This window comes from Cricetulus griseus, chromosome X (genome assembly GCF_003668045.3).
Source record: "Cricetulus griseus strain 17A/GY chromosome X, alternate assembly CriGri-PICRH-1.0, whole genome shotgun sequence".
In the NCBI taxonomy this organism is placed as follows: domain Eukaryota; kingdom Metazoa; phylum Chordata; class Mammalia; order Rodentia; family Cricetidae; genus Cricetulus; species Cricetulus griseus.
Genome location: NC_048604.1, coordinates 59486765 through 59558853, shown reverse-complemented (window position 1 = coordinate 59558853; position 72089 = coordinate 59486765). Strand labels below are relative to the sequence as shown.

Genomic DNA, 72089 nt, shown 5'->3' with positions numbered 1-72089 from the left:
TGCTGGTCCTGGGCCCTTCCCCATGTGTCCAGGGCCAGAGTGTAACCCTTCACGTGGGATGGGCTCTCAAAGTCCCTTCTTACACCAGGGAAAAATACTAATCCACCACCAGAGGCTCCCTGGAGTGCAGAGGCCTCCTTATTGACATCCATGTTCAGGGGTCTGGATCAGTCTTGTACTGGCCTCCCAGACAGCATCTGGGGTCGATGTGCTCTCCCTTGTTCAGGCCAACTGTTTCTGTGGGTTTCTCCAACCTGGTGCAGACCCCTTCGCTCTTCATTCCTCCCTCTCTTCAACTAAATTCCAGATTTCAGCTCAGTGTATATTTGTGGATGTCTGTCTCTCTTCCATCAGGCACTGGATGAGGGCTCTAGGATGGCATAAAGAGTAGTCATCAATCTCATTTTAGGGGAAGGGCTTTTAGGTTATCCTCTCCACCATTGCCTGGATTGTCAGATCATGTCATCCTTGTAGGTCTCTGGAGATCTCCCTAGTTCCAGATCTCAAAGAAGTAATATTAAAAGCAGAAAGGGAAAAAGAACAAGTAACACATACAAGTAGACCTATTAGAATTATACCTGAATTTTCAGGAATTCACCAGGATGATCCCAACTAAGACTCCTAGCAATAGTGGAGAGGGTGCCTAAACTGGCCTTCCCCTGTAATCAGATTGGTAATTACCCTAATTGTCATCATAGAAACTTTATCTAGTAACTAATGGAAGCAGATGCAGAGTTCCGCAGATAAGCACTGGGCTGAGCTCCTGGAGTCCAGTCGAAGAGATAGGAGTGATTATGTGAGCAAAGGGGGGGGGGGTAAGATTATGATGAGGAAACCCACAGAGACAGCTGGCCGGAGCTAGTGGGAGCTCATGGACTCTGGACTGACAGCTGGGGAGCCTGCATATGACCAAACTAGGCCCTCTGAATGTGGGTGGCAGTTGTGTGGCTTAATCTGTTTGTGGGACACTGGCAGTGGGACCAGGATTTATCCCTGGTTCATGAGCTGTCTTTTTGGAGCCCGTTCCCTATGGTGGGGAGGGACTTGGTCTTGCCTCAAATTTATACGCCAAGCTTAGTTGCCTTACCCTTTCTGAGAAGTGGATTACTATGGGGGTGAGGTGGAGGGAGCAGGAGGGGGGAGGGGGAGCTGTGGTTGGTATATATAAAATGAAGAAAAAATTTAAAAACAAAAAAAAAAAAAAAACCCAAACCTGCAGCTGAGACATCTAGCCTCCAGCACAAGGCAATTCTCACCTTTATATGGAAAAACAAACAAACAAAAAACAGTCCTGAACAATAAAATAACTGCTGTAGTTTTCACTACTCCTGATTTCAAGTTGTACTACATAGCTGTAGTTAATAAACACACACACACACACACACACACACACACACACACACACACACACACACACACACACACGGTATTGACATAAAAACAGACATGTTTAACAGTGGAATTATATTGAAAACCCATATATAAATACACACAACTATGGACAACTGTTTTTTCTAAATAATCCAGAAACACACAATAGAAAAAGACAGCATCTTCAACAAATGATTCCTGTGAAACTGGATATCTGCATGTAGAAGAATGCAAATAGATCCATACTTAACACGGTTCACAAATCTCAAGTCCAAGTGGATCCAAGACCTTTACATAAAACTAGACACAATGAACCTGATAAAAGAGAAAGTGAGGAATAGCCTTGAACACATTAGCATAAGAGATGACTTTCTGAACAGAATACCAATAGCACAGACACTAAAATCAACAATTAAATAATGGACCTCATGAAACTGAAAAGCTTCTTTAAGGCAGAGGATACTTTAGTTGCACAATGCAGCAGACTGCAGAATGGTAAAAGATTTTTTTTTATTAATGCTACATTCAATAGAGGATTAATATACAAAGTATATAAAGAACTCAGGAAACTGCATACCAAAAAATAATCTAATTTAAAATTGGGGTAGTGATCTAAACAGAGAATTCTCAATAAAGGGAACCCAAAGGGCTGAGAAACTCTTTTCATTTATTTATTTCATTATAGAAACAGAAAATTTTAATATTTTATTATTGCCATTCCTCAGCATGCAAATATCAAATTTATGTGTCTGTGGATTACTCATTATTAGAATGTTTGATTTCAAAAATTGCTGTTTGAGTTGTTGACTTAAAGTTCATTTAAAAATTGTTAATGGAAAAAGGCTTGGTGGAACACAACTTTTAACTCCAGCTGAAGCAGGAAGTTCTCTGTGAGTTTGAGGCTAACCCCATCTACATAGGGAGTTCCAAGCAGGGCTTGTCTCAAAAAATTAATTATTAAATGAAGTTTGGCTTGGGATTAGTACAGAGTTTCCAACAATTTCTAAAATGGTACTAAACACATTTGTGCAGTGTTATTGGCCTTGATTTTTTTATTTAAATTAAAAACAATCTTATCTTACATACCAATCCCATTTCCCTCTCCCTCCTATCCTCCCATGCCCGGCACCGATACTCCAACCTTCTACAAGGATGCTGGCTTAATTATGTTCATTTTGACTTTACTCATAATAGCCAGAAACTGGAAACAACCTATGTGGCTCTGTGTGTGGGTCCTCTTTCCCTCTTGGTCTGTAGACTACCAGGCCGAGAGGGAAAGAGGAATTAGTGGTGGCGGAAATTTTTGCATGTGGCCCATGAGCAGGAATAGAGACATTTCTCTGGGAGACAGACTTTTGTGAATCAGCTCAACTTTATTCCAGAGTATAAGGAATATACAGGATTGGGGAGCCTGGGGATAAACCCTAATTTTCATTAATTGGCACACTCCTATCATAACTAGCACAAGTCCTAGTTACCATATGTTAAGCAAGGGAACCTTCTAGCAGGGAAATGTGCCAAGGTTCAAGCTAAAGATAAGTCAGGCATCTGGTTTAGAGACAGGCATCTGGTTTAGAGACAGGCATCTGGTTTAGAGACAGCTTTCAGATAAAGTCAGTCCTCCAGGCCCTGCGACATTCTCCAGATAAGGGATGGTGGAGATAGGAAGTTCCGCCCGAGGGAGGAGCCCCGTGTTGTCAAACTGTTGAGATAAACTTCCAGGCCATGGTGAGACTGCAACCTCTACTAGCCAGCAATGTCTTTCAACAAATCTAGATGCCCCTCAACTGAAGAATGAATAAAGGAAATGTGGTGCCAGAATCAACTGACAGGGACTCAGGGGAGTTCGAAAGGATCAGGGAGCCTGTAGAGTTTTCACCTAGGTCCTCTGCATATATGTTGTGGCTGAGTAGCTTGGTGTTCTTGTGGAATTCCTAACAGTGGGAGGTGGGCTGGGAGGAGCTGTCTCTGACTCTTGCCTGAGTAGCTTGGTGTTGTTGTGGAGTTCCTAACAGTGGGAACTGGGCAGGGAGGGGATGTCTCTGACTCTTGCCTGCTTGTGTGACACTTCCTTCTTTGATTGGAGTGAGACTACTTAGTGTATACTGTACTGTATAGTATATTACACCACTTAAAAAGAGTTATTTCATTTAAAATGTACTAATAAAAAATAGGGTTGTAAAAACAGATGATTGGAGTGCTAAGGTATGATGGGTTCAAGTGAAGTACTTATGAAACAAACTTCTCCTTGAAATAAAAATTAGAACACTAATGATCACTGTTAAATTAGTTCTGAGATGATTATTTGTAGTTATTTTCTTTGGACTTGAGTTTGATCTCCCTACTATAAAAATAAAAGTTCTTTTCAGTTTTATTACCAGTCCCTCAGATGTCACTATATTCTTTATTTTCTCTTTATCATTATTATTTATACATTTGCCATGCTCTCCTATTCCCCTAGATATATTTTTCATATTTCATCACCATCTGTACATTAATCTCTACTGTCTATGGCTGCCAAGTTCCATTAGGTTTTAGTCCATTAAGACATATCCCTGCATAATAATGGAGAAATAAGAGCTGTTCTAGGAAAACATACTTTCTTTTGCTGTGTATCTTATATTTTGAACAACCCTGTGTAAATACTGATCCACTCTTCTTAACAATTCTATCCATTTTGCAGCAAAATCAAACAGACCAAATGTTTACTAACCCAGAAGTGATTCTTCTCTAAAAATGTCTGCAGAATCATGGAGTTCTCTCTTTTACTTTTTCTGGGTTGCCTTTATTTTGTTACTAGCCACTTCCTCTTCTGAGATAACATCCACATAAATTTGAAGTTTCCAACTCTATTGGTCAGCATTCCTGTCTACATTCCCATCAGTGTTTTGCAGATAATGTCTATGATGTCTCCTTTCTAAGGAAAAAGACAAGTATAAATCAAATTCCAAAGTACCATGATGCTGTAATGTAGCACAGTAAATAAAAGACCCAGCGACTGATGTTGGGGTTCAAACTTCAAGATGAAAATCAGAAAAGCATAGTAGTTGGCTACTAGCTCTTACTGCTACCTCGGGCTAAAAGGAATGACTGATCCTGCTGCCTCTCCTCAGTGAGGCTGGAGAATCCTGAGACTAAATGTCTTCCTTTCCTCAATGTGGCTGGAGAATGAATGCCTGATACTGAGACCTTGCTCCTGTCTTATATACCTTTCTAATGCTGGGATTAAAGACATGTGATCCCAGGTGCTGAGATCATCTTTGGTAGAGCTGTTTCTCTTTAGGTCTGGATCAATCTTGTGGTAGCTTTGGACTCACAGAGATCCATCTATCTCTTAATCCTGAGTCCTAGGATTAAAGGTGTGTACCACCACCTCCTAGCTTCTGGCTGCTGGAATTAGTGTGTGTCTGGTTTCTATAGCTTGTGGCTGACTTTGCTTTCCAAATCCTCAGGCAAGCTTTAATAAATCATAAATAATATACCACCACACTACAGTAATACATTAAAATAAACTGTACAAAGCTTAGAGTAACAAGGATAATGTGCTACAAGTATTCAAGGATTACAGAAATAGATGTGAGCTCACTTCAGTGAAAGTGTTCATTACTTTTAGTGAAGAAAACACCAACATGATTGATGATGCTTTTCTTTTCCTTGTTATACCAACTCACTTAATTACATTTGTAAGACTATATACATGATAAGTTAATTACTCTTTATTCTCACTACGTGTCTATTGTGTAAACAGAATAAGAAGGCACATTGTTTAAATATTACAAAAAATAAACAATGATGATAAATAACTTCTCAAGAGCCTACAAGCAGTTGAGAACAGGATCAGAACTTGAGATCAAGTGTGTGAGCTTAAAAATGACCCCTTTCATTCTCACTCCTAAATCAATGTAATGATAAAACATCAAACCATCAAAAAAATGGGTCAGCAAACTAAACAGAGTTCTCTAGAGATGAAAAACAAGTAACTGAGAAACATTTAAAAATATTTTCAATGTCCTTGGGCTTTAGGGAAATGCAAATAAAAATTTGAGATTTCATCTCACTCTATTTAAAATGGTTTTTACAAAAATTATGACAAAATGCAGATATTAATGTGAGGGAAAGGGAACACTTATTAATAGATGGTGAAAGTATAAATTGTTGCATTAATTATGGAAATTGTGTGGAGATTCCTCAAAATGATAAAAATAGATTTACCATATGGTTCAGCTATACCATTTTGGGCATAGACAAAAGGACTCCATATTGTATTCTAGAACTATCTGCTCATTTCTATTCATTACTCTTGTACTCATACTATCCAGGAAATGGAAATAGCCTAGAGGGCCATTAACTGACTGAATACCTATTAAACACTTTGTATAGTCGTTAAAGAACAATGAGATGTACATGTAAATGGATGGATCTAGAAACACTCATTCTGAGTGAGGTAACCTAGACCCAGAAAGACAAACATATTTTTATCATCTGTGAACGTTAGCTTTGAATTATCAGAATAATGTGTTTCATTTGGAATACCCATAGAGTTAGAAAATTACTAAGTAGCGATGGAGAGGGGCTTTTGGTGGAGCGGGGAGAGAATACACTGGTATAAAGGATAAAAAGAACATGGAAATAGAGAGGGTTAAACTGGGTTGGGGAGCAGAGCATAGGGTAGAAGAGGAGTATAAAGAAGGGTAAGCAACTCTAAGGACCTTTCAAGAAAGACATATAGAAACCTCCTACTGCAAACCATTTGCGTGTGTGTGTGTGTGTGTGTGTGTGTGTGTGTGTGTGTGTGTGTGTGTGTGTAGAGTTAAATTACAGCTACCTTATAAGGGTCAGTAATACTTCTAATAGACACCAGAGGCTAACAAACAAAAAGCCCATTGCCAGGAATTATTTATTTCTTTTGGAGTTGTTCATGATGGCCCATAGACTCCCAAACATTACTGTGTATTGCCACTGCTTTTTGGTAACTTCCATAACTTCATGATAAAACCCTATCACTGAAGATACCATATACTCGATTCATAGAACTTGGCAAAATCATGATGGCACATGCCTGACAGCTTTATCCTTAGCTTTCACAGTGTTGGAAGGTGCTATTAAAGCTACCAGAGGAAAAAAGCAATTATCAGACACACTCAGATATTAAGGATCTGAGCTATAATATAATAATGACTTACTGGTCCATTGGTGCAATAGAAGAGCAAACATCAAGGGAGTAAACTACCATGTTCTTATTGGATTTAAGTTCCACTCTACAAGGTCACCAGTTTTGGGCCAAGAACCTGTGGCTAGACAGAACTTTCACTGTTATTGTGCTAAATGGACGTAGTATTAAAGCAACTCCTTATGACTTATTGTTGTGTACATAGATCATTGAATCCCTTAATGCCCCTCTGAAGAGCTTCTATTTGTAGTAGATGGTGATTAACACGGTGACCCACAACTGGCCAAGGTTCAGAGAATAAGAGATTACAGAACGTCCAGCCTTAAATGAAAGATATATACCAACCCTCCCATCTAAATCCTTGTGGATCAATTTGGGAAGGAGAGAAGAAAGAGTATCAGAGGTAGATGACTGCAAGGAAACATTATCTTTTGGACACAGCTGTACTTATGAATTCCCACTGGTTGGAACAGTATGCCCAAAACCTGAGCAAAACCAAGTCTGATAAAGTCTCAGTGTAGAGAGGGAACTGGGATCACAGTCACACTCCTATCCCTGGAGACATTGCCAATTGTTAGCTGTTGGGAAAGGGAAAGACAGTTTTTTCTAAAAGTGTAACCACACCACCCCCCAGTAATTTTGCCATGATCCAATAGGTGACCATACATCTAATAATGTTTGGGAAACACCTATTTATCTTGAAGGAATTAAAAATGTAAGGAGACAAAGTCGTGTGATTAGGGAAATGTTGGATAGATTTGGGAAGAGTTTGGGAAGGGGGATGAATGTGATCAAAACAGGTTGCACAAAACTCTCAAAGAACTAATAAAAAGGTAGTCATAATTCATTTTCAAAGTAAAATATTTGATTTTAATCTACATTAAAGTGATACTATTTCTCTGAGGAATTCTGAACCCCATTTTTAAAATTAATTTCAATTTAACTTTTGCATCAACAAATTCTAAGTTCACACTTAGATATATTTACACAGGTGGAAACCCAATCAAGAAATGTTATTAGCACTTCCTTGTTCTTTACAGTTCCTAATGACTACCCCCAAAGGTTATCAGCATTAGATGTATATAATTTTAAACTTATATTTGTCCTACTTTAAATATTCTCTCTTCTAATCCTCAATCTAGATGTTAATTGAGTGATTTTGACATTTTTATTTCATTTAAGGATCAAGGCAAAATGCATCATATGTTTATTCTAATGGCAAACTTTTGTTCTGAATTTTATTATGTTTACTCCATGAAGTAAAAAATAACAGTAGCAGCCACACTCAGTGAGTACTTAGTATGACCTTATAAGTGCAGTGTCATTTGTTTAAATTTCTCAGCTACCTATAAATAGTTACTATAGGTTCCAATTTTGATTTACTTAATAATAATTTTATTCTTTGAAAGTTGCATACATTTATAAAGTGTACATTGATCATATCAGTCTGTTGCCACCCTTCTCCAATTCTCTTTAGTTCATCCATCTATTCACCTTACTAGTTCCATGTTCTCATTTTATTTTATTTGTTATCAATAACTCCCTGGGTCCAATTAGTGCTGTAACTATACATATTGAAGTGTGGCCATCCACTGTGACATGAGCAATCCATCAATGACCACATCCCCCAGAGAGTGTTATATTCCCTTTCCGAGTAGCCATAAAATGCCAATAGTTCTTCAGTTTGGGGTGAAATCTCATGATTCCTTCCCCCATGCATGCTCAAGTTTCAACTGTCCTGATCTTGTACAAGTCTTGTGTAGGTAACCACAGCTTCTATTCATTGAAGCACGCAATGGCCATATCATGTACAGAAGTATGCATTTCATAGCTCTTACTTTCTTTTCATTGCCTTTCCATGATAGGCGCTGAATCTTGGATAGGAGGAGGTTGATACAGATGAGCCACCCACAACATAGCAGCATTCAGAGTTCCTAATACCTGGCACTTTGACCAGTTATGAGTCACTAAATTAACCACTACCCACTGCAAAAAGAAGTTTTTCTGACAAAAGTTAAGAGCAGTGTAAGTCAATGATTATAAACATAAACATTTAGAATGAAGTTCCTCAGCATGATCATTTAGTAAAAGAAGGACACGTAAGTTCCCAGCCTAGGGTCAATCAGCTCTTGTGATTTTGACCAGGTTTATAGTACAAAGCATGCAATACTACCTGTGAAGCAGGCTCATATTCAGTTGGTTACACCAGTAATCAGTCTTGCCACTATGCACCAGCGAGCACATCTTGCCCGACAGATTATTATTGTAGCACATGGTATATACATGCTTATATATACAATGTAATATGTATTATGCTTATACCATCAATGTATTTCTCACCTAGAAGCCTGCATTGCACCTTCTGGAACTATTTAAGGTAGCTGGCAGGAATAGAGAGTTTAATTTCTTTATTTCCTGTATCAGAAAGGAGTGGTATCTACATCACATAGTTAGTGAGCAACCAGGAAGCTCTAATTTGAAAAAGAGGAAACTGGAGCAAAGAAAGGTTAGAAAACATACCCAAACAGGTCATGAATAGCAGAACTGAGATAGCTTTTTTGAAATAGCACAATTAGATGTGTTGAGATAAAGCTGTTATATCTCAATTCAGAGAAAATGCATTTTATATTATTAAGTATATTTGTCTATTCAGATTGGACGGTCCTGTATAGTTTGTATTGAGTTCCTTATTATAAAATTATTTAAAAATTCTTGGATTTGTATTTAACTTACTTGGATTTAATTGCGTTTATTTTCATATTTTAAATCGATAAGTTAGCTACAATTATCTCTGGTGTGTTCACATATATGAGATCTTGGTGAAATGCCTCAATGGATAAAGGTCATTGCTGTTCAGCCTGATGATAGAGTTTGATCCATGAAAGGAGGAAATTGACTTCTGCAAGTTGTCTTCCAACCTCCACAAACATAACATAACATCATTCTGGAGTACTTGTATACATGTATACACACACACAAATAAGTAAATACATATTTAAAAATTTCCTAGAGTATAGGATACTTACTCATATTCCTAGAAGTTTTTAAAAAGCAATTTTTGCTAGTCCATATTTTTGTGCATTTTTAATTATGATATTAACTAGATTACTTTCGTTCCAAGTAACTGAATACCCAACTAAAACTAGTTTAGGTTTTGTGCAACATGCCTTTAATCCCAGCACTTGGGAAGTAGAGTTAGTCAGGTCTCTGGGAGCTCCAAACAAGCCTCATTTATACAGTGAATTCCAGGCTATGTGGGGTTACACACTGAGGCCCTGTCTCAAGAAGGGCTGGGATTTGTCTTAAAGTCCATCAGAAAATACATGTGATGACGCATGCCTCTAATCCCATCACTTAGTAAGCTACATTCACTATTCAGTGTGAGGCCAACCAGGGACATATAATGAGTCTCTGTCACAAAAGAAAATTGTGGTGGATATTGCAGAGGAAGGTCACATAATAGGGAGAGAATTAAATTCTGTGATTTGTAACATTTCTATTTTTGCTATATGTATATGAGAATTTTGCTTTCACCATAATGGAGCCAAACAAAATTTCCTATACTCAAAATGAGTATATTTCCATAATAGTATACTGATATTGTAAAGCTGCCATGGTATTATAAAATAAACAGCTTACTATTAAAATATTAAATAAAACTGTTCAGAATAGCCTGACCTCTTCTGAGGTGAGTGTACCCTCTGCTCCTGCCCTACTTCTGCCAAAGGATCCCATCACCCCAGGAACTCTCTGGGCCTGCAACTGCATCCAGTGGACCTGCCCAGACAAGGAGGACCTCCCTGATTTTGGAAATACCTCACTCTTCCTTCCCTCTCCACCGGCCCCACCTTTCCTGAGTGAGGAGACTACCAGGAGAGGCAAGACCATCCAGAGCTGCAGACATTGAAGTCTTGGCCCAGATGCACCACACCGGGTGACAAGAGGAGATAGAGAGACCCCACCTACACCCACTGGAAGAAGAGATGGGAAGAAGACAGAATAAGAACACACTCAACAACAGAAAGACCAATATGACATCACCAGAATCTAGGGACTCCACACCAGCAAGATCTGAAAAGCACAACACAGAGGAAGAAGAGACAGACCTAAAAGTCTATTTTATGAAGATATTCAAGACCCTTAAATAGGAAACAAGAAAATCTCTTAAAGAAATAGAAGAAAAAAAAACTAAAAAATCCAAGAAATAAGTAATTCTCTTAAAGAATCTAAAGAAAAAACAACCAAATAAGTGAAGGAAGCACTGGAAACAGTTCAAGGCATGAAAGCTGAAATAGAAGCAATAAAGAAAACACAGAATGAGGGGATGCTAAAAATAGAAAGGCTGGATAAACGATCAGGATTTAAGGATGTGAGTATAACCAATAGAATACAAGAGATGGAAGAGAGAATTTCAGTTGTTGAAGACTCGCTAGAGGATATACAGTCATCGACCAAAGAAAATCTCAAGTCCAACAAATCACTAACACAAAATAGCCAGGAAATATGGGACACCGTGAAAAGGCTGAATCTAAGAATAATAGGTATAGAAGAAGGTGAAGAAATACAGCTCAAAGGTACAGCAAACATATTCAACAAAATCATAGAAGAAAACTTCCCCAACCTACAGAAGGATATGCCTATGAAAGTACAAGAAGCTTACAGAACACCAAATAGACTGGACGACAAAAACACGTCCCCTCGACACATAATAATCAAGGCAGCAAACCTTCAGAATAAAGAGAAAATACTAAGAGCAGTAAAGGAAAAAGGCCAAATAACATATAAAGGTAGACCTATCAGAATCACACCTGACTTCTCCATGGAAACTTTGAAAGCCAGAAGGTCCTGGATAGATGTCCTACAAACTCTAAGGGACATGGATGCCAACCTAGACTACTGTACCTAGAAAAGCTTTCATTCACCATAGATGGAGAAAACAAGATATTACATGACAAAACAAGATTTAAACAATACATATCCACAAATCCAGCACTATAGAAAGTTCTGGAGGGAAAACTCCAACCCAATGAAGCTAACTACACTCACAAACACATGTGCAATAGATAATCCAAGTTTACCAAATATGAAAAGAAACAGGAGGGCGAAATCCCCCCACAATGACACCACCAATAATAAGTCCAAAACAAACAAGAACCAACAATCAATGGACATTAATATCCCTCAATGCCAATGGTCTTAACCTGCCCATAAAATGATACAGGCTAACAGAATGGATACAAAGACAGAATCCATCCTTCTGCTGTATACAAGAAACATACCTCAACTTCAGAGACAGGCGTTACCTCAGAGTAAAGGGTTGGGAAAAGATTTTCCAATCAAATGAACCCAAGAAGCAAGCTGGTGTAGCAATTCTAATATCTAACAAATGAGACTTCAAACTAAAATCAATCAAAAGAGATGAAGTAGGGCATTTCATACTCATCACAGGAAAAGTCCATCAAGATGAAGTCTCAATACTGACCATCTATGCCTCAAATACGAAGGCACCCACATTTGTAAAAGAAATATTGCTAAATGTCAAACCACACATAAAACCCCCACACACTTATAAGAAGACTTCAACACCCAACTTTCACCATTAGACAGGACCACCAGACAGAAACTTAACCAAAAAAACAAAGGATCTAACAGAAGTTATGACCTAATTGGGATTAACAGACATCTATAGAACATTCCATCCAAACACAAAAGAATATACCTTCTTTTCACCGCCACATGAAACCTCCTCTAAAATTCACCACATACTCGGCAATATAGCAAACATCCACAGATACAAAAACATTGAAACTACCCCAGCAATTCCTCTCTTGGGAATACACCCAAATAATGCACATTCATACAACAAGGACATATGTTCAACCATGATCATAGCTGCATTGTTTGTAATAGGCAGAACCTGGAAGCAACCTAGATGCCACTCAACTGAAGAATGGATAGAGAAAATGTGGTACATTTACACAATGGAGTACTACTCAGTAGGAAAAAAGCAATGGAATCTTGAAAGTCGAAGGCAAATGGATGGAACTAGAAGAAACCATCCTGAGTGAGGTAACCCAGTCACAAAAAGACAAACATGGTATGTACTCACTCATATATGAATTTTAGACATAGAGCAAAGGATTTCCGGCCTACAATCCTCTTCACAGTAGGAACTAGGAAACAAGGAGGACAAGAAGAGAAAAATGCATGGACCCCGGAGAATGGGAAAGGGCAGGATCTCCTGTGCTAATTGGGAGCATGAGGGTAGGGGAGAGGGAGCTGGCAGAATGAGAGGAGTAGAAGAGGAGGGGAGAGGAGGAAATGGAGGAGCAGAAAGGCTGAGTCGGAGGAAGAATAGAGGAGAGCAGGATGACAGATACCATATCAGAGGGAGCCATCATATGTCTGAGGAGAGATCTGGCACTGGGAGATTTCCAGATATCTACAAGGATGACACAAACTGACAATCTAGGCAATGGTGGAGAGGCTACCCTAAACGCCCTTCCCCTATAATGAGACTGATGACTACTTTTTATGCCATCCTAGAGCCCTCATCCAGTGGCTGATGTAAGCAGAGGCAGACACCTACAGCTATACACTGAACTGAACTTTGGAACCCAGCTGTAGAGAGGGAGGAATGAAGATCAAATGGGTCAGGACCAGGCTGGAGAATCCCACAGAAACAGCTGTCCTGAGCAAGGGGGAGCCCATGGACCCCAGACTACTGTCTGGGAGGCCAGTACAGGACTGATCCAGATCCCTGCATGTGGATGTCAACGAGGAGGCCTAGGCACTCTATGGAGTGTCTGGTAGTAGATCGATATTTTCCCCTGGTGTAAGAAGGGATTTTGAGAGCTCATTCCACGTGAAGGGATGCTGTCAGCCTGGATACATTGGGGAGAGCCTAGGCCAGAGCTAGGATGATGTTGTGGAATTTGGGAAGCCCCTGTAGAGGGCCCTATCCTCTGTGGGGAGAGGAGAGGTGAGGGGCCAGGGAGCTGGTGGGAGCTGGGAGGAGGGGAGGGAGAGGGAGAAGGGATTGACATGTGAAGCAAGCTTGTTCCTAATTTGAACTAACAAAAAAAACTGTTCAGAATAAATTAGAGTGAATCAGGATGAGCCAAGAAGTTAGAAAAATATTTTTATTCATGGTAACAAGAAGTTTCAACCTGGAGCTCTTAGTATTGATTTTTACTTGATAGCCAGAAAGCAAGAGTAGGATATAAAATAAAATACTGGGTAAACTCCAAACAGGAAATTGTACATAAAGTATACTTTCCAGTAATCGAGAAATGATGGATTTTTGAGATGCAAAAGGGTAGTAAGGTGAACTAGTTTCACTAGGTAGGAGATATATAGCAGATAAAGACATCATAGTGTGAACTGTCCTCCTGACGATGTGAACCTAAACATGTGTTTTTGTGTGGGGGGTGTGGGTCTGTGAAAGACAGAGCAGAAGAGATAGAGAAATTAGGTTTTAGTGAGAAATAATACTGTAGTCATGCCCAAGCCTAAGGAATTATATACTGTCAATTATATGGTTAAGAAATAAACAATGTAATCATGTCTGTCTATAAAATAAACCTTAAATTTTTTTCGCCAAGCCATTAACTCTATTTCTTTCTTTAAACATTCCTGTTAAAGTGAAAGTTCAGTGTCCCAACTGAATTACATCTGTATTTGTTCTCCTGAATAATAGTTCCTTCTTCATCCTTTTATTTTCTCTTCTTAGCATGTCTCCTTACCTAGTTTTGCCTGCATTCCATTTTCTAATTTTTCTTTTTCTTATTGACAATGCTACACATTTGTATCTTCTGATTCTTGCTTAGCAATCCCAGTAGTTATGAGGTCAGAGATCTCTGATTCTAATCACTGCTGAAAATTGTATTCATAGAAATACATTCTAAATAAAGATCTTTCTTTGACAATAGTAAAACATTATGAAAACTTGTGTAAAGATAAACAGATAGTTTTAGGAAATAATACACATTTGAGGATAAAAATAAGCAGTATACAATTCATAGAAAAAGCACTTGTATTCTTAGAAGCAGGAACAAGCAGGTACAGGGAACCAACAAGTCCACAATGAAAAGTTAATTAGCAATTTACACAGGCTGGAAGGGAAAAGTTCAAAATCCATCTTCACGTATCTCCTATATAATCCACTCACAATCTCTGTTCACCAACTGGATATCATAAAAGCAGGAGACCTAAGTTCGTTTGTTCAGACTGCTAAGGGTTCTGCTTTTCCTTCACAATGGCGGACTGCACATTTATGCTGACACAAATTCTATTCATCTGCTGTTTCTTGATGGTACACTGCACACAACGTAAGAAATTTTTGCTTGCTTTATTTCTATAGGTTGAAGATATGATGAATTAGCTAGGTTTCAATGTCCAAGCCTAAGGAATTAACCAGCATTCTAAGCAAATTTCTGCCATTAAAATTTTGTAATTTCTGGGCATATCTGCTTTATTTGAGATGTTTACTTTCTGAAAGGATTTTTTCTTCTGAAACTAGCATGTTTGTTTCTGATCATTTAGATAAACATAATATGTGAAAAATTCTGAGGGAAAATAAGTAAACATTTTAGTTGAGTGGATGCTGGGAAGTGGTTTAAGTAACTGATATTTAGCAATTTGTTTCTCAAAATGTATAAAAGTTGTAATTTGTTTTCTTAAAAACTTTCAAATTGTAACATTAAGTTATATACTTACTTGTTATAATGAAATCACATGGATTGTTATAAAGTGATAGTATTTTTTTTTTTTTTTGGTTTTTCGAGCCAGGGTTTCTCTGTGGCTTTGGAGGCTGTCCTGGAACTAGCTCTTGTAGACCAGGCTGGTCTTGAACTCACAGAGATCCGCCCGCCTCTGCCTCCCGAGTGCTGGGATTAAAGGCGTGTGCCACCAATGCCCGGCCTATAAAGTGATAGTTAAAGAAATAAATGATGTAATCATATGTGTTGATAAAATAAAATAAAGTCTAATATTGTTGCCAAGCCAAGAACTATATTTCTTTTTCTGAACATTGTCTGGCAAAAACAGATGTGGCTTAAATTTTCCCTAAGCAGAAGAATTTGGCCCAGTAATTTTGGTGGGGATTTCTCTAATGTGCAGAGTTAGTGGGGACATTTTGGTTAGCTGAAGTTGCTTTCATCTTTAAAAAACTGAGACTCAAACTTTCAAAGTACTATACTGTATTTTTGGTTTTGCTTACAAATTCCTTTGTGTTTTGTGATGTTTCCCTTTTGTTTCTTTGAGTAATATATTTGAATAGTAAAATCAGAAACAGTTTGGTTTCCTTCTGGGCTCTACAGGTCTGAGCTTCATTCTTTACCATGTCCTATGCCAAACAGATACCATGGTTCAGACAATTATGAAATCTCATTGATAAACACTTTGTTTTGTGTCTATGTGTCTATGTTGGTAAAGGATAAAAATAATTCACCATTTGGTGGGGGATTAAATTTTTATGCTTTATGTGTCCTATGATTTGTAAAAGTTTTCTTTACTTGTTTTAATACTCCAACCTTTTTTCTCAATTCTCATTGGGAATGAGTTCCTGCAGCCATATCTTTGGCAGAATAAATCTCTTTGGAGGCCTTGAAAAAATCATTATGTTTTGGGGCTGAAGTGCCTGTTACTCTCGGTGGTTTACTAGTCAGGGTGCTTTTTAAAAAAATATTGTTGAAAATAGATTCTTTTCTCATAGAATACATCCTGCCCACAGTTTCCTCTCCCTCCACTCCTCCAAGCCTCCCCTGCTTCTTCCCCCATCCATTCCTGCTGTGTTTCCCTTCAGAAAAGAGCAGGCTTCCAAGAGACAACAGCCAAATGCAACAAAGCAAGATACAATGAGACAAGGCAAAAGCTCTCACACTGAGCCTGGGCAAGGCAAACCAACAGGAGGAAAAGAGTCCCAAAAGCAGGCAAGAGAGTGAGAGATTCATACAGTGGCTTCTTTAATCTACCTGTGTAAATTAGCATCTTTTTTCAGGGAAGGGGATGCAGTTATCATTCCAGGATAATAGGAATAAATTGAGGTTAAGCATATCATTTTTATACTGCCTCCACCTTTAGATAGGATATTTTTGCTTCTTACCCAGGAGAGTATACTCAAATTTGGTGCAAAAAATATTAGTTGACCTTTGGCCCATAGTCTTATGGATCACATTATAAAGCCACATTTTCAAAATAGCCAGTATAAAATAGTGTAAAGAAAGGATATTTGGATATTCATCATGAATTTTGAGGCCTAATCCTTGTCAGCATGATGTTTGAAAATCTTATAGTAGCATCAACTTATTTTCCTTTTTGTATTTTAAAATTTTAATTTTCTTTAATGAAAATGTAATTTCATTATTTCCCTCTCATGTCTGTTTCCTCCTGCTCCCTCCAACATGAACAATTTTCTTAATATTAAGAACTTTGCACATGTGTAGTATGTACATTTGAAACATTTTTTCTATTGTTGAGATGGTTTTTAAATTTTACTGTTTACAGCCAACTGTACATCTGTGAAAGACTTTGATGATTGTCTAGGAAACACAGCAGATTTCTGTCCAAAGGATATTGCCTGTGCATGCAAAGATGGAAAGCCTTTCTGCAAGTAAGTAGTATTTATACCATAGAAAAAAGTGAAACATGGTATATTGTAAATAATTTTATCTGTTTTTTTATTTTGTTTGGTACATGCAATGCTGTAACACTTGAAAATAATAATATAATCAGAACCAATTCCTATGCACATGAGACAACGGTTGTGGTCTTCCTAGAAGCTTTCTTTTGACTTTATGAGATTAATCCCATTCAGATTTGCTTCCTACAGATAGTCTTTATATTTTTTAGTAAATTATTTTATAATTCTAACAAACAAGGAAAAGTTAGGTGTGTATCATTTTATTCAGTAATGAATAAAATCTTTTGTTTGCAAATCAAGATATGATTCAGTCATACTATGACATGACAGCCTGTCTTTTTCCAGTTTTTAAAGCATAAAAGTATATTGAGTTTCTGGGCATTGGTGGCACTTGCCTTTAATCCAAGCACTCGGGAAGCAGAGGCAGGCAGATCTCTGTGAGTTCAAGGCCAGCCTGGTCTCCAGAGCAAGTGCCAGGATAGGCTCCAAAGCTACACAAAGAAACCCTGTCTCAAAAAACCAAAAAAGTATGTTAAGTCATAAATTTCTATTTTAAAATTCAAACAAATTTTCAATTTTTTCTAAGCACAACATGAGAGTGGTTGGAAGAAAAGATAGTATATGAATAAGAAAACTTGACTCATTGACTGAAAGAGAGGATGGCCAGAGAGTACCCACTAAGGAAAATGAATAGGAACGTCACCATGTATAAGCAAGAGCTCTCAGGTTTGAAAAATTTTTACAGTTGGAAAGTACAGATAGACTGTGTTCATGACATTCCAAAAGACTATATAGTTTCATTTCCATTTGTGTACTATTTTATCTCTCCTCTTTGTAAGGGTTTATTCAATGAATCAATCATTTAACAGAAATGTTTGCCTAGTACTACAAAATACTTGAATAACTAAAAACAACAAAAATTTATTTTAAACAGTAAGGCATGTATGTTGGGCCTGGTGGCATGTACATTCTCAGCTATTCTTGATGTGGGGCCCCGAGGATCACTTAATCCCATGGATTCCAGGGTACTCTTGCCGTAAAATAGCAAGAGACGTGTCTTAAAAATAGTAACAACAAAACCAAAACTTTTACTTTTTCCCCCTTTTATTGAACAATATATCCTGATTACAGTTTCTCCTCCCTCTACTCCTCCCAGTTCCTTCCCACCTCCCATCCTTTCTGAATCTACCCCCTTTCTGTCTCTCATTAGAAAGGAAAGAGTTTCTGAGAGAGATAACGACAAGACATATTAAGATGAAGTAAAAACAATCAGATCAAAGTTGGACACTGCAACCGAACAGAAAGAAAAAGAGTCCCAAGGGCAAGCACACGACTCAGAGACCTACCCACCATTCTCACAGGAGACCCATAAAAATGCTAGCTAAAAGCAATAATATAGATGTAGTGGACCTGGTACAGACCAATGAAGGCCCAGAGCTTGCTGCTTCCATCTCTATGAGTTCATTTGAGCCTTGCTTAATTGATTCAGAGGACCTTGTTCTGTTGTCCTCAATCTCCTCTGGCTCTTAAATTCTTTTCCATTTCCTCTTACTTGGGATTCCCTGAGCTTTAAGGAGAGGGATTTGAAGAAGACATCCCATTTAGAGCTGTGTGTTCCAAGGTCTCTCTGTGTATTGTCTGGCTGTGTTTTTTTGTATTTGTTCCTATTTGCTATAGGAGGAAGCTTCTCTGGTAATGACTGGATAAGGCACCGTCTATGAATGTAGCAGAATATCATTAGGAGTCATTTTATTGATACTATTTCTAGAATAGTGGTGTTTGGTTTTACCCTAGGTCTCTGGGTTATGGAGTACGGGTTCAGTATCAGTATCAGGTATGGGTTCATTCTTGTGGATTAGACGTTAAGTCAAAACAGACATTGGTTGGCTAGTCCCACAAGTTTTGTGACACCATATCCCTAGCATAGTTTGCAGGCAAGATAGATTATAGGTCAAAGGTTTTGTGGCTGACTTGGTGTTGACGTTTCTTTTTCAATAGCCTGCAGAGTAACTTTTCTCATCCAAAAGACTAGAACATAGAGGTGAAGGCTCCATGTAGGCATCAACTTGATTTCTCCATGTTCAATGTGTTGTGTGTGTATAGTCCTCTGACATGGGGCACTAATATCAGTTTTCAGAGAGCAACCTTTTGTCTTAGCAATAGCCTGGTTTGTTTGGGAATTTCCATGTGACCATCGTTGCCAACAACTCAACTGAATGCAACGCAGTCCTGCCACTGGAAGCCTCGCTTGGCTACAAGAGATGGCCACTTGGGACTGTGTATCCCTGTGACTATGAGTGCTCATTAGGAACACCTTCATACATTCTAGGGAGTTTTCACAGCACTAATTTTTCACACATCCCAAAATGTCCCCCAATTCCCTTTTTCACTATCACTGCCCCATTTCTCCCTAACATGATACCCAGCTTCCCACTAGCCACCCCTCCAGTGAGAGCCATTGTGTCCTCCCAAGACAGATGAGTAACATGTTAACAACTTTGGGGTTGGCTCACCCACACCTCTGCCAATGGGATTGGCTTTATTGTGCTATAGGATAATAGAGTCTCAGTCTCTAGTAGATATTGTACACTGTTAGAAACTCCAGTTCTGAAAGGGTGCATCTAACTCCAGTTCCTTTTCTCAGCTATTACTAAAACTCCAGGTGTACCTCTTGTTCTTTCTTATCCTTACCACAAAGTCTAATTCATGCCATCTGCTGTACAGATGACCTCTAGCTACATTGGCATACCTGGCAATTCCCAAAGTCTGAGATTGGGCAGTAAGCTAGATGAGGAATTTTTGAAGCCCATAGATAGTCCAGGAGCCAAAAAGCCTGTAAAACTCATAATATCTTTGTATTTGGAAGGGTTGTGTGTAATGTTGCATGTTGCCTGAAATTAAGCTGGTCCTATCTGGTGAAGCCATCACACATATGAATTGTGTAGATGCACCAAGACCTTGAATCCTTAAGTAGGCAACCCAAAACTTTCTGTGTGAGTGAATAATCATTCATAATATATTAATAACAAATTATATAAATAATCCCTGAAAAGAGTAGCTTGTATGTTTTATGACAGAGTATAGTCTTTACCAGTTAGGATATATGTACATACATACATACATACATACATCTGTGTGTTTGTGTCTCTGTGTGTTTGTGTGTGAAATGGAACTAGATAATATCTAATATCATTTATTAATTTGCATTCTTTCTTTCCAAATGAAGGCAACTCAATGTTAAGAGTTTGATTCAAAGGAGTGCTAAAAAAGCCAAGGGAGAGAATTTCCCCCAGGACCTGAGAAATGTTAGATACTGTAATGGAAATAAGAAACACTTAATTCCCAATATTCAACAATTAGTTTCAAAGTTGCAGTCATAATTTCACTGGGAATACAGGACTATATAAGATAACATGAGCAATTTATGGAACTCCAGAATACTCTATTTTATGACCTCTCCCATCTGAACTGTTTACATGAAAGCTTATGCTACCTGGTAGCAGGGGCTGCTTTGCTTTCCCCATCAATGCCAGAACTGGCTACCTGATCTTTGTCTCTAAATTCCTCCACCAAAGTATGTAATGTCCTCCTTTAGACAATAGCCTTCCAAGTTCTCGAGGGCTGGAAAGGCTTCATCACAATGATGTAAAACCTCTGGTTGGCCCCTGACAGCCTTTAGTTTGAAGCAACCATGGCCCTACTGTTAATCATGTCAAGTCAGAGAAATCCAGGCTGAGCATCCATCAGTGCTGGAATGGGGAAGCTCTTCTTCCTCTGTGTAAAGCAGAGCAAAAATTTGGAACTGTTTTTTAGACCTAAGTTCCTTCCAAGATTGCATTTGGGGCTATTAGCAGAAAGTAAATCATAACACATGTGTTCTCTTGCTGTTTTGACTGGTCCTTAATTTCTACTCTTTTTTGCATTTTAGCTTTTTCTTTTTTAAATTTAAATTAGAAACAAGCTTGTTTTACATGACAAACCCAGTTCTCTCTCCCTCCCCACCTCCCCTAACTCCCAGTTCTCTATCTCATCCCATTTCTGCTTTCCAAGGAGGGTGAGGCCTTCCATGGGAGATCTTCAAAGTCAGTCATATCATTTGGAGCAGGGTTAGGCCCACCCCTGTGTGTCTAGGTTGAGAGAGTATCCCTCTATGTGGAATGGACTCCCAAAGCCCATTCATATACTAGGGATACATACTGATCTACTACCAGAGGCTCCATAGACTGCCCAGGCCTCCTAATTGACACCCACATTCAAGGGTTCTGGATCGGTCCTGTGGTGGTTTCCCAGCTATCAGTCTGGGGTCCATGAGTGCCTCCTTGTTCAGCTCAGCTGTTTCTGTGTGTTTCTCCAGCTTGGTCTTGACCCCTTTGCTTATCACTCCTCCCTCTCTGCAACTGGATTCCAGGAGTTCAGCTCAGTGTTTAGCTGTGGGTGTCTGCTTCTGCTTCCATCAGCTACTGGATGAAGGCTCTAAGATGGCATATAAAGTAGTCATCAATCTCATTATGGGGGAAGGGCATTTAAGGTAGCCTCTCCACTATTGCTTAGATTGTTTGTTGGGGTCATCCTTGTAGATTTCTAGAAATTTCCCTACTGCCTGATTTCTCTTTAAACCTATAATGGCTCCCTCTGTTAAGGCTTCTCTTTTCTGTCTCTCTTCTATTCTTCCACTGACTCAATCTTCCTGCTCTCTCATGTCCTCCTCTCCCCTCCTTGTTACGATAAATCTTTCCACGAAAAGCCGCCGAGCCCACCGCCACGTGTGTGCTTTACGCCAGCCACCCACCCAAGTTAGGGTCCCAATTAATGCACAGAGAGACTTGTATTAAGTTCAAAGCTGATTGGTCAATGACTAGGACTTCTCATCTGCTAGCTCAGTCTTAATTATCATTAATTTATATATATGTTATAAGACTTATCTTTATAGAGGATGCCTTTTGCTGGCACCCTCTCTTACTGGTGGCTCACATCCTGCCACTGGAGGATGTGAAGGGGGAAAGGGGACACTTCCAGTTTCCTTTGCTTAAATATGAGTCTCCCTGATATGTCACTTCCTCCCTGGATCACCACTTCTCTACTACATTTCCCAGAATCCTCTTTGACCCCTAGTCCTGTCTAACTTGCTGTCTCATTGGCCAAACAGTATTTTATTCAATAATCAACAAGATAAAAATACAAAGAAGTACATTCCCCATCATCTCCTCTTTTCTGTCTAAATAAAAAGGATAACTTATCTTTTATATTAACTGAAGAAAACTATAACCATAACTATCTGTCTTCAACTCTATCAAAGACCATAGAAGGAAAATATATAAACTCTAGAGCTGACAGAGACATCTGCTGCCTGGACAGTCACCCACAGTTCCTCTGTAATGTTGGGGCATCCATCTTCAGCCTATAGGGCACAGTGTGGCTGGCACACTTCTCCATTTCAACAGGAACCCTTCAGTACTGTCTTGTTTTGTAAGTTTAGCAGTCACTTTCTTGTGGGTCCTGTATGTCCAGCTTATACTGTAACAAACAGTCCAGGCAAGAGCAGTTTCTTACCCAAATGGCTAATCTTGCCATGTTGAAAGCAAACTCCATAAAGAGTTTCTGTGATGCCCATCCTCCTTTCTGATGTAATTGGTGTGCCAGGAGCAGTTGTGTCTCACTGCCAAGAAAAACCCTAAACCATTTAAATGCCATATTTCTGTAGGTCTTTGAAAGGTTTGAAGAATACCTAACCATCTCAAATACATCTCTGTATATCTAGAAAACATAACTAACCTAATTATAAGTTCTGACTATTATAGGGAAAAGATCTGTATAAACACAATACCTAAACAAGAGGAGACAAATACATATCACAAAATTGACCTTAAAAGTTGTATCAAGAAATGAAAATCCATACCAATGCAAAGTATTCATTCCTATATCCTATTCCCCTTTTTTCTTTAAAAAATTGACTATGCTCATTATCATTTATAACCCATCCCATTTAAATGAAAACAAACATTTATAAACATTATTTGGGGATTTGGGCGTCGTTCCTTCTAAACTGCTTCCTGTTGATTAGGGGCGATGTTAATATACCATGGGGATCATGATAAAGCATAGAAACTTGACCAAGTCCTTGTTTTTGTAGTCTGTAAGGCTGTATCATCTCATCTTCAGGGGGGTCTTGCTTGATCAAACCATATTTGTCTGGAAGGAATCCATAGCTTTCTATTTTCTGTGGAAACACAAACAGAAATTCTTTTTCCAAGTAGCCTGTCCTTAGACTTAAATTTTGAAGTCAAAGCATTTTTAAAATGTATAAGTTGGATTAATTTAGCAGCATTTATAATCAAATGTATTTTAGCAGCAGTAAGTCTTTCCTCGGCAATCATACAACTTAAAGACAACAATAAGGCATAAAGTATCCAGATTCTCTGTGTATTTTTCATCTCTAGGTGGCTTTTTTAGTATTCTACTTTTACTTCCTTTTGTTTCTTTTTTTCTGAGACAGGGTTTCTCTGTAGAAATCTGCCTGCCTCTGCTTCCTTCAGCAAATCCTACTGGTGTGCGCCACCACAACCGGCTACTCTATTTCCTCCTGTTATTTTTTTCTCTCACAAGCCTACATATATTTTTAAATGTAGTATAAACCTTTAGAGGTTTTTCTTTATCTGGATCTGTCTTTTCTGTGAATCTTTACCTTTTTCTGGCCACCAGTCTTTATCTGTTAAACAATACCACCAAAATTAAAGTGGTGGCTTTCTTAGCCGCTGTCTTTGCTTTTTTCTGCTTTTGCTGAGTCAGGAAATCTCTCTTAAAGCAACCACTCAAGTCTCTGCTTGTCTCTAGAAAAACAGAGATCACCCAAGAAAATGCTGATAATAATAAGTGCTTGTCTCTGATCTTTTGTTGCTAAAATCCCTTTTTAAGCTTTTGTAAAGTTTACATGGAAGTTCGTAACACTACCTCTAGCTGCCCGGGTTCTGCCACTGTTTGACTAGTCTCCGGAAGGCAGGAAGGCAGCCTGGGATGGTGACAACTCAGAATCCTAACCCTAGGACCCTCAAGGGCTGCAGGCTGTCTCAGGAGTGCTGGAGTCCAAACCCCAAGAGCACCGGGACGGTGCGAGCAATATGGAAGCTGCTCCGACAGGGCAGGCTGTGGCTGCAGATTTCCCTCTTTCTCTGGGAACCTTGGGCCATGGGGTCATCCCACTTCTGACACCATTCTGTTATGATAAATCTTTCTGCCAAAGGCTGCCCGAGCCCCACTGCCACGTGTACGCTCTTCACCAGCTGCCCGCTCAAGTTAGGGCCCCAAATAATGCACAGAGAGACTTGTATTAGGTACAATGCTGCTTGGCCAATGACTAGGATTCTCATCTGCTAGCTCAGTCTTAATTATCATAAATCTATGTATTTTATAAGACTTATCTTATCAGATGCCTTATTGGCGTCCCTCTTTGTCGGTGGCTCACATGGTGCCAGTGAAGGAAGAGTGGAGGGGAAAAGGGGACACTTTCTGTTTCCTTTGCTTAAATATGAGTCTCCTTGCTATGTCACTTCCTCCCTGGATCACCACTTCTCTACTACATTTCCTAGAATCCTCTTTGACTCCTCATCCTGTCAAACCTGCTGTCTCATTGGCCAAACAGTATTTTATTCAATAATCAACAAGATAAACATACAAAGAAGTACATTCCCCATCACCTCCTCTTCCCCCCTTCTCTTTCTCCTAGCTCCCTTCCCCTCCCTCCATGCTCCCAATTTGCTCAGGGGACCATGTAGGCCTCTCTTAGGGTCCTCCTTGTTACCTAGCTTCTCTGGTGTTGTCCCCACTTCTATTCTTATTTGCTTCTTTTTCCTATCAAGTCTTGGGCAAGTTCCACCTTGTCCTGGCCATATTTGATCTTTCCCACGCTGGCAGTAGCATCGCCTACACAATAAATATTCTGGCTGACTATCAGGATAGAGAGAGAGAGAAAGAGAGAGAGAGAGAGAGAGGAACAAGTGATTACACATTATCAAGGAGCATTTTGTAACAGCTAGTGATCATTGGGCTATAAAAATGACTTTGTCATGTCATTGAAAGATGTAAGCACAAATTGCCGCTGAATGTTCAATTCTTGCATAATACCTTCCTCTATGTTTTCCCATGAGGATTGTCCTTGCCTAGAAGATCCCGTTCAATTGGTCATGCCTCTCTCCTGCCAAAGATGGACCATAATGTAAGGTTAATATTTCCTTAGATTTGATAGTCATTATGAACATGAGACCTAAGGATGAATGTACAATAATATAACTATTTTCACAGTTTCATTTCTTCTTTTTTATAAAGATTTTATTTATTTATTATATATACAACATTCTGCTTCCATATACATCTGCACACCAGAAGAAGGCACCAGATTTCATTACAGATGGTTGTGAGCCACCATGTGGTTGCTGGGGATTGAACTCCAGACCTCAGGAAGAGCAGTCGGTGCTCTTAACCTCTGAGCCATCTCTCCAGCCCGCTTCATTTCTTCTTAAAGTAGTGCCATTTTCCTCCCTGTCCCAGAGACCTATCATCTAGGCAGTCAGATTCTCATGAGGCCAAATGTTTAAATTTACGAGTATCTAACATTTCTCGAGAATATAAACTTGAATGGTTCTAGTTGTTTTGACATGAAGGCCTTTCCCTATATTTGCATGTGTTTTGTTTTTTCTTTGTCTTGTGTTAATTTTCATGCAGAAAAACAAAGCTTCTAAATCTCTCTCTCTCTCTCTCTCTCTCTCTCTCTCTCTCTCTCTCTGTGTGTGTGTGTGTGTGTGTGTGTGTGTGTGTGTGTGTTTCAATATCAAGTTCCTCCTCATTTTTCTCTTCCAAGATATCTCAACATTTTGCTGCTATTCTGATCATGAGAAAGAAGCCAGCACCCATTTGCTCTTCTTAATTTCCTCAAATAAGTGATCCGAAGTTTAAATTTTGGCTTCTTCATATATCACTTTCTTAGTTATTTAAAAAAACAAGCTGCCTGGTGGTGATGGTGCACACCTTTAGTCCCAGCACTGGGGAGGCAGAGGCAGACAGATCTCTGTGAGTTAGAGGGCCAGCCTGGTGTACAAAGCTACACAGAGATACCCTGTCTCGAAAAAGCAAAAAAAAAGAAAAAAAAAAGCTGAGAGTGGGTAATCCTTTATTTTTTGTTTGGGAGAGAGAATCTAGCTACATATCTCAGAATAGCCTTGAGTTTGTGATGATTCTGCCTTTGCCTCCAGATTTCTGGCACTACAATCATGTGCCACTATGCTCAGTGCCTATCTCCTTTAAATTACAATTCATTTTCAAATTTCTTGTTCCTTGATCTGTAGCCAGGTCACAGCCCAATAAACTGCTCAAAGAAATGATCATCGCCAGCCCACCAAATAGAAAAGCAAACAACAACAAAACTTTGCCATGTATACATATTCTAGATTAGTGTCTATAATATACATGAAAATAAAATGTCATTACACCCAAAAGGAACCAACCCAATTAAAATTAGATTATGGAACTGAGTAGAGTTCTCGGATGAAATACAAATAGCTAAAAATTATCTTTTTGAAAAAATATTTGTCTTTGGGGGGTTACCTCACCCACGATGATTTGTTTCTAGCTCTATTGTAATAGGCTTTTGAGTCTTTTGAGTATATGTACATGAGTGAATCTTGAGGAAGATTGATTCCCAGCCTTCTGAGGAACTACCACCCTTGTTTGCAAAGCAGTTGTACAAATTTATATTCCCCCTAGCAAATAATAAATGTTCCCCTTTTCTTGCATCCTCACTAGCATTTGCTGTCATTTGTTTTATTGATCTTGGCCATTGTGTCTGGGGTAAGATGGAATATCAAAGTAGTTTTATTTACATTTCCTTGATGGCTATGGATGCCGAATATTTCTTCAAGTGTTTCTGGGTCAATTGTGTTTCATCTTTTGATAACTCTTTGTAAAGTTATGCACCCCATTTATTTGTTTTCTTGATTATTTGGATTTTAGTTTTTTGTATACTCTAAATAAAAACTCATTGTCAGATGTATAATTGGTAAATGAGAGGTAAACTAAGCTGTGCTTAGAGAGATAGTAATTTATAGGGCAGGTTGTTGCTGTATCCATTTAGCAAAATGGTAACAGTAGATTCACCATGGGGCCTGTGAGCTTCCCAACCATGGGTTCTTGGCCAGATTTATAGTATTAGACATGTGTCTCTGACTGTGGGGTGGGCCTTAAATACAACAGAATGTACATTAACATCTGTGCAGTTATTGCACCCACTGGCATGTCTTGTCACACCTGTCATTGTTGTAGTTCACAACTAGGTAAAACTGTTGATGATTCTTCCCCCTCCCGCACAGCAGCTTACATAGGACCTTCTGGTACCATGAAACCTAGTCATCCAAGGAAGAAGCTTCCAATCAGCATCAACTTGATTTTTCTGTTCTGTGACAAAAGTCTGTGGTTTCCTCAATAATAAAGTCTTACCACCAAGTTCTGGTTGTCAACAAAGTGCAATATTGATAGCCTGTATTGTTTTGGAGATTTCTGGGTCACCTTTGACAAACAACCTAAGGGGAGGTATCCAACACTTGGCACTGGGCTATTAATTTGGCAACCTTTAGCTTTTAGAAAGAGCATAATGCCCTGTATAGGGTGACTACAACTAAACTTTTATATAAATCTCTCTCTCTCCCGCCCCCTCCCTCTCTGTGTTTCTCTGTGGCTTTGGAGGCTGTCCTGGAACTAGCTCTTCTTGTAGACCAGGCTGGTCTCAAACTCACAGAGATCTGCCTGCGTGTACCTTCCAAGTGCTGGGATTAATGGTGTGCAACTTTTTGTTGTTGTTGTTGTTGTTGTTTTGTTAGAGTCTCACTATGTAGCTCTGGATGGTGTCAAACTCACTATGTAGACCAGGTTGGCCACAAATTCACAGAAAGCAGTCTGCCTCTGCCTCTCAAGTGCTGAATTAAAGGCATGTACCACCATGGATGCCTATTTTAACATCTCCTACCCTCTCCTCTGCCCGACTCTTCCATCCATTTCTCCACCTAAACCTCTATTACCCTTATCCCCCACTTCATATAACTAGTATTCTATTATTCCAGTCTCTTAAGTTAGTTTTTTTCATCCCCATGGTCTTTTTCTAGTTTCCTAGATTCCACAAGTACTCCATGGTAGACATACAAATCTAAAAATAATTGATGGTAATCTATGAAACACTCCAACTTTAAGTAGGATGAAGACAAGAAACTAAAAAGGTATTTAGAGATAAATAATATCTTTTACATAAATAAAAGGATGTTCTGGAAGCCAAGTGAAAATTCAATGAAGGGAGAGTGATCAGCTATGTTAAATGTTGCTGATAGGTTAAGTGAAATGAAGGCTTAAATTGGCTCTAGCACCATGCAGCTAGGAGTAAGAAATGAATGTTATTTCAGAAGAGTCAGAAACAGTTACTATTCTAAATATTTGAAATATTTCTTTGCATTTAATTCTCACATTAGTCTTGAGTAGCACATAAAATTCTTTGTTTCATATTGTCATTGTGGAATAACATCTTTATATAAGTATTTACTTATTTATTTGACAATTGAATGCCTGTATATATCACATAATATGTGGTAATTTCAAATATATATCCATTACGATATGATTAAATCTAGTTAATTATATGCATGGCCTCACTTTTTTGATGACAACATAATAGCCACTCTCAGTATTTTTCAAGATGATAATATATAATCATTAAATGCATTCATCATGCTGTATAATCAATGTTTCTTATGTAATTATAATTCTATATTTTGACCAACAACTTCACAATGTGATGTACATTTTTAATCTCACTCACCAGAAGCTGTATAAGAGATGTCAGTGTTCATTGAAGAATACATTAATAGTATCAATCTCTTAGCCCATCCCACCTTACTTAACCCCATAGCCCTTGTCAAATTTAAACATGGTAGATAATTTCGCTTGTATTTTCTACTTCTCTCTGCTCTATTATACATTAATTGAGCATATTGATCATTTTGTTTTATTCAGTAGATATCTCAAATAATATTTAGGACCTAGTTGGTATGTGTTGAGTAAGGGAAATATTATTATAAAAGAAACAATTCATTTGTGATTTATTGCTATGATAAAGAAGAAATATATTCCCACTAAAGTATTTTTCCAGGAAGAACTGTATGCAGATGGATATATGAAAACTCTTTTTACTTTCAGAAATGGGTGAAAGTATACTACGTGTTAAAAGACACATCCTATAGATAGATGACTATTAATTTGAAAATTAATATGTAGACCATGAGTGCTATAAAATTTTCTAATACCCATCTAATAAGTTCCTTCATGTCAACTGTGCAGTAATATTTAATGTGTTGAAACAACACAAAAGGCCATAAGTAGCCTATTTACTAACTGTCTTTGTTGGACAACAGGGTAATCTCATATCAGTCCTTTAGGAGACAGTGAAAAAAATATCTAAAGACACTATGTCAGTAAACTCCTCCTTTATTCACTCCCAGGGAAGCATGAAAAACTCCATTCTCCTATCTTCACAAATCTGTTGACATTTCTATGTGGGTGTATGCCATATCAGTTTTTACTCTATGCACCAGAGAATCATACTCACGTTATTTGGCTGCATCCCAAGATGTATGAAAACACATATAGTTCATAAATGAGTCACTTATTTCTAAAAAAAATAAAAAGAGAAACTCTGGAGGCCTGGGAAAGATGGGGGCAGGCTTATTTTCCTGGCAGTCTATTCTCTTCTCATGTTTCTTCTTGCATTTCTTGTGGTGTGGTAGTCTGTTAACTTGTAGTTAAGAAGTGAGTGGGGGAGGGAATAACACAGCCTGCCCTTAAAGAACTGGCAGCTTAGACTGAGTTGAATGCTTTTATAGAATCCAGAGAGCTAAAGTAGCCAAAGCAGAGCAAAGGTAGCATCTGTGAACAAAATGTGGATAGTTTTGAAAGCATTCTTAAGACAATTTTCTTCGTTCCCTGTACCTAAGTGCTAACTGCCACATCTTCATTAGTTGATGGTTAGGAAATCCTGAAATCCTACAGACTTGGTATGATCACTGAATGTGTTCAAACATGTAGGTTTATAACACTTGCTGAAATGGAAAAATGGGATGACGTAAATCTCTTAAGAAGGAACTTGAGAAATTTCATGGTCGAGCAACAGTGAAATGTTTGATTCACTCATATGAAACAACTTGTATTCCTCTATTGTGTGAGATATTTATTTTATCTCTACCTAGATGTCCAAATTTCAGAGGCCAGTGGGGAGACTACTGGTACATGGGGGACAAATGCAAACAACTGTGGAGCACTGTGGACCTGATTTTAGTAGCAACATTGCCTGGAATAGCACTGGCTCTAATCGTTGGTGTGGTAATCCAGATTATCCACTACTGTAAAGGGAAGTCAAAAAAGAATGAAGGTCATCACAGGTAAAGGATTTCTAAGTACTTCAGAAAAAAGTAGATAGTCTCTCATGTGACCAGCAAATGAATCAAAATTTAATGAATGTCGTTTATTATGCATGCAATGTGTATGTTTTCTTTCCTATTCATCATTATAATTCAAAGTCAAATTAACAGTGCCAAAGTACACATATTTAGTTTAGGATTTTCATAGAGAAAAATTTAAAAGCTCTTCTCCAGATAAAAGCAAATGCAATTGACAAAAAGTCCCATTTCAGTGTTTTCTTTCCACTAAGGTAGTGTTGTGTGCACCACAATTCTGCCCTGTTGGTGTGGGAACAGACCACTGCTGTGTTAGTCCATTCAACTCCCTTACACCAGCAGCAATATCAAAGACACCAATCTAATAGCCTTGACTTGATGAGACTCTGTCTTATTTAACTAATTTCCCTTCCTTGGGCTTTAATTTTCTCATCTACAAAATAGAGCTTTTTATAATCAGACATACTTCAGGGATGGTGAGGATGATACTAAAAGCAGCAATCAGGTATTGGCTGTTTATTATTCATGGCAAGATGAGTTACTAATGTTTCACACTTATTAATTCATTTAATTCTCTCAACAACCCTATAAAATGCTGATGAGACTACCGAGGCATAGAAGATCAAATAAATTGGCCAAGGTTTTGGTGCTAAATCTGGTTACTAGGCATGAATTCTATGCTGTGCTAATAGAATCTGATTGACTAAAGTAATGTTAAAGCTATGCCATACTGTATCACCTTTAGTTCTTTATGTAAAACAAACTATATCTTTTATAGTTTTCAATGCTACCAAACTTCAGAAATATGAGATTAAATACAAACGTGTAATCTCATCAGTTTTCTGTCAATTAAAATTATCATCTACATCATCATTCCTCTGTGACCAGACAATGTTACCTTCCAAGCATTATAGGGATGCTATCAAATATTATTTTAAAATGGGAACCAACTGGTACTGTTAGCCTCATATTGATAAGAACTGGCTTTCAGTTTGAAACAAAATCAGTGATTTGAACTGCCATATATATTTGTCTGTTGAAAGAGGAAGATTAATCGTACCAATCATTTTATCATTTCAAATTTCCAGTCTTTGTGCCATGTGGTGTATTCAGGTGTATATGTATGGATATATAATACATATAATGTTAATCACCATTAATGCTATAAATTCAAATTAATATGAAGAACTTCATATTATCAGTATATATATAATCTGTAAACCCCTTGAGACACTAAAGAATCATTACAAGTAACATGTAGGTCACTTTAGAAATAGTCTCTGTAATTTTCCTATCCCAAAGTTCTTTGTTAGATTTGTCATCTTTATTTATGTGCATGTGTATCTGTGTTTGCAGCTTTGGGGTGGATGTCCACAGACACTAGAAGAGGGTATCTGATACCCTGGAAGTAAAGTTATAGACAGTTGTGAGCTGCTGAAAATGGGTGAGGGGAACTCAATTTGGGTCCTTTGGAAGAGCAGGAAGTGCTTTTAACCATTTAGCACTTAACTCCAGTTCTCTATTCTAAAATTCTTAGTCAATGAACATATATTCAATTTCTCTTTCTTCTATTGACTCTATGACTTTGAGTTAACCAAAGTTTAGTTTCCTCATTTATAGAAAGAGGAGTGTGTATCTTACTTCTTCATTAGTCTGAGATTTAAATTAAATACTAATGGTATTAAGAATGATAGACAAAACTGAAACCTTATTATAAATCAAGATAGTAATAGCCTTCATAGGATTTGAGCTCATTTCTGGGCTTTCTGTATACTTTAGCTACTCTATTTTCTTTCATTTAATGTGATTTTTAGTTTGAGTTCCTTTTTATAGCTCTTTAATTATATGAATTGTGAATTGATGAGATGACTCTGAATCTATTCTTGAGATTCTTTAGCTTAGTGGAGAATGTAAAGATTATTGAGCTTAAATAGGGTTCATGCCTCTTCCCTGCACCACTTCCCCTTTCCTTAGATTGCTTAGCCTTAAGTTTCTTATCTGTAAATTTAATTTAAAACACGTAACTAGCAGGCTTTGTGTAATATTCGAATGAGACAGTGTGATTCTTTGTGTAACATCCTGCTTTCTAAAATTTACTTTCAATTGCATAATAAATAACAGATTAATGGTTGGATAGGAAAATGGATATATAAATATATACGTTAATATATGCAATAACATGGTAATGTTTAAATCAATATGGGAGATATATGAATATTTGCTGAAATTCATTTTGAGTTTGCTATATACTTGAAAGTTTTTGAAACAAAATATTACATAAAATCAGATGAAGGAAAGCATCTTTATCATGAAATAGGTCTGGTATATTGCAGCTGCTACTAATTCCTTTTCTTGAGTACAGTCTTAAAATGGGAACATTCGTTGTATATTATAAAAAATTAAGACATTTGTATAATCAGTCATGCAAATGCTTTATCATAACTGAATTCTTTAATTTTTTGTGCCAGAGAAGAGAGGACTATGTCAGAACTTCGACCTTACCATAATTCTGCATATGGTTTTGATACTGATAGGAATCTTCCTCAACCTAATCAAGGCAAGGTAAACACTGAAACTCCTTTGTCAAATAAACTAAGTTTACAGAAGACATCAAAGAAAGAACTGCCATGGAAAATTATAGCAGAACATACAAATGCTAAAGTAAATGTTATGAAAAAATTAAAATTGCAAAAATATGGATGTTTGGTGCCAGATTTTATATAAAATATCAATAGAGTACAGGCCAGGCCTTCAGCAGTGATACTAGAAATGCTCTCTACCTTTTCTTCCCATCAGTTTTTTCTGAGTGAAATCAACTTAAAGCAGATATCAAAGACAGGCTCAGAGAAAACTAAAATACATAGCAAAAAGGAAACAAAAGTTTCCTGAAGAGGGCAATGGAGATATGAGTAAAAAGACAATAATTTTATCTAGATATTAAAATCTTATATCTAGCAATATATTTCCAATTACATAAATGATTTAAAAGAAGTCGTGTGGAGATCTTGGAGACTCAATGTATTTTAGGAGTCGCTCTGAATACAAAATTAAAGGGACCTTGTTGTCACATTAGACTGCAAGTATAAGAGACATCAGAAATATTGTTGTTCAAACGAATCATTAAGGGCCACTGTTGTGGTTTGAAAGAAAATGCCCCCTAAAGGGAGTGGCACTATTAGGAGGTGCGGCTTTGTTGGAGTAGGCATGGTCTTATTGGAGAAAGTGTGTCACTGTAGGGGTGGGCTTTGAGATCTCTTTTCTCAAGCTTCAGTCAATTTTGACAATCAGTCCACTTGCTGCTGCCTTCTGGTTAAAATGTGGTCACCACATCTGTCTGAATGCCACATGCATCATAATGATAATGGACTGAACCTCTGAAACTGTAAGCCACCACTTCAATTAAATATTTTCTTTGAAAGAGTTGCTGTGGTCATGGTGTGTCTTCACAGCAATAAGAAACCCTAACTAAGAGAGCCACAAATTCTTTTTGTTGTCTTTTATTTATCTTCAAATATGCCAATAGCGATCTCTGTATTCTATAGAAGTAAGAACTGTATTGAAATTAAATAACACCAAACTCAGTATACTTCTATATATGTGTCTAAACTGGTACCATCTTAATATCAAGGCCAGTTAAACACAGGGACACTAAAAGGTTAATATCAATGTTTATTGAATAAAAAATTTGTGGCAATTAGTTTTTTCTACCTAAAATCAAATAAATTAAATATTTGAACTTTAAAATAGCAGCATTAAAGATCTCTTCCAAGGCATCTTTCAAAAATATTAAACTATTCTGGATGAATATACTTATGTAGATATTGTTCATATCTGCAAAATGGTATTCTCTAAAACAATCAAATGGTTTTTGGCTGCCTGTTTTTCTCTTGAAGTGAGCACTTGTTTTGTAGGAAGAAACCATGAATTAGGAAATCTAGCATACAGAATGCACTTTTCCATTTCCAACAGTTCTCTTCTTAGCACCATAGTTATGTCTGTCACCTATCTGGTTTCCAGATCTTCAGATTGACTTTATTTTCTCTGCTCTCCTCTCAGCTTTTAGAAAGTGCCATGTACACTCTCAGTGTGGGTAAAACTCATGAGGAAGGGCACATGAAATGCTTAGCAGCTAGGATATATATATATATAATATTATATATATATAATATATATATCTTTACTAGAAAATAAAAACATTTCTTACAATTCCTTTCATATTGTACATTTTTTCTTTAAAATTTTCAAGCACATATTGAACATTTGAAGTCTCTAGGAACAGTAAATTATTGTTATGACACCACCTTCCTAGCGGTGGTCCCTTGACTGAGTGATTTACCTGGCCCAACTGGTATGTGATGTTTTTACCCCACCCAGAGATTATATTTTCTTGATCATGAGGAGTTTTCTCTTAACAGGCCTTTCCTGCTGCTTTGTCATCCTCCCTTACTCTAAAGAGATCCTCCCTTACTCTAAAAGAGGCAACCCTAACTGCTACTGTAGATTTGGGGCAATGATTTGCTATGGTTTCTTCCTACTGGTTGAGGTTATTGGGGATAGCTGTCAGAGTATCCCTCTAATGGGTCTATCTGAAAGACTTTGAAAGCACAGCAATAATTCCATTCATCTTTTACCATCTTTTTTCTAGTAATTAGTAAACATTTCTTTTCCCATGAGTTAATAATAGGGAAAATCTCTCTGTACTTGTTAGCACACAAATTTATTGGGTAAATTAAAATTTCATCTTAAAAAGCATAATTTTTGGTGGCTTTTGTATTTTCTCTACCACCCAATAATATCTTGTCCTATTTTATTTAGGTATGTTGTGAACACCTTTTAGAATTCTTTCCAGTATTTCTCTTAAACCTTTCATTTTTTCCCTATCTCTCTGTCCCTTTGTCAATTTGGCTTATGTTCCTCATCTCAGTCTTCAGGTAACAATTATGCTAACCAATGAGCTTGCCTAAGTCATAGTAACTATGCTTGTTACAGCTTTGGGGTGAGGCTAGAGCACCTAACACTGAAATTACGACCCCCCAATTTCTCCTCAAGTGTCTGTGGTTCCCACGAGGTGTTGCTCTAGGCTGCCTCACACTGACTTGTATTGTTAATGTCAGGGTGCACTTTTACAGGTAAACCTAAAGTTTGTATTTCGTGCAATAAAATGGTAATGTATAAGAATATGGGCTATTGAAGCAGAGGATTAGAACTTAATAGTTCTGAATAAAGTTTCTGATACTCAGATAGGTATAAGATTATGAAAGGAAATTATGGAATGGTGCCTGGAGTATAGTTATTAATTTACAAATGGAACTGTTACAGTGAGCAAGTCAAAGTATTAGGTGGCACTTGTCCACCAGGAGAAAGCAGTGTGTTGCCTCCTCTGTGTTCCAGAAGGCTATGAGTACACACAGACTAATGGAAGAGTTCCAAGGAGCAGCTTTGTGATGCCAGTGTGTTCTTTGTAGTAAAATGTAATGCACAGTCAAAGGACAAATGGAAAGAATGAGACAATAAATTATCTGTCAAAAATTTCAACTCCTGTCTTGGAAATTATTCCAGTATAAGCATGAGGTGTGGACCTAATTCCAGAAAGTCTACAGTGAGATAAAGGACACTGATAGTATACTTGTCAGAGCTTGCATCTTTATTCCAAGACAGCAGTTTAATTAGTATCTCACTCTAAATTCTTGTTGTTTCATCGAATTCTCCCATATCTCTAATATAAGCATGAACCAAAAGTCTGCACCTATCCTTATTGTAACCCTCGATAATGTCTTAAGACTATATGAAAAACAAATCACAATTTGCTGCGTGGTAGCAAGGTGGTTCACTGTGTGGTACCTAGCCCATGACATGCTATACTGGCTTTTAGAAATATAATTACCTTTCAGATGTTGATGGAGTATGATTTATAACCAACTGGACTTCAATCCAATCTCTCTCAGATGCAAGGGCAAGGGATTAATGCTCTGTATCATTTCTCCATGGAATGAAAATGGTAGATATCTCACTCTAGATATGAATTACAATGGACCTGGTAATAGAAGGCAGCATTGTCAAGGATCAATTGCCTTGGGAAGTCCTGTATCTTATATGACCCAAGCTGAACTAAAATTAATTGCTAATTGGCAACCACCTATGGGCAAACATGATGGCACTATATAGAGGATCCATATAGCTAATCTAGTAAAAACAATTATCTTCTTTGTCTTCAGCCTTTGCTCACTGATAATCTATGACCGACTCATGACTTACCTTTTGATAATTTATATTAATAAGGAACACATGTAAAAGAGTCCTAAATATTCCTTAATTTGAATATGCTGTGTGTTTATAGCCTTGAGATATGAACACTGTTTCACAGTGATCATTGACTGATACAAATTAACCTTCTTGACATCTTGATCTTTTTATCTAGCTGATTAATACACTGACCTAATTGTATTTAACCCCCAAGATTTTTGCCTTAGTTAGCCCTGGATAATTCAGCTTTGAGAAAACCTTGAGCATTGTATCCTGTTGTTTGGAAATCAAATTCTGATGTCATCCAAGCAAGCCCAGAATGTTAGACAGCAAACTAGGTGTCCATCCTGCAGTCAGAGCCTCTAAGACCAAGGAGCACGCAGGTGATGATTTGACGCACTAGCTCTAGCTCCATGTTTACTTGAGTAAGAACTTTTCATACTGTATTAGAGACGTTACCTGTCAATGAATTATGACGTTTAGAAGACTCTTGTGAAATGATTTGGCATTACATACTGCTGTTCCCAAACATTATAAGCTAGAATACCCTAAGTTTAGCTAGTCTTTTTTTTTTTTTTTTTTTTTTTTTGAGGCAGGATTTCTCTGTGTATCCTTAGCTGTCCTGGAACTTGCTCTGGAGACCAGGCTGGCCTCAAACTCAGAGATCCACCTGCCTCTGTCTCCAGAGTTATGGGATTAAAGATGTTTTCTACCATGCGTGGCTAAGTCTGGCTAGTCTTACACAACATGTTCATACCAGACAACTGAAACCACTGAGGAGGACCCATGACTCCTCAGTCACATAATTTTAAAATCACTTACAAAATTTGTAACAGTTCAACAAATGCAGTAATCCAAGAAACTATTCTTCAAGGGTAACAGGATGTATTTTCTAACCTTTTAATTCACTAATTGTTATTATATACTAATACATATGCATACAATAACAACTAATGAAAAGAGAGACTGTGGATATTAAAGAGAGATGGGGGGATATGTGGGATTATTTGGAAGGAGAAAAGGCAAGAGAGAAGTACTGTAATTAAATTGTTGAATCGATAACTAAAAAATAATGAAGTGTTTTTTACATTATAAATCTAATTTATGTTTTTAATTTTTAAAATTATTGAAAATAGATTCTTCTCTCATATAATAAATACCAACTGCAGTTTCCTCTCCCTCCACTCCTCCAAGCTTCCTCCAGCTCCCTTCTCCCTAAAATCCACTCCCCCTCTGTTTCCTCTTCAGAAAAATACAGGCTTCCAAGGGAAATAAAGTGTATTTTCATCTTAAACAACACACACATACCTCCTAAATTCTCTAGATGAAATTTTCTATATTTACCAGTAGATGGCAGTAATTAACTTTCACATATCTACCTTCCCTCAGATTTGAGGAAAAGTCTATGTGAAAACTTGTTTTCATTTGCCAATGGTACAGATAGTGTTTGTGATAACTTGAAACTTAAATTGTGTAAATATTCTTGTAAAGTAGTTTCAACAAGGCTGAGATGGCTCACTGAGTAAAAGCACGTGATGCCAAACCTGACTACTGGAATTTGATACTTGGAACCCACGCTGAAGGAGAGAACTGACTCCTGGCATTTTTCCCTCTGACCTCCACTTACGTATGTGCTATGGAATACACACCCGTCATCACCCCTTCCACAGAGACATGCGTGCGCGTGTCGTGCACACACACACAGTAAAGTGGTTTTAATACATAAATTTTTTCTTGTAAGTAAATGTTATGTTAGTGAATGTTTTCATAATCACAGTTTTCTAAAATTCATAAAACTTTCTCAGACTATTACTAAATAATAATTCAACAGAAAACAAACTGTTGGTTTAATGGGAGGAATCAGGCTAGCAAGAGACATGTTGTAGAAGATTAAAAAACCTACTTTGGGGATTTGTGTAGGACAGTGCAATATACACAGGCTGTTTCTCTTAATTAACAAAATCTGCATTTTCATACTGAATCAGAGGCTGGGTGGTGGAGAGGAGATCTTGAGAAGTTTAAGGTTCCATTTCCAATGTTTCCAATACGAGGTTTAAACATTTTGATAGTGTTAACAGTTGCAATAGAAGGAATCTGAATTTGCTGTGTGTGGGATATTCATGTGTCCTGGTACAGATATGTACAAGTATGCATGTGTGTGTGTGTGTGTGTGTGTGTGTTTGTGTATGGGTGTTTGCATCTGTAGGGGCCAGAGGACAATATCTGGCAATCATTCCTTATGCATCATATACCTTGTTTTTTAAAAGATGAGTTCTCTTATTTGACAGCAAGCCTCAGGGATCAGCCTGCCTAAGCCTCCCCAGACTAGGATGACATGTAAGTCACCATGTCAGGCTTTGCTTCGTGTGCAGCTTTGGGACAAAATTCAGGTGTTTTACTTTATCAGCCAAGCATTTTACTGACAGAACATCTCCTGAGATAAGAAATGTAATTTTTTAAATACTTTTTTTTATTTAGAATCAATCTTTTTTGTTTAATTTTTGTTTTATTTTTCTTTTCCTTTTTAAATTTAAATTAGAAACAAGCTTCTTTTACATGTCAACATCAGTTCCCTCTCTCTCCCCTCCTCCGCTGCACCCCACCAACCCCCCTATACCAACCCCTTTCTGTTCCCCTGGGATGGTGAGGCCTTCCTTGTGGGATCTTCAAAGTCTGTCCTATCATTTGGAGTAGGGCCTAGACCCTCCCCAATGTGTCTAGGCTTCGAGAGTATCCCTCTATGAGGAGAGGGTTCCCAAAGTTAATTTGTGTACTGGGGTAAATATTGATCCACTACCAGTGGCCTCGTAGATTGTCCAGACCTCTAGACTGACTTCCTCCTTCAGGGGGTCTGGAACAGTCCTATGCTGGTTTCCCAGCTATCAGTGTGGGGTCCACGAGCAACCCCTTGTTTAGGTCAGCTGTTTCTGTGGGTTTCTCCAGCTTGGTCTTGACCCCTTTGCTCATCACTCCTTCCTCTCTGTAATGGGATTCCAGAGTTCAGCTCAGTGTTTAGCTGTGGGTGTCTGTGTCTGCTTCCATCAGCTACTGGATGGAGGCAGTGGAATGACATATAAGGTAGTCATAAATCTCATTATTGGAGAAGGGCATTTAAGGTAGCCTCTCTACTATTGCTTAGATTGTTAGTTGGGGTCAACCTTGTAGGTCTCTGAACATTTCCCTATTGTCAGAATTCTCTTTAAACCTATAATGGCTCCCTCTATGATGGTATCCCTTTTCTTGCTCTCCTCCATTCCTCCCCTGACTAGGTCTTCCTGCTCCCTCCTGTCCTCCTCTCCCCTCCCCTTCTCTTTCTTCTAACTCCCTCTCTCCTCCCACCATGATCCCCATTAGCTTAGGAGATCTTGTCCCTTTCCCCTTTTTCAAGGGACCATGTGTGTCTCTCTTAGGAGTCTCCTTCTTTCCTAGCTTCTCTGTCAGTGTGGATTGTAGGCTGCTACTTCTTTGCTCTAGATCTAAAATCCATATATGAGTGAATACATACCATTTTTGTCTTTTTGCGACTGGGCTACTTCACTCAGGATGGTTTCTTATAGTTCCATCCATTTTTTCCTGCAAATTTAAAGGTTCCATTGTTTCTTTCCACTTTCTCTTCTAAGAGGTTCAGTGTGGCTGGATTAATGTTAAGGTCTTTTATCCATTTGGACTTAAGTTTTGTGCATGGTGATAAATAAGGATATAGCTGGATTCTTCTACATGTCAGCATCCAGTTATGATAGCGCCGTTTGTTGAATTTGCTTTCTTTCTTCCATTGCATAATTTTAGCTTCTTTGTAAAAAAAATCAGGTGTTTTTAGGTGTTTGGGTTAATATCTGGATATTCAATTAGATTCCATTGGTCTACTTGTCTATTTTTGTGACAATACCAAGCTGTTTTCAGGACTATAGCTCTATAATAGAGCTTGAAGTCAGGGATGGTGATGCCTCCAGAAGTTCTTTTATTTGTACAGGGTTGTTTTGGCTATCCTGGGTCTTTTGTTTCTCCATATAAAGTTGAGAATTGTTTTTTCAAGGTCTGTGAAGGATTGTGCTCGTATTTTGATGGGGGAATGCATTGAATCTGTAGATTGCTTTTGGCAAGATTGCCATTTTTACTATGTTGGTCCTACTTATCCAAGAGCATGGGAAATCTTTCCATTTTCTGGTATCTTCTCTAATTTCTTTCTTTAAAGTCTCAAAGTTCTTGTTGTACAGGTCTTTCACTTGTTTGGTTTGCGTTACCTCCAAGATATTTTATGTTGTTAGTTGCTATTGTAAAAGGGGATGTTTCTCTGATTTCTTTCTCAGCCCATTTATCATCTGTATATAGTAGGGCTACTGAATTTTTTTAGTTAATTTTCTGCACCTTTAAATTGGGTTTCTTCACCTTCTTCTATACCTATTATTCTTAGGTTTGGCCTTTTCACAGTGTCACATATTTCCTGGATATTTTGTGTTAGGGATTTTTGGACTTAAGATTTTCTTTGGTCGATGACTCTATTTCCTTTAGTGAGCCTTCAACACCTGAGATTCTTCTTCCATCTCTTATATTCTATTGGTTATATTTACATCTTTAGTTCCTGGTTATTTACCCAACTTTTCTATTTCCAGCATTCCCTAATTCTGTGTTGTCTTTATTGTTTCTATTTCAGCTTTCAAGCCTTTTACTGTTTGGATTGTTTTTTTTATTTGTTCGGTGTTTTTTTTCTTAGCTTTCCTTGCTTTCTTTAAGAGATTTGTTTATTACTTGATTTGTCTTTTCCTCCAGTTCCTGTATTTTTTGTTTGTTATTTCTTCCATTCTTAAATAAGGGATTTCCTCACTTCCTCTTTGAGTGTCTCTATCATCTTCATAACGTTGTTTTAAGGTCCTTTACTTCTGCTTCATCTTCGTTGGGATATTGAGGTCTTGATGGTGTAGAGTCCCTAGATTCTGGTGGTATCATATTGGTCTTTCTATTGTTGAATGTGTTATCTTCCCATCCCTCCTTCCAGTGGGTGGAGGTAGGGTCCCTCTCTCTCCTCTCATCTCCTGTTGGGTGTAGGTGGGTCAAGACTTCATGTTAGCAACTCTGGATGGTTTGAGCTCTCTTGGCATAGGGCAGAGGGCATAGAGGGCCCAAGATTTTAATGAGTGCTGACTCAGGATGGTTCGGCCTGCCAGGGTGGGTCCACTCAAGCAGAGGGCATGGGGAGCAATACTCAAGCAGAGAGAGTAGAGGGGCAAGACACAATGAAGACAGGCTCCAGATAGTCCAGTGTGCCGGGGCTGGTCCACTATGCAGAGCCAACCCAGGAAGTTCCAAAGAGAAGATGAGGTAGTTGGGCCTGAGCAGTCTCCACACTCACCTCAAGTGGTGGGCATGGGGAGCAAGACCCAGGAATATAATTTTTAATTGATTTAATATATGTATATGAGTGTTTTGCCTGCATGTGTGTATCTGTGTCATATGTGTGCCTGGTAACTGTGGAGATCTGTAGCCTTGTCAGACTTTCTCTTTCTGACCACCAGCTCCCAAATAATAACATAGAGACATATCATTTATTATGAAATCTTGGCCTTTAGCTTAGGCTTATTCCCAACTAGCTCTTATAACTCACTTAACCTATTTTCTATTAATCTATGTTTTGCCATGTGGCTTTTGACCTCTCATTCTGTATGTTCAACTCCTTCCATGTCTCTCTGGTGTCTCCCTCATGCATAGATTTCTCTTGAGTTCCTCTCTCTCCCAGGAAGTCCCACTTATTCTTTCCTGTCTAGTTATTGGTCATTCAGCTCTTTATTAAACCTATCAGAGGGCACCTTAGTAAAGACACACCTTCACAGTGTACAAAAAGATTATTCCAAAACAGAAGTCAGAAAAGGATGGTGAATTCTAATTTATCTTTTATTATAACTAAGGAAAACTATAACTATCTGTCTTCAACTCCATCAAAGACCCCATAAGGATATAATATTACATAAGTAAACTGGAAGAACATTGTAAGCAATTCCCAACTCTAGAAATAACAGATTTATCTGACTTCCAGTATTTAGAATTATGGTCAAGTCCTGATTGGGGTATCCTGTGTGTTTGGTCCATCTCAGCCAGCAGTCCTAAAGCTGTCATGGATATTGAATCACCTGGGTCATCATTTCAGGAGGTCTTATTTGATCAAACCATGTTAGCCTGGAAGAAATCCACAGCTTTTCATCTTCCATGGAAATAAAAGCAGAATCTCTTTCCAAAGCAACATTTCTTAGACCCAAATTTTGAGTCAAGATACCTTTAAAATATATACGTTGGTTTAGCTTAGCAGCTTTCATAATCAAATGTCTCTCTGCAGTTAGCTCATTAACAGTTAAAAATTTAAAGACACAATAGTATATATAATCCATACTTTCTGTGTATTTCCATCTTTATATGGACAATTATAATTTTTTACTCTATTTGTCCTTTAAGGACCTCAGTTTATTATCCTAAATTATTCTTTTTATTTATGGCTGTATCTTATATCCTCCTCCTGTGTCCATGAACATTTATCAAACACGTTGTGACCTGTTTAGAGGCCTTTTGTCTGAATCTGTTTTTATTGTGTGTCTGTAATCCTTTTCTGACCAGGAGAGTTTTTAAAATGGTAAGCAGGCTTGGCTAGGACTAAAGCATCTGGCTCCACCCCGTTCCTTGCCTTCCTGGTAGTCTGGCTTTATGGCAGAGATACTGGTGGGAGCCGTGTGTGTGTATCAACCCCACCTTTGGGAAGGTTTTAGGTCCATGTCACCAGCTGCTCACTAACTTCACCTAAGTGTTTGGTAGTAGGGCCTCTTAAGAAAGCCACACAGTTTTTGTTGCTGATGGTGAGTCAGGAAGCCATGCCTGAAACAGAGTCCACCCGAGAATATGCTGCCACCAAGAAGTTGTGCTTGACTCTGTTCTTTTGTGTTTAGAATCCCTTTTTAAGCTTTTGTCAAGCTTTAAGTGGAAATCCTTGCCAAATGTTTGGGTGGCACATGTGGTTGGAGGTTTTTTGGTCCACCTGTCAGTTCCTACAGCCGCTGATAACACTCTACTCTAAGGGTTAATATTAATGACATAATTTTGGCCAATGGATCAGGCATATTTCTGGATAGCTCTACATATAAATAAAAGCATTTTCAATATTTTATATTTTCCATGAGGTTCATGACTTGTTACCTCACATGTTGCTTCCCCAGCATCTACATGACATCTCCCTTACTCTCTGTTTGGATTTCCTACCTAGCTTTAGTCTGCCTGGCCATTGGTCAAAATAGCTTTAATCATCAACCAATAAAAGAAACACATATTCACAGCATACAGAAGGAATCCCACATGAGAAATATATGTGCTCCCACCTTTACTTTATTTCAGCATTATTCATGGTAGTCAGTATATAAGTGGCCCCTTCAAATACCTACTTTGCCCCTAAGCTCTGTATTTAACAGCATCAGAGGAAATATATATATATATATATATATATATATATATATATATATATAATGATTCATGTCAGATGATTGAAAGCATAGATAGGATTTTTTTATGTGGAAGGGGGCCTATATTACTTTTGCATTGATCCGAAAGGCTGAACCAGAACTAAAGGAAACATCACCCCAGTGTAATGCATTAAGTTTCTAACAACTGGAATAACAGTAACTGGTTGTTTCAGTGGAAGGGGGTGAAGAAGCAGATTAAATGACAGTTAAGATCTCTGATTGTCAACTCTGTATACTTTTTCTGCATGCCATACTTTAAATTGGATTTAATGTCACATGTGAAGGATCAAAGGGGTTTGTGTGTGTTTTGCTGTTTTTAAATTAGTTATTAGAGATTTTTTAACCCATTTTGCTCACATTTACTCTCCCAGTTGTTCCTAGTTCACCACCCCCATTTTGTTTCCTTTTTTCAGAAAACCCATGAAGTCCAATTCATACTGCCCATATATTATTGACTAAGTGGCCTTCCAACAGAAAGTCACTGACTTGCTAGGCCTGTGCATTTCAAAACATCCTTTTTGAACTCTGTGTTGTCAGTGTGTTAAATGCCAAGGCTACTCTTTGAAGCCCATTTTCAAGCCCATTTTCTAATGAGCAACATTAGTTTATTGAAGATTATCTGATGAACCCTACCCACTCAATTAGCCTTCACTAATCTCTGTGGAGATTATCTTTGACTTAAAGGCACATTGCCAGGAAACTATCATTGGGTATTTATATGGCAGATACTTTCTCTAACCCTATGGTGACCTAAATTTAAATAGCTTCTGTTGTGGAAACTTCTTATGTATTTTTGAAGGTCTAGGTAAGTTTTTACTATCAAAATTGTTCTTAGAAGAAATCAGGCGCTAGGGAAATGTCTGTAGATCTACAATGATGACACCACCTAACAATCTAAGCAACAGAGGAGAGGCTACTTTAAATACCCTCCTCTGATAATGAGATTGATGACTAACTTATATACCATCCTATAGCCTTCACCCAGTAGCTGGTGGAAGTAGAAGCAGACACCCACAGCTAAACACTGAAGTGAACTGGAATCCAGTTGCTGAGAAAGAGGAGTGATGAGCAAAGGGGTCAAGACCAAGCAGGGGAAACCCACAGAAACAGTTGACCTGAACAAGGGGGAACTCCTGGTTCCCAGACTTATAGCTGGGAAACCAGCATGGGACTGAGGAGACCTCGGAAATCTATGGGGCCTTTTGTAGTAGATCAGTACTTATCCCCAGCATAGTAATAGACTTTGGGAGCCCATTCCACATATAGGGATACTCCCTGAGCCTAGACACAAGGGGGTGGGCCTAGGCCCTATCCCAAAGGATATGACAGACTCTGAAGACCCTCTATAGAAGTCCTCACCCTCCCTGGGGAGCAGAAAGGGTATGGGATAGGTAGAGTGTTAGTTGGGAGGGGCAGGGGAGGAGGGGAGGCAGAAGAACCTGGGATTGACATGTATAATAATCTTGTTTGTAATTTAAATAAAAATGGAGAGAAACAACCACCACCACAACAACAAAAATTGTTCTTAGACAATTTCACAGAAATATATAATGCATACTGACTGATATCATATCCTACCCTCTCCTAACTCCATACCACCCCTGTCTACCTTCTTCTTACTCTATACATCTCTCTCTAATGTTGACAACTCTTCACTGTATTATATTAAAAAATAGAGTTACACAAGGGTCATTTGTATAATTATGGGTTTGGCATTATCCTTTGGTGCCTTCTGGGTTCAGCAGTGTGTACCCAATTAAAGACAGTGAATCAATCAATAGCCAATAGTTCAGAAATGCATGGTAGAGCCCCATAAGTCCCTCCTCTTTCCTTGACTAATTGTTGATAGCCAAATCTTATATGAGCCCAGCACTGGTAGGTAACCAAAGATGTGAGTTAATGATTGCAGTGGTCTTGTCAAGTCTAGAGGATTGCATTTTATGGCCCTTCATCTTTATATTATATTTCTTAAGTACTGCCTACTGTTCCTTCTACAGTGTTCCATGAAACTTAGAGAAGGTGTTATAGATTTTTTTCTTTAGAACTGAGCAAATGCGCTGAGCTTTTACTTGTTTTCAGCATCTTGGGCTGCCATTAGTCTCTACATCTCCACTGTTCATTATAAGGAGAGGTTTCTCTGATCAAAGCTGGGAGCAGATTTTGTTTGAGGGCATAAGCATGGATACTCATAAGGCAGTTTGTTGTCATGCCAATTTAATTACACTACAGTAATATGTTCCCATCAGGTCCTGAAATTTCCCCAGACTGAGACTATTAGCAACTCTTACAGGACAAGGCATGGGGACCCTTACTTGAGAGGGCCTCAAAACCAGTCCGAGAGCTATTAGTTACCCCCACAACAGTGACGATGCTGTTGCACAGGTGGATCTATAGTGCTTGGCAGATTGGCCTTCCATTTCTGGTTGGCCTGCTATTGATATTCCTTATGACGAAGGTGTGGGATATTGTTCTAGTTAGGTTTCTAATAACCATAATCAAAAGTGTTTATTTGGATTATATGTTTGGACCACTGTTCATCACTGAAGGAAGCCAAGGAAGGAACTCAAGCAGTGCAGAGACCAGGAATAATACATGAAGCAAAGATAATGGAGCAATCCTGCTACTGGCTCAGTTCCCCAGCTCATCCTCAGTCAGCTTTCTCATACAGTGCAGGGCTAAGGGGTAACACCACATACAGTGGGCTGCGCTTTCCAAGATCAGTTAAAAAATGCAACATAAACTTGCCAATATGTCAATCTGATAGAAGCATTTTCTCAATTGAGCTTTCCTCTTCTAAGATAACAGTGGCTTATGTTTAGTTGACAAGAAACTAACCAGGACAGATATCTTCAACAATATGATCTTAGGCCCTAGTTCTGGCATGCAAGAAATAGGACTGACAAGAGCCTATACTGCTTTGAGGGCTCCTGGGGCCTCCAGTATCACTGAGAAAATGTTCAGGAACTCACTGTTTCTAGGAGCAGTGCCATTCAGTCATGAAAAAAATTATCATAAAGTTGTTATTTAAGATAAAAGATTGCAGGTTTCCATATAGATATTTAAACTCTTTATCCTGGTTACTCCTCCCTACAACCCCACCCTTCACCTCCCCATCACTGTACTCCCTCTCTGCTTAATCCTTTATACCCAAAGTAATTACTTTTACCTATGTCCTCTTCCTACTTTATTGGCTTCTGCAGGTATTCCATGTTAAACAAACAGAACAAAAGAGTCAGAACTAGAATCCACATCTGAGCAAGTATGGGGTGTTTCTTCTTCAGGGCCTCAGTGACCTTGCTCAGTATAATATTTTGCAGGTACATATATTTCACAGCAAATGTCACAATTTTGTTTTTCCTTATAGCTGAACAAAACTCCATTACAGGATGTGTAGCACATTTTATTATTATCTATTATCAGTTGATGGACTCCTAGGATGCATCTGGTTTTAACTCTATGATAAATAGAGCAGTCATGAACATGGATGTGCAGATAGTTACATAGTATAATAGGGAGTTCTTCCTGTAGATGCCCAGTAGTATAGCTGAGTTAGAAGTCAGTTTTGTTTCTAGTTATTGTGAAAACTTCGGACGGATTTCCAACCTGGCTTCACTAGTTACATTCTTACCAAAACTGTATAAGGTTCTCCTTTCCTCATAGTCACACCAGTGTGTGTTGTTACTCGTATTCAGTGCCTGACTCTGAGTGATACTGAGTTTTAAAGGGGTTTTAATCCGTGTTCTCTGGGTGGCTAGGGATGCAGAGTACTTTAAAAGTGTTTACTGGCCTGTGCATTTCTTCTTTGGAGACCTACTTGATTCTTTAGTTCATTTTAATCAGGTTGTTTGCTCTTGGAGGTTTTCTCTTTGTATATGCTAGGCACCAAATCTCCTTCTGATGTAGCTAGCAAAAAAAAAATCCACCCATTCTTTGAGATGCCTTTTCATGTGATTATTGATTTCCTTTGCTGTACATTTTTTAAAATTTCATAAACTCCCATTTGTCAATTGCCATCTTATTTCACATGTTACTAGAATCCTGTTTAGAAAACAATTACCTATACTTATATGCCCAATATTACAGAATGATACTGGCCCAAAACAGATACATAAGTCAGTCTAATAGAGGACTTATATTAGTCCACACAGCTAGAACTAATTGATTTTTGAACAAGGTGCCAAAAATATACATTGGATAACAGAGAACATCTTCTACAAATTGTTCTGGGAAACCTGGAGATCAATGAACAGAGGAATGAAGCTAGACCCCTCTTGTACCTTGCATGAGTCTCAACTTCAAATGAATCAAAGACCTTTACATAATACCTCTCTCATAGTGTAAATAAATTTAAAATATTGGAACACCCTTAATGAAAATCCTCAGGAGGCCTTGATTGATTTGATTAGGAACAGTTTTAAAAATAGTTTTTATTTATAGAAATCATGATTGCCTTTGACTTATTGGTCATATTTTATTTGATGCTATTCTATGCACCGTGGACAAATATGGATTATTGTTCTATGGATCTAAACGTTTTAGTAGTCAGTGTATCAAAATGTGCTTTAGTCACAAAGATGTCCCTCTAGGACCAATATTAGTTATTTGGACGTAAGAGATGAATAGGACAGTATGAGTAAGGAACTTTTCTTTTTTTTCATTTTTAAGTTATTAGGGCTGCTCTCCCAGAGGATCTGAGTTTGATTTCCGGCACCCACATGGCATTTATGGCATCTCTCAACCATCTGTAACTACAGTTCTAGGGCATTCAGCATCCTCTTCTGACCAATGTGGGCATCAGACATGCACACAGTAGCACAGTACACACACACGCACACACACACACACACACACACACACACACACACACACACACACACACACACGCAAGCAAGCAAACACTCATGCAAAGAAAATAATCATAAATACATCTTCAAATATTTATTTATTTTGTATATAATGTGTGTATGTATTCATGTGTTCATGTCACAGCCCATGTTTGGAAGTAAGAAAACTTCTGGACATTATGCATATATAAAATTTTCTCAATAACTCTGGCCGATTTTTGAGACAAGTGCTAGTCTTAATATTTCTTTCAGTAAAACCAATGAAAATGATTTGTATAGCTTATTTTGTAATGTTAAAAGAGTTAGTCGTTGCACCTTCTTCCTGATTTTCCTACTTGTATTATCGTGCTTGGAAGCATGTGATTGGAATTTTAAAAAGCAGTTTTGCCCTTGATCTTTTCACTTACTGAATTTATTAAAACCGAGTTTCCAAAATAAAACCTGGGTGTCTATCATGAGCAAAGCACTATATTATGCTGAAAGAGAGTAGGCGGACTTCAAAGATATATACAATGACATTCTTGTCACCAAACGTCTTTGATTTCCTTTGTTTTGTTTGTTTTTGATAGAGTCTATGTTTCCCAGGTCTGGAAATGACTCCCAATCCACCTGCCTCTGCTTCCTGAGTGCATGGATAACAGGGGAGCCCATTACACTTGGCTTACAAATTTTTTTTTACTCTTCTATTTTTCTCAGTTAATTTTTCCCTTCCATACACATATTCAGAGAATTTAGCAAAAGATATTTAACCTGAAAACTAAGGGAGTAAAATTTAACTTCTATTTCTTAACAATTTATATTTTGTAATCTACTAATAGTGGAGTAGCCAGTGCCAAAGTAGAAGGTAGATATTGATTTAGAGTATTCAATTGAAAATTAGCATAACCAGAGGCTACTTCTTGTTGATAACTCCCTGATCTCTTTTCATATCTTTTTTTTTCACTTGTGTTTTTGATCTTGTCACATCTATGAAAATATTCTCCTCCAGATTTTGAATTTTTAACATAATATTAAAAATATAATTGTAGATATTTTGGAGTACTTAACAAGTTCTCTATTCTAGGTTAGTTTCTCTTATTTATTCTAGGAAATAATTATAAATAGAAAGATTAGATCTTATATTAGACAATATCATAAAAAATATTTAAAAGAGAAAGTTTTCATTGATAACTAAACTTGAAAAACTAAATATGGACAAATTATGTATTTTAAAAGAATAGGTGAGTATAACATGAAGAGGCTGTATGTATGAATGTGCATTCTTCTAAAATCAGATATGAGAAAAATGAATATAAATCTGCAAAATCAAACTCTTAAATTATTTAAAAAGTTCATGATAGAGATATAGATTTGTCTGTGCTTATATATATATACATATATAAGTATTTGTTGATATATATCACCATGTGATTTATTGATATTCTATCACATATATGTGACATATAGCATTAAAACATATCTTTGTTTCATAAGGGTGTTTTGAGTATTCAATGTAAAAGGAAAGATAAAGTGCTTCAATTATCAAAATTATTATATAAACTGCTATGGTAGAAAAGAAGCAAAGTTGCTTTCTAAATAGCTTAAACAGTTAAGTGGAGCACATATTTTTCTGAATATTTTACATTAAAAATTATCTCTCTATTTGCACTCAGAAATCCCATAAATCAATAAACTGGTCTTTTGGTTTGTCTTGCCTAACTTTTCTCCAATGGAGTAATACTAAGTATATCAGTCACTCCAGGACAGGACTCATGTTCAGTAGTAGTTAACCAGCATAGAAAGACTGCGGTTTGTTCGTTTAAGGTTTTTGTGTGCTTTTATTTTGTTACAGTTTGGCATTTTGTTTCTTTTTTCTTTTGGGGTGTGGTTTTATTTTGTTTTCTTTGTTTTACTGAGTTTTTGTTTCTTTTCTTGAGAAAGAACTAAAAGTTGGGTGGGTAGGGAGGGAGACAGGGAGACTTAGAAGAGAGGAAGAGTATGATCAAAACATATTTGAATTTGAAAATTGCTTGAAATATTGAAAAGTAGAATAAAAACATTATGTCTTAAAACAAGGCATCATTTAAAAAATATAAGTCTTAAAAAATATTTTTGGAAGCCACTGATCTGTCAACTCTTTCTTTGTAACATGTAACAATTTAGCCCCAAATTCCAGTAATTGCTTATTTTATAAAATAATAACATGATCCAGTGAAAGTTCACTGGAACATTTTTACCATACTCTATTATTCTCATAATTTCATTGGAAGTAAAATTTTACCTTCCTTGCATGTAAAATATATCAAACATAATAGAATATTGAGCCACAGTGTACAAACAAAAAGTGTCAAAGATATAGTTAAACAGCTTTCTTGCTTTTTGTATTTTCCATTAAAATAATTAACTGATATATTTTCTAACTACTGTAGGCTTAATAATCTTTATAAATATGAAGTGCAGTGTGAGGAAATGTAATGACCTAAAGCCATTAGGAAGAAGTGTGTATAACTGTATTTTATGGTGTTATGGTAAAATATGAAAGGAAATACCTAGATGAAAGTTACTATTTTTATATTAACTCTGACCTATGTAGAGAAAGAATTCTCAAACCTGTTTGTATATGAAAAACTTCAAGTGTCATTGCAAAATATTTGGATAATTATACTTTCATTATTTTTCTATTAGAATTGCACATTTCAATTATTAATTAATTAATTAATTTTCTCCAGCCCATTTACAGTTTCCCTTTCCTTCCTCCTCTTCTCCAAATCCATCCCTCCAACTTCTCTTTTTCATCCCCCAATCCACTCCCCCTTTCTCTTCATAAAAGGGCAGGCCTCCCATGCTTATCAACCAATCATAGCATATCAAGTTGCATTAAGACTAGGCACTTCCACTCCTATTAAGGTTGGACAAGGCAATCCACTAGGAAGAAAGGGTCCCAAAAGTAGGTAACAGAGTCAGAGACAGTCCTTGCTCCTACTGTTAGGAGTCCCACAAGAATACCAACCTACACAATGGTAACACATGTGCAGAGAGCCTAGGTTAAACCCATGCAGGCTCTCTGATTGTTAGATCAAACTCTGTGAACCACTATGAGCTCAGGTTAGTGGGTTCTGTGGGTTTTCTTGTGATGACCTTGGCCCCTCTGCCTCCTATAATCCTTCCTCCCCCTCTTTCACAGGATTCCAGGAGGTTCACCTAATGTTTGGCTGTGGGTCTCTGCATCACTTTCTATCAGTTACTGGATGAAGGCTCTCTGATGACAATTGGGGCAGTCATTAATATATGAGTATAGCAGAATATCATTTGGCATAATTACATAGACAATCTTTTTTCCCAGTTGTGTTTGGTTGTATCCTAGGTCTCTGGGCTGTCCAGCCTCTGAGTCTTGGCCCCCAAAGCAGTGTCAAGGGTGGACTCCTTCTAGAGGTATGGCTCTCAGGTTGCACCAGTCATTGATTGGCCACTCCCATAATTTCTGTGCTACCCTTACCCCAGCATATCTTGTAGGCAGGGCAAATTGTAGGTCAAAGGTTTTGTGGCTAGGTTGAGGAACCAATCCCTCTACTGGAAGTCTTTCCTAATTACAGGAAACGACCAGTTCAGGCTCAATATCTCTCACTGCTAGGAGTCTTATCTACAGCCACATCATAGATTCCTGGGAGTTTCCATTGTACTAGGTTTCTAGTGCATCTCAGAGATGCCCCTGATTCCACTTGACTTTGACAGTACTCCCTCCCCCACCTGGTCACTCCTGTTTCCAGGCCCATCCTCATCCAGACCCCTCCTCCATCCACCTGTGATATCTATTCTACTTCCCCTTTACCGTGAGATTCATGCAACCCCCCTTGAGCCCTCCTTGTTACTTAGCTTCTTTGGGTCTGTGGATTGTAGCATGGTAATACTTTACAGCTAAAATTCACTTATAAGTGAGCACATACCATGTTTGTCTGTGTCTGGGTTACCGCACTCAGGATGGATAATTTTTCTAGTTTTATCCATTTTCCATCTAATTTCATGATGTAATTGTTTTTAACAGCTGATTAATACTCCATTGTGTAAATGTACCACAGTTTCTTTATTCATTCTTTTAGTTGAGGGTGATCTAGGTTGTTTTCAGTTTCTGGCTATTACAAATAATGTTGCTATGAACATAGTTGAGCAAGTGTCCTTGTGGTATGATTGAGCATTGTTTGTGTATATGTGGTATCACTGGGTCTTGAGGTAGATTGATTCCAATTTTCTGAAAAAACACCATATTGATTTCTAAAGTGGCTGTCCCAGTTTGCACTCCCCCAGCAATGGATGAGTATTCCCCTTGCTCTACATCCTCTCCTGCATAAATTGTTACTTGTGTTGTTTATTTAAGCTATTCTGAGTGGCATAAGATGGAATCTCAGAGTTGTTTTTGCATTACCCTAATGGCCAAGGATGTTGAACAATATTTTAAGTGCTTCTCAGCAGTTGAAGATTCCTCTGTTAAGAATTCTCTGTTTAGATATGTATCCCATTTTTGGTTGGATTACTTGGTAGTTTGATGTCTATATTCTAGATTTCTTTATATATTTAGAAACCATCCCTCTGTCAGATGTGGGGTTGGTGAAGATCTTTCCCATTGTGCAGGCTGCTATTTTGTCCTTTTGACAGCATCTTTTGCCTTACAGAACTTTTTCAGTTTCATGAGGTCCTATTTATTACTTGTTGATCTTAGTATCTGTGCTATTGATGTTCTATTCAGGAAGTTGTCTCCTTTGCCAATGAGTTCAGGGCTATTTCCTAATTTCTCTTATATCAGGTTCAGTGTATCTGGATTTATGTCGAGATCTTTGATTCAGCTGGGCTTGAATTTTGTGCAAGATGATAGATATGGATCTGTTTGCATTCTTCTACATGCTGACATCCAGTTAAACCAGCACAATATCAAATGGTCAGTCCTTAAACCATATATACAAATAATATTATACAAACATCATTTATTCTAGGAAAGTATATATCTATCCATACATATAGATTTAGATATGTATGTATGTATGCATGTAACAACAATTAGTGCAAAAGAGGTTATGAACTTCAAAGAGTTCTTTGTGTAGGCTTGAGGCTTCAGGGCTTTCCCCTGTTCACTTAGGCATGTCTGTTGTTGTTGTCCTCGTTCAGCTCATGTTTAGATAGTCACATTTGGTGTGACTTTATGGGTCTAATTTCTGACATTTCTAGTAGACACAATCTTGTAGTAAACCCTCATCCTCTGGCTCTTAAAATCTTTCCACCCCCTCTTTCACAATATTCCTTAAACCTTAGGTGCAGGAATGGTCTTGTAAATGTATCAGTTGGGACCAGGATCCACAACTCTGTATTCTGATTGGTGCAGTTTTCTGTAGTGGTCTCTCTCTATTGCAAAGAGAAGTTTTCTTTGTTAAGGGTAAAGACTACACTTAACTGTAGGCATAAGGATAAGTGAATGGATAAAGAAAATATCATATATGTATCATGGTGGTATTTATTTAGCCATAAAGGAAAAAGTTATGTCATTTGCATAGGAATGGGAGGAAGTGGAAATCACCATACTAAGCTGAATAAGTCACTCCCAGGAAGATAAATGTTGTACAAATTTTTATCATAAGTAGAACCTATATGATATAGGTACATCAAAAACATATATACATAGTTATGCATACAGCATAAAAATAGAAAGAGGTGTATTTGTGAAGAGAGGGAATGAGCAAAGTGGGGATGGGGTATTTAAGATGGTGACTGGGAGTGAATATGTTCATGTTACATCATATACTTCATCAAAAATGTCATTATGAAGCCTATTGCTTTATACAAAAATGCACATTAGTACAGCTTGAAAAATCAGTTGGTTATAAACGCTCAGAGATCTTACTTGGCACTCAGTTCTGATTCATGCTTCAGTGTGGCTGCTTTTGTACAAGTGTCAATGGTATTTCTATAGCTTTATTGTATATTTTCAATGTTTAAACTTTATTTGTTGTGTATGTGCATGTGTATTCTTGAGTGCACACCTTCCACAGCAATATGCAGTAGTCAGAGGGCAACCTGAGAGTAAGTTCTCTCCTTCCACAATGTGTGTTCTGGGGACCAAACTCTGATCATCAGATTTGGCAGCAAGATCTCTTACCTGTCCCATCATCTTGCCAGCTACTTTGTCACATATTTAAAAATCAGGTAGTGTTGTGCTTCCAGTATTATTCTTCTTGCTTAAGCCATGTGAGGGGTTCGTGTGGGATGAGTGTGTGTGTGTGTGTGCCTGTAGGAAGTACACAATCGCAGGATTTCTTAAAAACATGAGGAATATTAATGGTCTCTTTTTTGAAAAGCACATTGAATCTGTGGGTTGAACATGGAGGGCCTTTCTTTTCTGTGTCCTCATTGAGTTCTTTCATTGCTGTGTTTTTTATTATCCACTGTAAAGGTATTATACATTTTTTTAGTTAAATTTCTTTCAAGGTAATTTTTCTGTACCTTCTATGACTAGGATTAATTTCACAATTTGGTCCCAACAAATGTAACTGATGTATGAGAATGCTTTTGAACTCTCCAATTTTATACATTCATGAATCCTCTATGGAGTGCTCTCTGGCAGCTTCTTAAGAAAAATCTAAAAATTAGATCTACTGCATGATGCAATTATTTGAGCATATATCTATATCCTTACCTATCTATATATGTATCTATGTATCTCTCTCTTTCTTTCTCTCTGTCTCTGTCTGTCTGTCTGTCTGCCTCTCTCTCTCTCTCTCTCTCTCTCTCTCTATATATATATATATATATATATATATATATATATATATCATTTACCTTAAGAAAATAATATCAGTGAATTTAGGAGATAGCTGTGAAATCAGTTATTGTGTCCTATCTACAATAGCTAAGATACATAATTGATATAGATGTTCATCACTGGATAAATACATATATATGTATATATATACATATACATATACATATACATATACATATATATATATATATATATGTTGTAGAAAATTGAAATACCATGTCTTATATGTGGATGATCTGAAAAGTCAACCTCAAGTAGAATAGTGAATTATGACAGATTGGAAAGTTGGAATTATTGGCTTTATAGAAGAAAGTTGGATAACATGTATCAAAACATAGTTAGATGAAATAATTAAGTTGTAGATTAAGCACAGTATGATAAATATACTTCATAACCTATTGCATGCCTTTTGAGCATCCAGGAAAAGAAGAGCTCATAGATTCCAGACAAAAATTAATAATGATAATGCTTTGAATAGTGTATCTTACATATTGGCTTTGTCTGTTGCACACTGTATCTCATAATTGCATGCAATGACAATTTTAAAAGTTAGAGGATTAATAATTCTGAACATAGATACTGTGATTTGGATGATGAAGAACTGGCATAATGATATGCATAGAGATCAATGCAATAAAATTGGTTGTTCTAAAGTAAACTTTCACATTTACAATCAATTCATTTTTACAAAGGTGCCAATGAAACTCATTAAGAAGATCCTGATGAAATGTTAGGTGTGCCTATACAAAAATTAGAGATTTAGTTTTACTTATGTGTCTATGTATTTGTGTCTATGAATGTATGCCACATATGTGTGGATGCCCACATAGGCTAGAAGTGGGTGATGGATATTCTAGGTCTGAACTTGCAGGCAGTTAGCCACTTGATGTGGATGATGGGATTCAAACTTAGGTCCTCAGGAAGAGCAGCAAGTATGAATATGCAAAAGTAAACTAGACACCTATATGATTTCATATCATATCATACAATATACAAATTAACTTAGAATTGCTAAATGATCTAAATATAAGAGTTAAACACAATTTTTAGTAGATTGCAGTTATACATTTTCATTGCTTGTGTTTAAATGATGGTTTCTTAGATGTGAAATAAAATGTGAAACTGTCAAAAAATGAACAAACTAGAAATAAAATGTATATCATTGTGCTTGAGAGGATATAGGAAGAAAGTAGCCAAGACAATCACAGAAAGCTTAGGAACACCATTTGTTTGATGATGAACTTGTACATGGAATTACAACTCAAACTGAAAAAAATATAAAAAATTAAAATTGACAGTCTCTGAATAAAATTTTCACTAAGCAATATATGCAAGAAAAGGTGCTCATTATCCATAGTTATCAGAGGAATGAGGCCTGGAACCAGAATAAGAAACTATATCACACACTCTAAGATAGATAAAATGAAAGAGAAAAGAAAAAGTCCAGTGGGGACATTCTTAAATTGCATTTTTCTTCCACTGCTATTGGGAATATACACTAGCCCAACTACTTTAGAAAAGGCATTTGGCACTTGCTTAAACAGTTAATCACAGTATTACCATAGGACTTGCAATTCTATTTCTAAGTATATAAACAGGAGAATAGGCAATAACCAAATAATATGTTATTTAAGATTGTTTATTGCAAACTCAAGACAGACAAAATAAGGAACAAAAACATTTATCAATCAATAGATACACAAAATGCAGCACATTTGTGTAATGAAATTTCATTTGGTAATAAAAAATAGAAATCCTGATATGTATTGCAACATGGATGGCCCTAGAAATCATCTCCCTATGTGAAAATGCCACTAAGACTTAAAGGATTACATATTTCATAATTCCATTTATATAAAATTTCCGGAAGAAGTTCTGCACAGTCAGAAAGCAGATTGCTAGTTTTCTAGGGCAGGAGAATGAAGTAGTATTTGATAAGAAATGATGGATGATGGCTTATGAGTACAGAGTTTTGTTTTGTTTTGGAGATGATCAAAATTATACTGACGAGTAGACAATTCTATGACTATACTGAAAACAATGAATTGCTTAAATGATGTACGTTGTACTATATGAATAATATCTTAATAAAACTATTTTTAGAAAAGTAATTGTAAATTTTACTTTTATAATGCATGTCCCATCTTTATTTAAATATTTATTTATTAGTGTTTCGCTGTATGCATGTCTGTGAAACACGTGCACACAGTGTCTACAGAGACCAGAAGAGGGTGTGGGACTCCTGGAATTGGAGTAACAGTTTGTTATGAGCATCCATGTGGGTGCTGGGATCTGAACGCAGATCCTCTGAAATAGTAGCCAATGCTCTTAACTGCTGAGCCATCTTTTCAGCCTTCTCTGTGATGTTTAAAGTGCTTCATCACATTCTTTCAATTTATCTGCTCACTGTCCATTGGAAACAGAGACTAGACTATTTTTTTTTACCTGAAATCCTTTCTGTCTAGACTACATTTCTGTGTCTTGCCTATCTCTGTGTTCATATCATTAACATATAGAATGTATTTAGAGAAAAGTATAGAATGAATAATTGTGGAAGTTATAACCCTACATTAAAAACATTCTTTGAGACAATTTCAAAGAAAAGGTATAACTCTCCAGACATTGGGCTCAGGATTTCACATATTATCTCATTTAATTCTCACACCATAAACTTTAGTAGCTGATACTACTATTAGTATTTTGAACAAAATACACGAGACTCAAAAGATAAAATAATATATCATTTGCACTCCAATCTTGGGAACACATGAGATTACCCAAAGATTAAAAAATTAATGTGATGATAAATAGACTTATTCTAGCAAATTTTGTGTTCTTTTCTTCATCACGGATCCATGAGACAATTACTTTAAAATAATAGATGATATTTTAAAGGAATTGTATCTTATGTTAGAAAAATGTATATTATTTTAAAATTGTTTTAAACTTTATGTTTACATTAAAATATTTGCATGAGAATGAAATTACTTTAGGTAAATATCTTTTCTCTTTCCAAAGGGAGCTGTTTTGTTTTATTGACAGTGTCCTTTGCCTTACAGTAGCTTTTCAGTTTCAGGAGTTCCCATTTATTAATTGTTGATCTCAGTGTCTGTGCTACTGGTGTTATGTTCAGGAAGTGGTCTCCTGTGCCAATTTGTTCAAGGGTCCCTCCCACTTTCCAGTGTGACTGCATTTTTGTTGATGTCTTTAATCCATTTGGACTTAAGATATATATATATATATATATATATATATATATATATATATATATGCAATCTTCTACATGCTACCATTCAGCTATGCCAGAACCATTTGTTGAAGGTACTTTTTTCCATTGTATTTTTTGCTTCTTTGTCAAAAATCAGGGGTTCATAGGTGTGTGGATTTATGTCAGGGTCCTCAGTTTGATTCCATTGATCCACATGTCTGTTTTTATGTCAAAAAACAAACTGGTTTTACAACTATAGCTGGATGGTGATACCTCTAGAAGTTCCTGTATTGTACAGGATTGTTTTAGTTATCCTGGATTTTAATATATTTAACAAATTTCCATTATTGGACACATTTACATGAAATTATTGCTCTCTTTTAAAAACCCAAGATGCACAGTCTTTTTATTAGGTGTTAGGCCAGTGGAGGAAATTGTAGCATGAGTAACATGAGAGATTTAATTAATGGAACAGTTATAAAGTGTGCACCTTTGGCACATTCATTCACTCTTTCTTCTCTACAATACCCTTAGGATGTTGTTAATGGCAGCACAGAAAGCAAACACATGACTACATTTTAATGGACCTTACAATACATTCACATAGTATGTATTTATCTGGCTGGGCAAGTACATGCATGAATGCATGCGTGTGAATGTAACTTAGATCATAGGGATAGGAAAAAGTTTTGGCCAATGCCTAAAATACTTAATTCTATTATATTTACAGACTAGTGGTTAGAGAGAATCACAACATAGCAAAGGAGAGTGTAAATTAGTGAGAATATTGTTAAAAGATTCGGCCACTGTTTTGTTGGTTCTACAAGACCCCTCTCTAATATTTTATTGCATGACAATGCATACATTATATATTTTAGGTTTTTTCTCCTACAGATTTATTTTAGCCACATTTATATGTAGTTTATGGATATTTTTCAGTCATGAATGTGAAAATTTTCTCTAAATTTCACAATCCAATTGGCGTATACTTAAAAATATTGGAAAGGTTAAAATTGATTTCACAATTGGTCCAAAACAAATCAAAGTAGACTTAGGGTTATTAATTTTGGTGGCTAATTCTATGGAGTAAAAGTAAAAGCAAGAAACAATTCCTTTCTGGCTTTTATTTATTTATTTTTCCCTTTTTATTAGAAAGAAAATTACTTTACATGTCAATCCCAGATCCCTTGCTTTAAAACTACCATCCCTTTTTCTTCTATTTCCTTAACTCACATATTCTCTGGGTAGCTGAACACTGTTCACTAGATTTGAGCATTCAGTGCTGAAGAAGTAGAAATAAAAGAAATGTGGATATGCTAAATCTTTAAACAAAAACTAATCAAATTTCATTCAGAATGCTTTCTTTTTACTTATTTCCTTTTTTACTAAAATTACTAATACATACAGAGTCATTTGAATAAAAATTTTGTTTTTTAATCAATATTCTTTTTATGGAAATGTGATACCTACACACAATGGGATTTTATAAGCTAGAAACAAAAATGAAATTATGAATTTTAAAAGATTAGCTTCCTTTTAGAAACTCAGATCTTGTTCTCCTGGTTCCAGATATTACTATCATAGAGATGTCCTGTATTATGTAAAAATTGGGAAAACATCATTGACATTTGCGAAGAGAAAAATAAAAAAAAAAAAAACCAGAAGAGCTTCTTTGTGACGTTCAATAGATGGACTCCTAGTCAGACTGTTCTTGTTAGATTAGAGGCACCTCCATATCTCCAAGCACATGAATATTTGCTTTTTCATAATGCTATCATGAGTTTCACTTTTTTCTTAATTTTTTTCAGATAGTGTTTATACTCGGATTATTTATTTAAATGTTTAAGCTGGTGGCTTTTCACTCTTGTAACCTGATGGGTTCCCCCACATGGCTTTCTCTTTGTTATTTAAAATTGATGAGGTGGGCCATGGGTTGTTTTATGATATATTGGTGAAATCCATTCCCTACTCTCTCTGCATCAACATGTGTGCAAAACAATCAATCTATAATGCTGAATTTGGTGTTTCAACTTTTTCTGAAATATGATATAAGAGAAATGCCTTTCATGGAGAAAGTTAACCCACAATTTTCATGCTTCTGGAGTATGTGAAGAGATTCGGCTTTGTTTCAACTACTGTTAGACTTCAAAACAGAGTGACTACATTGCTTATATCTGCTTGTTAATTTTCTTGGAATCATTAATAGCTTTATCATGACCATAAGTTTTCTGGTTAGAAATAGATGGTACTGACTGATAGTTATTAATCCTGGAAAAATATCTTTACTTACTAGCTGGTGATATTTCTTGATGTCCAAATACATATAATAGTGGAGTGCTATAATCTTATCAGTGATACCATTACTACCATCCCAAAGGCCTGAGTTTAAAAATGTAATCTTGCTATCTCAGTTTCTCTCTTGTCTTTTAAAATTATTCTATGTATCTTTACTTTCAAGTCTTCTCTAAAGTGTTTGCTGTATCTACTTACTAGCAATAAGTCTAAGTGTGGATTAATGAGTTTAAATTAAGCCAATGACTGGTGTGATGACTCAGTGGTTAAGAGCACTGGCTGCTTTTCCAGAGGATCTGAGTTTGACCCATGTGAGAGCTCAGAACCATTTGTACCTCCAGTTCTAGGGCATCTGACACCCTTTCTGACCTGCGTGAACTCTACACACATGTGGTGCACAGACATACATACAGGCAAAAATCACTAATACACATAAATATTTTAAAAATTTAAAAATAGGCCAAAAATGGACAAGTTAGAAGTGTGTAAGAGTACAATAATCCTACATCTTTAGGCATCAGAAGTTTGTTATGGGATCCTTCCCCCCAAAGCATCCACATTACTAAATCTAAAGAATCTTCATTTATGACCTCGAGTCTAAACTTTTACCACAAGAAATTCACTGTGCCCTCTGGCCTGATAGAGGAAAAGTCATGAACCAAAGGATTTAAGCCCACCATAAGAAGAAAGGTTCCTTCTTTAAGACATGAGACATGGAATACCCTGACATGCATGATTCTGCCCTTGGTGAAATCAAAGAGTAGCCAAGAAAGGTTATGGATATATGCTCTTCTTTCTGACCAAGGTTCATCAGAGTACTTTCAGGAGTTATGGCCTTCCTTTTGTGTTTCATCATTGCATTTTATTTCTTCCTGAGGATGTTTTTGAAGTCAAAGCAGAAAAAAGGCCCAGAGACAGAAAAGAAATTTTTAAACAATGAAGGAAAAATACAGGGTCAGTCTCAGTCTTCTTTGTCTATAGGATTTTTCAAATGAAATTTCACCTCTTTCTTATCTCTAATATTATTCATCTAAGATTCTTTACCCCTCTAGGATGGTTGTGCACAAGACCTAAAACCCAGTGATGGATCATCATGTATATTTCACATCATTTAAACATTTCAATGTCAAAGTACATGTGTAGCTTTATATACTATCTGAATCTTCCCATTGTCAAATTAATTGTATCAAAATGGCTATGTAAAATTATTCTTGATTTTGAAATGGCTGTCTAATAGCCACAACACAATGTTATACCTGTATGCATAGCATATGTGCTTAAAAGAGTAGTTTCTGTGTAGACTTGCATCCACTTTTATGCCTTATGTCTTTACTAAAATGTGAATATCTTGCTTCAAAAACCATACTGTTACAATTCAGTCCTTGTGCATGCATTTGGAGTATTTTGGTTTTTATCAATTGATTTGCAAGGATTGTCTTTTTCTTAAAAATTCGTTACAGTATTCTGTAGCTGTCTGATGCTATAGTTCTGTATTCAACCAAAATTTTCTCTCCTCAAGGTATTGTCATCTGTGTTTTATCTATGAAGTTTTTCACATTATGACAGTTGAAAGATGGGCTTAAATTCAATCTTTGATTAAAAGCATTGCTTAATGCTTAGATTGTGCCTGAAGTGTAACTCCCATTTACACATCTTCAGAATACTATTCTCTATCACTAGATGGGTGACAGACAGATGATAGTTAGCAGATAGCTACATTAATAGATGCTTGCCAAATTCCTAATATCTTTACTTACTTTTATTCACTTGTTATATAGTAGAAAGTGGCTTAGAACTATCATGTTACTTACATGTTAGCATGGAGATGCAATGTGAGCAACTATACACTGTAGTTTACATTTCCTTAAAATCATGACTAACCATTTTTCTGTCTTACAAAAGAATCCTTGGAATCTATCCCACCAGGAAGCTTTCTCCAGAAGTTCCTTTTCTCCATCATCACAATTATCCAGAACGAATTCCAAGTAAGTTGTCTATCCTATAAATGGGAATTGAAAAGTAAAAAAATACAAATACTGAAAAAGAAAGTCAAGAGTATTTCATTTGGAAATAATTGATTTGGACAGTTTAAACTTGTATATTCCTTTTCTCTTTTGGTAGGAGGCAAAGTTGCAGAGACAAGAAGACATAGAGATAACACTGTTTCCAACTGTGCATATCTATATAATGGTATTTTTGTCAGCAAAAAAATAGCTCATTAGCATATTTCCTGAGGAAAAACTCAGAAGTGATCAAAATTAAACTGTAGAGCTTTTAATGCCGTGCTTCTCATTTAGGCATCACAATTTTGTAGGCATTATGAGAAAGAACATAGAAACTATTCCCTATCAAGCCTCTAGGTTTTGTAATATAATTAAAAGAAAAAATGGTTTAGTGCATTCTAGCTTATGAATACACCATTACTTCATTATGCCTCTTGTTTCAATCTAATGAATTCTACATAACTTCATTTCATATAGAATATAGTCACAATAGCCTTTTACATTATAATACTTCAGCAACATATATATTTCATATTTTAAAATATTCTATTTTTATTTTTAAAACAGCTATATTGCTCAAGAAGTCAAAGAAGGCACTCTTTACAACTATCCAGCTCATAACTGGGATGTCTCTCTGGGACCAACTAAGCCTGCTGTAAACTATGGGAGCAATTATTTGTCAACCACACACATGAAGCCAACCTTTGTATGTAAAAATGTTTCAATTTCTATTTATGGTCATCATCATCACAATTCTAGTAAAGATGACATAGTGAACATTGGCGTTCATTATGCTTAAATGATATAACAAAATCAATTCAGATATAGGTCTAGAAAGTTGACTTTAAATGAATCACTATACCTACTATTTCAGTAAATGCGATGGGTAAATGGGAGTCACAGATATAGAATACATAATATATAATACACATTAATGTATATATAAATAAATGTAGCATGTTTTATTAATGTGTACACTGTAATTTATATATAAAATATTTACATTTGCAATTATTAGAAAGCAGATTTGAAACCAATGAGAACTGATTAAATGCTAGGAGACTAATTCAGGGATGTACTAAAATTCATCTTGTAACAAAATGAATGTTGGGACTATAATATCACAAAACTATGTGTTTTTCTTACATATGTATTGTTGTTTATTACTGTAGTGAAGAGATTCTGGGTTGCACAGTATCTGAGGTAGTTTAGGAGAATTATAGTACATGTATTTATTATCTATTTAAAAGGTGCTTACATTAATCTACTAAAAGAAATAGTTTATTATTTTAAATAATTGTGAACTTATAATAGGAACTAAACAATTTTCTAAAATGACACATAATACATGCCTAATTTTCTAATACATTGGCATATGTAAACAAACTTAGGTATTTCATTAAATGTCATGCAATTACTTTGATATTTTTAACTTCTTTGCAGGATGTTTCCACATCTGGGCCCCTGAGAGCAACCTATACTCCAAAAGAAAAGAAATACTCAGCTTATGAAGAACTAGAAAACCCTTTTAAAATAGGCCGGGCACACATGAAATCTGACTATTGATTTTCCCACATAAAAAATAAATGTTTGTGTAAATCTATGTATCATTTTGATAGCATTGTTATTATATTATAAGAAAACACTACAAATATGATTTATATTCTCTAAATACTTTCCCCTATAATTCTGGTAATTCTCCTTATGCATTGCATTTTTTCTTTGATGCCCCTTCCTGATGACCATAAGGAAAAACTTATTTCTTATATCCAATTTCATTAATTCAGCAGTTTACAGACATTCATTGTCTCCAATATTTGCTACAATGTTTGGGTGTTGATTTATGATTTGTTTAGTATGTGCAGTAAAAATGCATAGAAGATCAGTTGCAAACTGTTTATAAACAATAGTGATGTTTAAAGGCACCTGCTGCCAGAACTGATTTCAAACACCCAAGATTCATGGAGTAAAGAAGAAAGTACAGATGAAGTGGGGAGGGAGGAAGAGTTACCCTAAACAAAAGGTGTATGAAAATGTCACATGAAAAGTACCACCTTGCTAAGAGAGTGAGAGAAAGGGAATCCTGCAGGGCTGGATAATACTGCTCCTAAAAGTGATGGTTTTTAAGCAAAAACTCCAATGTTAGTTGTAAAATACCACTTTATGAGATGTTTGTCAGGGAGACGTCAGAGGCCCCCATAAGCATAATACGGTCTCTTGGCATTCCTCTTGGTTGCCACCAGAAGCTAGTTTGATAAGAACCCATTGCTGAAGTCCCCACACACCCTGATTTCATGATACAGAGAAATCAAGCTGGAAATGAGCTACCGGTTTCTTTCCTGCTGCGAGTTGTCATAGGCCTGAAAAGTGTTATGTTGGCCACTGGGGTAGTGAAGACATCAATGATCTCACTCATCTATGAACATTACAAGCTACAAAACCAACCTACCAGGTAAGGAGTATCAACTGATACACTAGTGGCACAATTGTTTGAGGACTAACCAACAAATCTCTGGTTTTATATGAGGCTTGATCCACAAGAAATAATCCCTCCTTGGTACTTTAAACCCAGTAAAATTCCCATGGATCAAGTTCCAAGGTTGAGCTTACTATTATCATTTAGTTAAATTGTCGAGGCTTAAAGCTATCTATGCTTATAATCTTAGACAAATACTACTCTTAGCCTTAACCAGAAAAGCTTCTCCTTGAGATAAAAGGGGGTGAATACAGAGTTCCTAGGGTACTCAAGGAGAGAGAATAAGTGATGGTTGAATTTCAGCCATAAACAGGCATTTATATAATCTCTTCTAAGGCTTAGGGACCATTGTGGAAGAGGGGGCAGAAAAAAATGTAAGAATGGGATGACAGAAACAGAAACTAAAATACTGTCTTGTGGGCAGGATATATAGTCAATGTGATCATGATATGGCCAGCTGCAATGGTCTTGAACAAGACCAGGCCTGTCAACAAGAAATTATGGGTTAGGGACAGACTCATGTGGTCCTACCTCTACCTGCTCAATTATTGGCTACTGAACGGTTTGCAGGTGTGGGGGGGGGAGGGCACAATGTCTTCAGTTACATAACTACTGATGAGCTCACCAGGCTCAAATGGCTAGCTTCTAACTCATAGTCACAAAGATTATCCCACTTAAGCTCAGCAAATCATAACAAAACAAATACACGAGGAGCCACTAAGATGACTTAATAAGGTGCTTGCTACCAATAATTGATGACCGGAGTTCAATTTCAAAGACCAACATGATGGAAGAAGAGAATTAAATCCTGTAAAATTGTTCTCTGGTTTCCACATGCATGTAGTGGCATGTATAAGACACCACCCTCATGATCAATAAATGAAAATAATTGTAACAAAAGATATGAATGGGGTAAAAGGACCAGCAGGAAGTGGTGTATGGCAAATATAGTTGAAAAGTTTAGAGAGGATTGGGTGCAGCACAGTAATAAGAATACTATATATATATTTGTCACAGAACAATTTTAATAAAAGCTACTCAAAATTTTAAAAATGAGTAATTTATATAATACAACATTGCAGTGAAATATTATATTAAATTAGATAACTATTTGAAGTATAAAATTTTAGCATAAATTAATTTCTGAAAATAAGCATATAATTGCCATATGGTTTCTGCAAAATGAATAGTAAGAAGAATCCAAAAATCTGGGCTCCTCTTTCCTGTACTTCCTAAACCCCTGCCCAGCTAACTCTTTTGGAAATACCCTCCCAAGAACAACCACAGGTGTGTCACCTAGGTGATTTTTTTTAAGCTTCCATGTTGAAACTTTATTTCCTGTTGTTTGTTTGATTTTTTCCATTTTTTATTTGAATTAGAAACAAGATTGTTTTACATGTCAATCCCAGTTCCCTCTCCCTCCCCTCCTTCCTTGCCACCCCCAACTAAAACTCTACCTATCACATATCCTTTCTTCTCCCCTTGGAGGATGAGGACTGCCATAGGGGGTCTTAAGAGTCTGTCATGTCCTTTGGGATAGCGCCTAGGCCACCCCCGTGTGTCTTGGCTCAAGGAGTATCCTTCTATGTGGAATGGGATCCCAAAGTCCATACCTATGCTAGGGATAAGAATAGATCGACTACAGGAGGCCCGATGCATTTCCGAGGTCTCCTCACTGACACCCACGTTCAGGGGTTCTGGATCAGTCCCATGCTGATTTCCCAGCTATCAGTCTGGGGATCAAGAACTCCCCCTTGTTCTGGTCAGCTGTTTCTGTGGGTTTTATCAGCCTGGTCTGGAACTCTTTGCTCATCCGGCCTCCTTCTCTGCACTTGGATTCCACTTCAGTTCAGTGTTTAGTTGCTGGTGTCTGCTTCTGCTTCGACCAGCTGCTGGATGAAGGCTATAGGATGGTATATAAGTCAGTCATCAATCTCATTATCCGGGGAGAGCATTTAAGGTAGCCTCTCCTCTGTTGCTTAGATTGTTAGTTGGTGTCATCTTCGTAGATCTCCAAACATTTCCCTAGTGCCTGATTTCTCTTTAAACCTATAATTTCTCCCTCTATTATGGTATCTCTTATCTTGCTCTCCTCTATTCTTCCCTTGACTCAACCTTCCTGCTCCCTCATGTCCTCCTCATACCTCCTCATCTCCCCTACTCATTATCCTAGCTCCCTCTCCCCTCCAAGCTCCCAATTTGCTCAGGAGATCTTGTTCCTTTCCCCTTCTCCGGGGACCATGTAAAATCAGGAATGAAAAGGGGGACATAACAACAGACACAGAGGAAATCCAGAGAATCATCAGGTCAAACACTGAAAACCTGTATTCCTCAAAATTCAAAAAGCTAAAGGAAATGGACAATTTTCTTTATAGATTTCACTTACCAAAATTAAATCAAGAACAGATAAGCAACTTAAACAGACATATAACCCATAATGAAATAGAAGCAATCATCAAAAGTCTCCCGACCAAAAAAAAGCCCAGGGCCAGATGGATTCAGTGCAGAATTCTACCAGAAATTCAAGGAACAGCTAATACCACTTCTCCTCAAAATATTCCACACAATAGAAGCAGAAGGGTCATTGTGAAAATCTTTTAATGAGGCTTCAATAACCTTGGCACCCAAGCCACACAAAGACACAACTAAGAAAGAGAACTACAGACCAAGATCCCTCATGAACTTTGATGCAGAAATGATCAATAAAATACTGCTAAATCGAATCCAAGAACACATCAGAGAAATCATCCGCCATGATCAAGTAGGCTTCATCCCAGGAATGCAAGGATGGTTTAACATATGAAAATCCATCAATGTAATCCACCACATAAACAGACTGAGAAAGAAAAACCACGTGATCATCTTGTAAGATGCTGAAAAAGCCTTTGACAAAATCCAACACCACTTCATGATGAGTCTCTTGGAGAGACCAGGGATAACAGAAACATACCTAAACATAATAAAATTAAGCCAACAGCCAACATCAAAATAAAAGGAGAGAAACTCAACATGATTCCCCTAAAATCAGGAACAAGACAAGGCTGTCCACTCTTTCTGTATCTCTTCGATATTGTCCTTGAAGTTCTAGCTAGAGCAATAAGACAACAAAAGGAGATCAAGGGGATACAAATTGGAAAGGAAGAAGTCAAACTTTCACTATTTGCAGATGATATGGTAGTTTATGTAAGTGACCTGAAAAACTCTACCAGGGAACTCCTACAGCTGATAAAACACCTTCAGCAAAGTGGAAGGATACAAGATTAACTCAAAAAATCTGTAGTCCTACTATATCCAGATGATACATGCACGGAGAAAGAAATCAGAGAAACATCATCCTTTACAATTGCCACAAACCACATAAAATACCTTGGGGTATCACTAACCAAAAAAGTGAAGTACCTGTACCATAAGAATTTTGGGTCTTGGCTGGCCAGTGGTGGCGCACGCCTTTAATCCCAGCACTTGGGAGGCAGAGGCAGGCAGATCTCTGTGAGTTTGAGACCAGCCTGGTCTACAAGAGCTAGTTCCAGGACAGCCTCCAAAGCCACAGAGAAACCCTGTCTCGAAAAACCAAAAACCAAAACCAAAAAACAAAACAAAACAAAAAAAACAAAAAATAAAGAATTTTGAGTCTTTAAAGAAAGAAATTAAAGAAGATACCAGAAAATGGAAGGATCTCCCATATTCTTAGATAGGTAGGATCAACATAGTAAAAAATGGCAATCTTGCCAAAAGCAATCTACAGATTCAATGCCATCCCCATCAAACTTCCAGCGCAATTCTTCACAGACCTTGAAAGAACAATTCTCAACTATATATGGAAAAACAAAAGACCAAGGATAGCCAAAACAACCCTGTACAATAAAGGAACTTCTGGAAGCATCACCATCCCTGACTTCAAGCTCTATTATAGAGATATAGTCCTGGAAAGAGCTTGGTATTGTCACAAAAATAGACAAGTAGACCTAGGTGATTTTAAAACCAGTCACATTGACAGTGAAGACCAAATGTTACAATTCCACCTCTTGTCAATTTGACAACTAAACATAACACTTTTTTAAAAAAAATCATACTTCTTCACCCTTCGTTCCCATAGTCTTTAACATTTAAACAATTCTGTTTAAAATAAAAAACCAATATTCATATAAGTAACATTATACTGACTGATAATATAATGATATTATGTGATATATAACATATAAGTATATTATACATAATTGTATATTGTATTTCATATACTATATATTATGTTGCACATAATACTTCATTTTATTATTATATATTACATAATATATTATATTAATTATATGTATTAAATATATTATATATTATACTTAATATTATACTTACTACATATGATACATATAATATACATTTCTAAGTATATTTATATATTGATTAAAATATAAATATATCTCACATACACACACACATATATAATATACCTATGTAACAACAAATAATGAAAAAGAGGCCATGAATTTGAAAGAGAACAAAGAGGGATATATGGGAGCATTTGAATGGATGTAAGGGAAGGGGAAAATGATGTAATTATTTTATAATTTCAAATAATTAAAGAAATAGTTTTAAAAATCCATGTCTTACCTGGCACTCAACATTACTTATTAACTGTCAGCTTATAACACCAAAAAGTGCAAGTTACATAGTTCTAACATACAGTTGTACAAACTAACCATTGCTATTCCAAATGAAAAGAATGAAGGCAGAGTGAAAACATTGAGGGCAAATGCTGAATCCTGTACCTCCATGTCCATGTCACCTTAGGCTTGTGATGGGATTTTCTGGGCTTCTAAGGTCTTAGGTAGCTCAGTTCCTCCAGCTGTGCTTTCCAAAACACAAAGACTCTCTCTGTCTCTCTGTCTCTCTGTCTCTCTGTGTCTCTGTCTCTGTGTGTGTCTCTGTCTCTGTCTCTGTGTCTCTGTGTCTCTGTGTCTCTGTGTGTCTGTTTCTGTGTCTCTGTCTCTGTGTCTCTGTGTCTCTGTCTCTGTGTCTCTGTGTCTCTGTCTCTCTCTCTGTCTCTCTCTGTCTCTCTGTGTCTCTCTCTGTCTCTCTCTCTCTCTGAGACAGAATTTCTCTGTGGCTTTGGAGGCTGTCCTGGAACTAGCTCTTGTAGACCAGGCTGGTCTCGAACTCACAGAGATCTGCCTGCCTCCACCTCCCGATTGCTGGGATTAAAGGTGTGCACCACCACCACCCAGCTTAGACTCTTTCTTGAACTGCCTTTATTCTATGTCATCAACATTTCTCAGTGGACCTCCCATGTTTGTGGCATCTCCAACATCCTGAGGTCTCCACTACAACTTAGATCACCTTCACAGCTTCATGTAGTAGCCTCTCAAGATTTCTCCTGTAGAAAATCAAATCTTGCCACATGTTGTCTGATGTTAGTGTCTTTCTGGAACTGTTCTGTGACTTTGTCATGCCATCAATTTTGCTTCTTTAATTCCTGCAGTAGCACATAGATGATGCTGCCAAATTCTACTGCCATCTCATGATGGATTTCATGCTCTTTAGTCCACTGTTGTGTCAACTTTTGTGAGTCGACCATGGGGAAACACTTGATTGGTTAGGAAACTTCTTTCCAGAAGGGTTTGCCTACAGAAGAATTTTCTATTTTGGCTTAAGCACTTTCCTTTCAAGTGAACATGTGTTTATGCAGAATGTTGCCTTTAATATGTGGTGCCTTACCTTCAAGACACTTTTCCTCTTATTACAAAACACCAACTTTCTCTTTTACGATTTTCTCCTTAACTAAAATGGTTAGTACCCCATTTGTCCATTACCTTTAAATTCAGTCTCACTCAAGACCTTAGAACATGGGTAGAACATAGCTGAATTATTTGGCAGACTATTACATAAGTGGCCCCTAGCCCAGATACTGATAGGGGATACTTGTTCTCTTCTGAAACCTCATGACCTGGTACCTATTGTCTGAGTTTCTCTTGGCATTCTTGTTTTACAAGTTCTCACTAGAATGGCAGATTAAGCACTACTTGTGCCATTTAAGGCTTTTAGTAGCCCAATATTCCAAACTCATCTATATTTCTCCCTCAAGTCCTAAAGC

At 37.1% G+C, this 72089-nt stretch overlaps 1 protein-coding gene across 1 annotated transcript; it reads left to right on the top strand.

Moving 5' to 3' along the window:
• The first annotated feature begins 17046 nt into the window (after nucleotides 1-17046).
• LOC100755802 (hypothetical protein) lies at nucleotides 17047-65131 on the top strand. Its single transcript, XM_035450304.1, has 6 exons — nucleotides 17047-17153; nucleotides 30455-30646; nucleotides 33130-33223; nucleotides 63428-63510; nucleotides 64096-64234; nucleotides 64972-65131. Exons 2-6 carry the CDS (start codon nucleotides 30495-30497, stop codon nucleotides 65092-65094), a joined length of 591 nt encoding a protein of 196 aa, XP_035306195.1. The 5' UTR covers nucleotides 17047-17153; nucleotides 30455-30494; the 3' UTR covers nucleotides 65095-65131.
• Nucleotides 65132-72089: the final 6958 nt, after the last annotated feature.

Bases quoted from the DNA above. Each gene is read 5' to 3' on its own strand.
- LOC100755802 (XM_035450304.1), top strand. From the start codon at position 30,495: ATGGGGGACAAATGCAAACAACTGTGGAGCACTGTGGACCTGATTTTA. The intron at 30,647-33,129 runs GTAAAGGATTTC...TTTTTGTGCCAG, and splicing joins AAGAATGAAGGTCATCACAG to AGAAGAGAGGACTATGTCAG. The intron at 64,235-64,971 runs GTATGTAAAAAT...ACTTCTTTGCAG, and splicing joins CACACATGAAGCCAACCTTT to GATGTTTCCACATCTGGGCC.